Below are 72,089 nucleotides of genomic sequence, written 5' to 3'. Positions count from 1 at the left end.
TACATCAACAAATAATCAGGCTGAGTATCAAGCTCTGATCAAGGGATTGGAGTTGTTAAGAGAAGTTCGTGCCGATGCTGTTGAAATATTCGGGGATTCCATGTTGGTTATAAATCAATTAGCCGGAAGCTATGAATGCCGAAGTGAAGTTCTCATAACCTATTTCGAGAAAAGTATGCAACTGTTAAAGGAATTCAAAAACTTCCAATTGGAGCATGTTCCCCGATTGCATAATGAGGACGCTAATCGGTTAGCCCAGCATGCCTCGAGATATCAGCCAATGATTAATGCAACATCGGCAGTCAGTGCCGGTGACTGGAGGAAATAGATTGTCGACTATCTAGAAGATCCATCTAAGAAAGTTGGAAGACGGGTTCGATTTCAAGCGACCAAGTATGTGCTCCTTGAAAATGAATTATATTATCGAACTATCGACGGAATTCTTCTCCGATGCTTGGGTGATGATGAAGCCAGAAGTTTAATGGGGGAAATCCATGAAGGAGTATGTGGAGCGCATCAGTCAGCTTTCAAGATGAAGTGGATGATTCGAAGGAATGGATATTTTTGGCCAACCATACTTGAAGATTGTTTTAAATATTTCAAGGGTTGTCAAGGTTGTCAAAAGTTCGGTAATATCCAGAGAGCACCCGCATCGGCTATGAATCCTATAATAAAACCTTGGCCGTTCCGGGGGTGGGCCATCGATCTGATCGGCCAGATTTATCCACCATCTAGCAAAGGGCATAAGTTCATTCTAGTTGCCACTGACTATTTCACTAAGTGGGTCGAAGCTATTCCCTTGAAGAAAGTCACATCGGCCAATATGATTGATTTTGTGAAGGAGCATATTATTTACCGATTTGGGATTCCCCAAACGATTACTACCGATCAGGGCACCATGTTCACGTCAGGGGAGTTCGATGAATTCGCAATCGGTATGGGAATTAAAATATTGAATTCCTCTCCTTACTATGCTCAAGCCAACGGGCAGGCCGAAGCGTCTAACAAAGGAATTATCAAGCTTATTAAACGAAAGATTGAAGAAAATCCTAGGCGGTGGCATACAGTGTTAAATGAAGCACTGTGGTCTTATCGGATGGCTTGCCATGGATCAACCAAGGTGTCACCCTATCAATTAGTATATGGACATGATGCAGTATTGCCTTGGGAGATTAAGGCTGGATCTAGGCGATTATCTTTTCAAGATCAATTGGTTGCCGATGATTATGCCACTTTGATGACCGATGAGTTAGATGATTTAGCAGGACATCGGTTAAAGGCCTTAATGAGTATAGAAGAAAATAAGAAGAGAGTTGCTAGATGGTATGATAAAAAAGTAAAGGCTAAGGAGTTTGCCGATGGGGATTTGGTATGGAAGTTGATTTTGCCAGTCGGGACTAAAAGTTCGAAGTTTGGGAAGTGGTCTCCTAATTGGGAAGGTCCTTATCGGATAAGACACTCAGCTCCTGGTAATGCCTATATTCTAGAAACTCTCGAAGGAGTTGAATTTCCCAGAGCATTAAATGGCAAATATTTGAAGAAGTACTACCCCAGCATATGGATCGACGCATAAAAGTTTAAGTGCCGATAACACTCCTATCGGCTGGATTTAAATGTTCGAGGGCAGACTTAATGTTTCAAAAGATGCCGAAAACAGTCTTATCGGCTAGACTAGAAGCTGAAGGCGGAAAAACAAAGGTGTGTCGCCGATGAAAGCTTCAGATGCTCAGCAGCGCTTGGATTGCTGATATGGCGCGCAGCCGAATTTGGTTGGCTGTCTCTATCTCTTTGATATCATCATCGGCAGAACCTTCGATCGGCTTCAGTTTCCTCTTCAGTTGCAGCGCTTTGCGACCATGGACGTTTCGTTCTTGTTCAAGATGCTTGATGGTCTCCGGCAGCTGACTCTCTTCTTGCTGAGCTTGGGACAGAGCGTCTTCTACCTGCTTGAGTTCAGCCAGTAGAGCTTCTCTTTTTGCCGATAGATCAGACACTTTCTGCTTCAGTGCATCACCTGAAGACTTTAAGGTGCCGATGTTCTTATGTTTATCATCGGCTAAGAGTTTTTCTTTCATCATCTCCTCAGAAAGCTGGATTTGAGCAGCTCTATCGGCAAGGCGTCGAGTAGCTCTCTGGTACTGAAGCTGGCGGCTTTCTAAATGTGCAGCATGGAAGAGTGTTTCTTCAGCATCGGCAGGAATTTGGCCTCTAAGGGTCTTGAACAGGGCTTTGGCTGGGTCAGAATCGTTGACCAGTTGAGTTGTGTCTTGATGAAGTATGGCCGATAGCTCCTCCAGCTTAGCTCTGGCTTCTGCCGATACAATTCCAACTGCCCGAGAGGAGCTTGCTTCCTCGCCTTCTTCTTCGAAGATATCAATAGCGAAGGAGAACAAGCTGTTGGGAGAATCTTGTTCCTGAAAATAAAAATGAAGTAGGTCAACTTTATGGTCAAAACTTCGGCAGACGATACTGATGGAAAAGTGGATGACTTACTTGCTTCAAGGCGATTTCTCGCCTTTGACTCAGAGAGGCCGATGGAGCTACAGGTTGATCGGCAAATGTTGCCGATAGAGCGATATCGCCTGAAAGAAAACAGGAAAGATTATAAGAATAAATGAGAATAAGTTTATAGGTAGGAGTATTGTTGAGATATGTTACCCGGAGGAGAAACAACAGTTGCCTGAATCGAGGAAACCACCGATGATGTAACTGTACCTGCCGGGCCAGCTGTTTGTTCACCTACATCAGCTGATATAACTGCCGTTTGAGGTTCTTCCTGCTGGGGTTCTTCCATCTGTGGTGCTTCCTGTGTTGGTTGTGGAAATAGTACTTGCTGTGCCTGGACGTCTGGAGGAGAAGGGGAAGATTCCACAGGGATTGGAAATACCGGAGGAGGAGGAGGAGTTGCCACTTTCTGGCGCTTTGTTCCAGCCTTAGCACCGTGGATGCCCTTCCTCTTTGGCTGGCTAGACTGGGGGGCATCGGCGCCTTGGCGTTTGACTTTTGCCGATGCACCAGTTTGCTGCAACAACAAAAAGGAGTTTATAAGTACAGATAGCCGATACAAAGATAAGTCAACGTAAATGAAAAAAGGGTTTTAACAGATTGCCTTGAAAGCTTGTGCCAGAGTGGAAGCAGTTACCGGTGGTGATGTCTGAGTTTTCCTGGTGGTAACTTTCTTGAGGCGCGCACCCCTGTGCACGATGGAAGCCAGAGTGGGGGCATTATGGCCGATTGAGGAGATCGGGCCCGATGGGAATAAGTCAATCGGCTTACCACTCCTACTAACTGATGGGGGGGTGTTGTCAATCTGCAAAAGGAATACAGGGGTAAGTTACCGATGGGAGTGATATTGGAAAATGAAACATCGGTTTAAAATACTTACAGTGTCATCAGGGACTTCATATTCGGGGTCAATCATGCCGCGGTATGAGAGGGCTGATCTGCAGAACAGATTCTCTTTCCATTCTGCCCACCATAGCTTGTATGCCTGAGTGATAAAGGCGGCTGGAACCCATTCTGACAGGTCTACATCCGTATCGGCATTTGGTGGTAGTTGGGCTACTCGAGTCCACTCGAGGAGGTTGGCGATGGGCTCTCTGGGCTTTATTACATCGGCATAAGGAAGTGCAATCGGCAATTGGCCGAAAGCTAGCTGGCGAGCTAATGCCGATGGATTATAAAATTCATAGGTTTGGGGAGAGGTTTTCGTGCTGCCAAAGAAATTCACTGGTATGGCTCTGGGGGTCACGATTGCCATCATCACCTCATTGTCCCTGTCAATAGCTTCATCAAATGGATTGAAGGTCAGAGGGAGCATGCTGTCTGGGTCGTCATAAGCCAGCCATGGTCGTTCATCTCTAGCCAGACCTTCATACAGCGTCTCGAAGAATCGGCCGATCTGATCCGGAGTGTTCCCTGAACCGGGTAAGACTATAACAGCTTCGCCAAAGTTCAGGGGGGCACGTGTTGCCGATTCCTCTTCACCCAGCACATGATTCTCGGCTATATCTCTTGGGAAGTGCTGTGAGAACAAGTTGAGATCAAGGCGCTTGTGCAGGTGCAGATTGAGCCACATATTAATAAACCACCAAGGACCTCCCAAGTTGCCGATAGGTTGGCCAAGCAGGAGTTTCTGGACTACCTGATGAAGAAGGTGATAAATAGCGCCGAGCAAATAACGGCCGAGAGGAAATTGGCCGCCGCTAGCCAGTCTTTCTGCTGCCGATAGATAGACAGAAGTCGGTCCTGCCGATCGACCACAGAATACAAACTTGTCTAGCCACATGTTCAGAAAGGTGGTTTGCTCCTTTATGGTGACAGGTCCTCTCCCGCGGTACTTCTGGATGTACCCTGACCAACCGCCGATAGCGCGAGTCTCCACTTTGGCACTGGGGGCGGTATCAAAAAAATGGGTGCTATCGGCAGAAGATATATCTAACCCAGTAAGCATGGCTACATCGGCAAGGGTAGGAGAAGCAGGGCCGTGGCCAAAAACAAAAGCGTTGAGGGTGTCTGACCAAAAGTAAGATGCAGCTATCAGCAATGACTCGTTCCTGTGCATATCGGCAATGGACAGCCTAATGCATTGAGCTAATTTCCTCTCACCCCATTGAACTTCATAAGAGTTGCTGACCCTCAAGAACCAGTCTTTCCACCCTACAGTAGGGCTGGGCCAAGAGCGAAAAGTGTCTTTCCATAGATCTAAAGCAAAGTTTTCAGCTCTGAAGGGAATCCTGTTGGTTTCTGCATTGATAAGATCGGTTGGATCTGGATCCCCTAGAGGGCCGAGGCATTGAAGATGTGGTTGATCGGTAGGGATGACAATTTTGTTGGATAACTCCTAGTGTTTTGGGGAATAAAAATGCGAAGAAAAAGGAAAAGGAAAATATTCGGTAAGAATGAATCGCAGATGAACAGGAATGCAAGAAAAAAGTACAGCAGATGAGATGGAAGTCTGACCTCAGGGACGACGAAGCCAACGGCCATCTTGTCGTGAAGAGGACGCTGGAGGGGGCCGGAGTTGATGAAGAAGAATGCTTGTCGGAGATCTTGAGGATTGAGAATGGCGCCGCCGCTGGAAAAGTGAAGTTGGATGGCGGAATGATGCAATGGGGGAGGAGTACCCAAGAAGGAACTATTTATAGGACAAGATGGACAAGGGCAAATCTGACTTATTTCTTTGCCGCATCCGAGAGGCCCGAGGGTACTCAAGTGGATATGGTAACTGTTCGCACGATAATCCAGGGATTGTGCAGGTGATTTGACAGGAAGCGGTCATTATCTAAAGATATTTTACTGTGCGCGATCTCCTGGTCGGTCCATCGGTGATATTCTATAACGGTCGTCCTGCCGATGGGCGGATAGAGGGGAGGTAACCGTTTTGCGAATCTCCTGGGCAGAGCATCGGCAGATCTTTGTAACAGTATTGTTGCCGATGTACGACTAAAAGAGATGCCCGTTTAGGAAGTTGGGGATTTCGAGGGATCTGCGGAGGATTAGGATCAGAGTCGTCCAGATTGAGGTTGTCGGTTACCAGATTAGGAGCATTAATTGCGGAGAAGACATCATTACTGCAGAGAATTTCGGAGCATTAATAGTTTTATACTCCGAAACTGGGGGGCATGTGTTGACACCATTTTTGGGCACGTGTCCAGGATGGCAGAATAGGGTGGCAGTACGATGCGGGTTGCTGATAAGGATGGTTGCCGATGAGGGAAAGGTTGAATGTGACTAAGTCCTCAGGCAGTAATATGGTGCCGATGACCAAGTAAAAAGGTCTGCCGATGACTATGGCAAGGGGATTGCCGATGACGCGAAGGAGGAGTCCGGAAGCTGCCAGTTGTCATGTGGAGGAGTTTCGGTTTGTCACGGAGGATGGTTTTATTATTTCCTTAGTTATTCGCATCGTGTTGTATACGGGTTCCGTGTGATTTGGAATTCGAATTCTAATCGTGTCTGGTCGTAGCTCTTTGAGCAGGGTATAAATATAAGCCCTAGGACCTTGTAATCATCATCATCTATCAATCAATCAAACACACGTTTTTACTCATATTCCAGCATTTACTTTTCGACGACTTCGTCATACGTTTTCTTTTTGTTACGAGTTCTTAGGAATTCGTCGACTCAAGCTCGGCGTATCCTCAAGTTCCGCGTGAGTACCTCTTAGCCGTGACATCCGGGCGCATCGCTGTTGTCAGGACTAAAGTATTCGAGTTACCACCTTTGCCGATAGTAAGGTCAAATCGGCTGGCACGCCTTAACGTTTGGATCGGGTATTAGCCCTTTGTGTTTGCAGACTAGGTTTTGCATCAACATGGGTTAAGAGGCTGATCACCTCAGGCGAAAGGGTAAATCATGACTCATGGGTAAAGATGTACAACCTCTGCAGAGTGTTAAAAACTAGTATACTAGCCGTGCTCACGGTTAAGAGCGGCCTTGGGGATTCTTGCATCGACGGTGATGATTCTTGTGTGTTAAATATACTCATTATTTATTGTTTAATGCTCTACATTATTTATGTCACATTGATCATGAGATTGTGAGAGCTATACAATCTAGTTGCTATACTTGTGGAGTTCGACATGGACTCACTCTTGCTATTTCCCCCAAACCTCAGGAGAAGTTTAGGCTTGTGATCAACCAGTCAGTAGGATCCTGTAGAGAGAAGTTAATACCCGAAGTTGGAGTTGTCTATCCGTTTGCTATTAAAGGTTATCTCTTTTAAACTAAGTACGTTATATATTTATGCGTTGTCTTTTGATATTACCCCTTATTTGTAGCTATATGTGAGATTTGGCTTCTAAAACTCACATATGGTGCATATCTGATTTTGTCCTTAAAATCGGGTATTACAACATGTCATGTTTACAACGAGATAATTACGTGCCGCGCAATTTTTTTCCTCAATCTAGAAGAGTCCAGAAGCCACGGGAACGAACGGGAGACTGGACGGGCTCGGGGGCAGGGCGCCCGCCCTCCCTCCTTGGGTGCCCGCACAATTCTCGGGGCCAATCCGAACCAAACTCTTGGATCGTTCTCCACCGACCTAAAGGATCAAGGAAAACCGTGTGATCAATGTCGGTTTAATCCAACGGCCCAATTTCACTTGAAAGGACTATATAACCAAGGCCTCTCCACACCTGGGGGAGAGAAGAGAAGAGGACAAATCATTATCAGAGGTAGCCATCAAAGTTAGGGTTTAGAGCTTCTCTCCCACAGAGAATTAGAATTAGCTACTCCCTAATCCTTCAAGTTTAGAGGATTGATTAGATAGCAATTAGAGAAGTAGAGCACTACGCTCTGGATTCGGATCTTCGGTAATAAAGATTGGTATTATTCATATCTTTCTCTAATACTTTGTTCTAATTGTATTATGTCTCTATTTATTATACTCTTAGTTTGCTCTAGTTCTATATTTGATATAGTTATGATTGATAATGAGTTTATGTATAAGTTTGCAAAGCGCTTAGCTCTTGACTCGAGGGAGTTAAGTGGTAGATCACATGTGGGCGTGGTGCTTAGATATTATTTACCTGCAAATGTATCCTATTGGCCGGGTTGTGTGGTAGTTCACGATAGTGACAGCTTCGTTGATTCTTATATAGTCCACCCTCCGTTGATAGGACAGGCAGAATTTGTATTGCGGAGTAAGTCTTACGATGTTCTGATTTACTTTAGCAATGTTCCTTATACATGAATGAAGAGTCTTTTATGCTATACATGATCTTGTAGATAACTAGAGTAGATTGTGACTTAGTAGATAGTAGATAACTTAGAATCCATTCTCTAGCTAATCCGATGTCACCCACATATATGAGGAGTAGTCTATTTTCTAATCGCTGTGTTATTTACCCATGAACTTATAATTCATTATCATTATCTTTATGGTTTACCCTCTGCCAAAGTAAGTGACTGTGTGACGAGTTTCTCATTAGTAATCATATTCTTGCAAGTTTATCTCTAGTCTATGCCTTGATAGATTTTGTCCTTATTTTAATTTCATCCCTTTTGTTCTCTTAAGCAAAATTATAAATAACGATACCTGGAATACTTACCCTGGTGAAACGCTACAATGAGGTGTTTTATCTGTGCGCTTGCGGATAGAATAGATTATTTTCTAGAGAGCCTCCATATTTATAAGTACCTTTGTACACTCTGGCACCATGCTGGGGATGACAACCTAGTATCTAAGTGGTGTTAGCTAGTGTCAACAAGCATTTCTGGCGCCGTTGCCGGGGAACACAAAAGAGTAACACATAGGAACGGTAAGGAAAGTCAGGAAATCAGTCAAGGTTATTCACACAAAATAATAGACTAGACTATAGAGAAATAATTGCATAAAAATAGCTACTAAGTGAGAAATCATAACAAGGCACCTCTGCTTTGGCAGGTTCACCCTGTTGTTTTTCTATGTTTATATTTTTATACAGGGTATATCAGGATTGACTTCGGTACATTCAACTCTTCATCATCAGAACCAAAGCAATCAAGAAAGAAAGAAGAAGCTAGCTACAATTTGCTGAAGCTATGGCGCAGAAGACCTTGCAAGAATTCTCTGCTCCAAGTCTTGAGAACATTCCAACTGGTCGAATATTTGCAGTAGAAGAAGGAGCACCCGAGTTTGAGCTCAAGTCAAGCCTCATCAATTTGGTACAAGCTACACAATTCAGTGGAAAGGCACATGAAGATGCTAGTGCACACTTGCAGAATTTCTTAGAGATTGGAAGCACAATCCACATCAACGGAATTGACAAAGACGTCATACTGCTTCGCCTTTTTCCATTCTCACTAGAAGGAAAAGCGAGGAAGTGGTTCTACACTCATCAAGATAACATCAGCAACTGGACGAACTTGTCAGATGCCTTTCTATCAAAGTTTTTCCCTATAGGCAAAACAACTGCCTTAAGAGGAAATATTGTCAGTTTCCAACAGCGGAAGACAGAAACCATTTTAGAAGCATGGGAGCGTTTTCAAGGATACATTTCAGATTGTCCTCACCATGGAATGGCCACATGGTTACTTATGCAGACCTTCTACCATGGATTAACCCAGAAGGCTCGTGAGTGCCTAGATGTATCTGCTAAAGGATCATTCTTGGAGCTTACAATTGGAAAAGCAGAGATACTTTTGGATAAGATAGCAGAAAACCTAATCTAGTTCCAAGATGAAGCTCAACAATGTCATCAAACTGAAGAAATACCAGAAGAAGTAAATGCATTATCAACTAAGATGGAAAATTTGCTCCATTGGATTGACCAGAGGGCCAAGTTCAAAGAAGATCAAAGGGCCATTGAGACAGCACACAAATATCAAACCACTTCGAGTCCACCCAATAGCAAAGGTATGAATTCAGGTAACACTCTCAAGCAACTTTCATTAAAAGAGATAATTGCTCAACAAACAAAAACTAATAATGAAGTTAAACAAAGGCTAGATACAAATGAATCATCTCTAAAAGATATACACAATAAAATGGATTTTCTATTAACTGCCTTTGATGAGCAAAATCCTCTTAATAAAAGGGTAGAGCTTAAATTAATAAAGCTAGCCGCTGCACTGCCTGTTGCTAATAACATTGAGCAGGTAAAGAACATAACTATTAGAGGAGGTAAAACCACCAGGGATCTCCCATACCCAAAAGAGAAACAACGAACATCAGCACCAGTGCAACCAACAGTGATAGAAGAAGAAAGCCCAGTTGAAGCAGAAGATCTGCTGCAACCACCAAGAACTGGAGAAATGAGGAAAGATTTTTACGACACCAACTATTTGCCATTTCCCAGAAGAAATAGAGGACTGCAGTTGGATGAGCAGTTTCGTAAGTTTGTAGAGGTCATTCAGAAATTATATGTCAACATACCTCTACTTGATGCCATACAGGTACCTACATATGCAAAGTACATCAGAGATATTCTTAACAAGAAGAGACCACTGCCCACCACTGAGGTTATCAAGCTGACAGAAGAATGTAGTGCGGCCATCCTCAATATACCACCAAGGAAGAAGAAGGATCCAGGATGCCCCACTATTGATTGCTCGATCGGAAACTAACACTTCAACAATGCACTTTGTGATCTCGGAGCAAGTGTCAGTGTGATGCCAGCATCAGTCTACAAAAAGCTTGAGCATACGACCCTAGAACCAACATCAATGTGCCTGCAACTAGCAGATCAATTAGTTCGACACCCGTTGGGCATCGCCGAAAACATTCCAGTCAAGATCAGAGATTTCCTTGTGCCAGTAGACTTCGTGGTACTGGACATGAGTCCTGACTCAAAAGTGTCCATTATCCTTGGAAGGCCATTTCTGAGCACTGCCAATGCCCACATTGATGTCGGGAAAGGAGAAATCAAGTTCAACATCAACGAAAAAGAAGAACACTTCACATTGAAACCCAGACCAGAGAGAGACCCTATAGTGAAGAAAGTTCATGAAGAACCACTGGAGACACCATCTCTGGAGGAAGGTAATTCAGAAGATTAAAAGATTTGGAGGTCCAGCTTGGGGGACCTAAAAATCCCAAACACTCACCGGGAGGTAAATCGGTATTTATCCGCATCATTAATTCTTGCATAATTAATTCTTGCATTAGTCATATTTATTCATAATATTATTAAAATAATAAAAAGCCCCATATAAATAATATTTATGGTGTGTAACAACCCATATTTTATTAATTATTGTGGAGGCACAAAAATATTTTTTCATTATCATTTCAAATAAGTTTCAATTCTCATAGATTTTCCTGCATTATATTTAATTATAGCAATCTTCTAGAAGCATGACCCACACTCCTTGGGTCCCACATGTCATACACCACACCTCACATACATCCCATCACATTATTTGATCCACCAACATAACTCCACTCACCAGCACTTTTCCACCGGCCAACCACCACCCATGATCCATTATTTTGCGTAAGAGTTAAGCAAAGGAGGGAGTGGAGAAAGGGCAGCCAGGATGGGCACCATAAGTGGGCGCCCACCCACCTATAGATGGCGCCCACCCTGCCCTTCCTTCCTCCTATAAATTGCCACCTCCTGCCTCCAACTTCTTCACACAAGCATTCCAGAAAACCACGCAAGTTTCAATTTCCAGAGAAGGAGCTCCTGTAGTGAAGTGAGAAGAGAGTAGAGAGGAAGAGAAGAGTGGGAAAGAAGTTGGTAGTCTTTTAGTGAGAGAGTGAGTTTCACCTAGTAAGCAGTGATCCCGCTGTCCAAAGCAGATGTAAAAGTTGTTTAAGGGGAGGTTCTGCCAAAATAAAAACTTGTCTTGAACGACTAACCCCTGGACTACTGACATTCCGGGCAGCTAACCACTAACATTTTCTCTCACATTTTCCACTAGTTGTGTTTTTGCCAACTTTTGTTTACAAGATGTTCAAGAAGGTGAAGAACACAGGTGTTGGGTATTCTTAACATCATTACCAAAAGTAGACTAAGTTTTCTAATTCTAGTAACGGTGCCAAAAATGCCAAACCTATCCCTCACACCACTTAAGCCAAGTTGTCATCCCCAGCATGACATGAGAGACGCGGTATTGAAATATGCAATTGCTCTTCTAAATAAATAATGAATGGGATCTACAAGCGCACAGATTAATACCGATGTAGCATTTTAACCGGGAAGTATTCGAGGTATCGTTATTTATATTTTTACCACTGGGAAGGGATTAACAATCATCACTATTGATTACAGAATAGAGTATGAGATTGAGTATCTACCATTGCATGTATAATTGAGAACATTTATCTAACTCTTTCATACAGGGGTAAGTGTCACATAAAAGATAACAAGACTACACATATAAGGACAAAGATAATTAATCTGATCATAACTTAGCCACATATAAATATGATAAGCACCTCAATTAGATACTCTAGAAAGTCACTAGCATGGAATTAGAACGAACTACAAGAATATTTCCTAAGTTATTCTCAACTATATAGTCTAGCATTATCATAGTTAGTGCAAGCATACTTAGCAATCATTGCGAGACAAGACTACACCCATGCATAGTGATATTAGCAAGGTAAATGAGAAACATAGCAATCACTCCTCTGTAATAATATTGCTTTGCCAGCCCAATACACGAGAGGGGGACTATATAAGAATCAATGAAGCTGTCACTATCACGAACTACCCCACGATTTGGCATATTGGGTACAATCGCAGATAAATACGGTATAAGCACCACGCCTACACAATATCTATCATTTACCCATGGATCCGATGGATAAACTCTATACGATCCTAAGCATGTATATAGATCCAATCTAACTAAGCCAAGTACATAACTATGATAAACTAAGAACAATATAATCTTGAATATAAACAAGTAGAGCAAAGTCATAAGCAAAATATTAAAGTAGAACAAAGTCATATTCATAATATTGAAGAACAAAGATGATTAGAAAGCAATTAGAAGCACAATTAGAGAATTACCAAGAATCCTCTTGACAGATCCGGAAACCAATCGAAGATTGACTCCTTCTAGTTCTAATCCTATGTAGCTATGCTAATCTAGATATCTAATTGATGTGGTGGCTCTAATCTTGATCAGAGGCTTCTTCTCCCTTGAGGAATAATGAATTAGGGTTGAGAGGCTCTCTCCTCCAGGGGGCAGGGGGTCTGGTTTTATAGTCCCTTCAAGTGAATATGGGCCGTTGGATCAAACCGACTTAGATTGAACGGTTATCCTTGATCCTTTAGGTCGGTGGAGATCTCCCGAGAAACAGAGTCCTGATTGGCCTCCAAGTCAGGGCGGGCGCCCAGGGCAGGAGGGCGGGCGCCCTGCCTCTGGCCCCGTTCGGCCTCCGCTTTCTTCCCGTGGCTTTTGGAGTCTTCTAGATGTAAGATAATTGCGCGGCACGTTAATATCTCTATGTAATCCCAACGTGTGGGCCTTTCTTCCGTATTTCCTGATAACCCCCTGCAGAAATAGACAAACACCAAAACTCGTGGAATTCTGTCAGATAAAACCCTAAGTCTAGATGTTGATTTCATTTAGATCCATTTCTTTGTTTATTTGATAATTAAATTTGATGCAATATTCCTTATACATGAATGAAGAGTCTTTTATGCTATACATGATCTTGTAGATAACTAGAGTAGATTGTGACTTAGTAGATAGTAGATAACTTAAAATCCATTCTCTAGCTAATCCGACGTCACCCACATATATGAGGAGTAGTCTATTTTCTAATCGCTGTGTTATTTACCCATGAACTTATAATTCATTATCATTATCTTTATGGTTTACCCCCTGCCAAAGTAAGTGACTGTGTGACGAGTTTCTCATTAGTAATCATGTTCTTGCAAGTTTATCTCTAGTCTATGCCTTGATAGATTTTGTCCTTATTTTAATTTCATCCCTTTTGTTCTCTTAAGCAAAATTATAAATAACGATACCTGGAATACTTATCCTGGTGAAATGCTACAATGAGGTGTTTTATCTGTGCGCTTGCGGATAGAATAGATTATTTTCTAGAGAGCCTCCATATTTATAAATACCTTTGTACACTCTGGCACCATGCTGGGGATGACAACCTAGTATCTAAGAGGTGTTAGCTAGTGTCAACAAAGATCGATCAACATCCTTTCCCATCAAATATGTTGGATGCTAAGGGAAAAACCAAGGGCTTGACGTCAGAGGCAGCTGAAAGAAGTGCATCGGTGGATCCTCAACATCAGATTACTACTGATGACGCTAAAGGCAAGGGTCTGGTTCAGGAAGGAACCAGCTCAGGAAGGCCTCCCCGATCTGGCATTGTGATAACTCATAGAAGGCATCAGGAGACTTGGCAGCAACGTGAAGATCGGTATCGGCGCCAATAGGAGGACTATCGTCGGGAAGAAGAAAGACACCGACAGGAGTGGAATCGGCATAAAGATCATTGGAATTGCCCGTTCTTTATCCACTATTGGGAACAGAACATCAAGTTGCCCACTGTTAGAGACTGCCCTGAGTGCAATGGTTATGATCGGTATGATAGACCTAATCGGCAGTATCAGAACGATGATCGGCGATTTAATGGGCCGATTAGGGGAAGAGCTTCAGTTCATGATCGGTTGGGGGGCAGGCTCAGCATGCATGACAGACTTGGTGACCATGTCAGATATTTTCCTAGAGACCAAGAGGAGCTTGAAGAGATGGCCGATGCACGGGTTCCCGATGAGTTCATATTTTGCAGAGATGCTAATACTTATCGAGTGGAGTCAAGGGAAAATCATCGTCCATCGGTAAGACAGCTGCAATGGTGTCCAGAAGGGTTGACTAGAACACAGAAAAGAAGGTTGCAGCGCGAAAGACGAGAAGATTTGAGCAAAGGAGAGAATTCTGGCAAATCTGGAAATCAGCAGCAACCGGATCCTTAAGGGAAAGGGCCATCGGCAGAAGTTAACATGGTATTTATGTTACCGATGGAGTTTCTTGCGCCGTCCAGTGATGATGAGGAGCTGGATTTTTCCAACCAGATAGCTCAGTTGGCTCTGGACCCGATGATGGCTATCTTTGAAAAGCCTACCGACAATGAAAGGCAGCATCCTAAAGCCCTGTTCGTCAAAGGAAGGGTGGATGGGCGGCCGATGACCAAGATTTTAGTTAATGGTGGGGCTGCCATCAATATTATGCCATATGTAGTCTATCGGAAGCTTGGGAAAGGAGATCAAGATTTGACCAAGACCGATATGATGCTAAAGATTTTGAAGGGAATGAGTCTCCAGATAAGGGAGCAATATGCGTTGAGTTGACCATCGGCAGTAAAACCTTGCCGACAACTTTCTTCGTTATCAGTGGAAATGGTGCTTACAATCTATTGCTGGGGAGAGATTGGATCCATGCCAATTGCTGCATCCCGTCTACAATGCACCAATGTTTGGTTCAGTCGGGAGGTGACAAGATTGAGATTGTCCCAGGAGATTCTTCTTATGTTATAGCATCGGCAGAGGCGGATACTTATGAAAGGACCAGATGCATTTCAGGGGAGATTTGGGAAAAGGATTTCCTCAAGGTTGCCGATTATGAAATTCCACCGATCCAAGCAATCGGTTCTGATGAGGAGTTTTATTGGATAGGTTCGCCGATGATGGGAAATTAGGCCAGGGGTTTACATCGGCCGACGATTTAGTAGAAGTAGATATAGGTAATGGTGATAAGCCAAGACCTACTTTTATTAGTGCTAAGTTAAATTCTGAGTGTAAGCAACAGTTAACTGATTTGTTAAAGGAATATAAAGATTGCTTTGCTTGGGACTATACTGATATGCCTGGTTTAGACCGATCCATTGTTGAATATCGGTTGCCTATCAAATCTGGATTTCGGCCACATCAGCAGCCAGCTCGCCGATGTAATCCTAATATTCTTCCTGATATGAAGGCCGAAATAACCAAACTTATCGAAGCTAAATTTATTTGGCAGTGTCGGTATGCCGAGTGGATTTCCAATGTTGTTTCAGTTTACAAGAAAAATGGGAAGCTTCGAGTCTGCATTGATTTTAGAAATCTTAACAAGGCTACGCCGATGGATGGCTACCCAATGCCAGTTGCCGATTTGCTAGTTGATGCTGCAACTGGACATCGAATTATTAGCTTCATGGATGGCAATGCAGGATATAATCAGATATTCATGGCGGAGGAAGATATTTCAAAGACCGCATTTAGATGTCCTGGTCATGTTGGGCTGTTTGAATGGATAGTCATGACCTTTGGCTTGAAAAATGCTAGTGCTACCTATCAAAGGGCTATGAATTTTATCTTTCATGAGTTCATTGGCAAGCTGGTGGAAATTTACATTGATAATGTCGTGGTTAAGTCCGGAGATTTCACAAAGCATCTTGCCAATTTACGAAAGGTGTTGGAATACACAAGGAAACATGGTTTAAAAATGAATCCTAATAAGTGTGCATTTGGTGTATCGGTAGGGCAATTTCTTGGTTTCATGGTGCATCAGAGAGGCATTGAAATTAGTAGGAGATCTATTGATGCCATCAATAAGATAGTTGCTCCTACCAACAAAACAGAACTCCAGTCTTTGATCGGCAAGGTAATTTTATCAGACGGTTTATATCTAATTTGTCTGGTGAAATTCGTGCTTTCGGCCCTTTACTCAAATTGAAAGCCGATCAAGAGTTTGTATGGGGAAAAGAGCAGCAGTTGGCCTTGGATGAAATCAAGAATTACTTGACAAATTCTCCAGTTTTAATTCCACCTCAGCAAGGAAAGCCCTTCAGATTGTATTTGTCTACCGATGGGTTGGTCATCGGTTCAGCTTTAATTCAAGAATTTGAAGGGAAGGAACGTGTGATTTATTATTTGAGTAGAAGGCTGATTGATGCTGAGACCAGGTATTCGGCAATTGAGAAGTTATGTTTATGCCTATATTTTTCATGTATTAAGTTAAGGCACTATTTGTTATTGGCCTAATGCACTGTTATATGCAAGGATGATGTGGTCCGATACATGTTGTCTATGTCGATTATGAGTGGTAGGATCGGCAAATGGATTTTGGCACTGTCGGAGTTTGATCTACATTACGAATCAGCTAAGGCTGTAAAAGGGCAGGTTCTGGCTGATTTTGTGACTCAACATTGCGGTGTAGTGGAGACTTTGGAAATTGTTCCTTGGATGCTCTTCTTTGATGGATCTACCTGTGACCGGGGGCAGGATTCGGGATAGTACTAGTTTCCCCTCAGGGAAAGAAGTATGAGTTCTCTTTGCCGATTGTTGCCAAGTCGATGAATAATCAAGCTGAGTATCAAGCTTTGATTAAGGGGTTGGAATTATTAAAAGAGGTTCATGCTCATGTTGTTGAAATCTTCGGGGATTCTATGCTGGTCATAAGTCAGTTGGCTGGAAGTTACGAATGCCGAAGCGAAGTCCTGATAACTTATTATGAAAAGAGTATGCGACTATTAAAGGAATTCAAGGATTTCCGATTAGAGCTTGCTCCTCGGTTACATAATGAGGAGGCTAATCGGTTGGCTCAGCATGCCTCTGGATATCAACCCATATTAAACACGTTGTCGGCAATCGGTGCGATGATTGGAGAAAGGAGATCATTGATTATTTAAAGGATCCATCTAAAAAGGTTGAGAGACGTATCAGGTTTCAAGCTACCAAGTATGTGCTCCTCGAGGATGAAATATATTATCGAACTATAGATGGAGTTCTTCTCAAATGTTTAGGTAATGATGAAGCTAAAAGTTTGATGGGTGGAATCCATGAAGGAGTATGTGGAGCACATCAGTCGGCTTTTAAGATGAAATGGATGATCAGGAGAAATAGGTATTATTGGCCGCCTATACTCGAGGATTGCTTTAAATATTTCAAAGGGTGTCAAGGATGTCAGAAATTTGGCAATATTCAAAGGGCGCCCGCATCGGCCATGAATCCTATTATTAAACCTTGGCCGTTCCGGGGATGGGCTATTGATCTAATCGGCCAGATTGACCCACCATCAAGCAAAGGGCATAAGTTCATCTTAGTCATCACTGATTATTTCACTAAATGGGTTGAGGCTATTCCTTTGAAGAAGGTTACATCGGCCAATATGATTGATTTTGTGAGAGAGCATATTATTTACCGATTTGGTATTCCTCAAACAATTACTACCGATCAGGGTACAATGTTTACTTTGGGAGAGTTTGATGAATTTGCAATCGGTATGGGAATTAAAGTATTGAATTCTTCTCCTTATTATGCTCAAGCTAATGGGCAGGCCAAAGCGTCTAACAAAGGAATCATTAAAGTCATCAAACGGAAGATTGAAGAAAATCCTAGGACGTGGCATACATTGTTAAGTGAGGCTTTGTGGTCATATCGGATGGCATGTCATGGCTCGACTAAAGTTTCACCTTATCAACTGGTGTATGGGCACGATGCAGTGCTACCATGGGAAATTAAGACCGGATCTAGACGATTGTCTTTTCAAGATCAGCTGACTGCGATGACTACACTACTTTGATGAAAGATGAGTTGGATGATTTAGCAGGGCATCGGCTAAAGGCTTTGATGAGTATAGAAGAAAATAAAAAGAGAGTTGCTAGGTGGTATGATAAAAAGGTAAAAGTTAAAGAGTTTGCCGATGGAGATTTGGTGTGGAAACTAATTTTACCGATTGGGACTAAAAGTTCGAAGTTTGGCAAGTGGTCTCGTAATTGGGAAGGTCCTTATCGGATAAATCGGTCTGCTCTTGGTAATGCTTATATTTTGGAAACTCTCGAAGGAGTTGAATTTCCCAGAGCTTTGAACAGAAAATATCTGAAGAAATATTACCCAAGCATATGGGTCGATGCATAAAAAAGTTCAAATGCTGATAACACTCCTATCGGCTGGATTAAAATGTACCCGGGACTGAATATGATGTTTTAAAGGATGTCGATAACAATCCTATCGGCTGGATCAAAGTAATCAAAGGTTTCTAAAGACAGAACAAAACATGCCGATGAAGAGCTCATATTTTCAGTAAGGCTTGGATAGTCGATATGGCGCGCAGACGGACCTGATCGGCTTCTTCTATCTCCTTGATGTCCTCATCGGCAGAATCCTCCACTGGCTTCAACTTCTTCTTCATCTACAATGCTTTACGGGCTTGAGTGTTTCGTTCTTGCGTGAGAGTCTTGATCATTTTAGGCAGCTGACTCTCTTCTTGCTGAGCTTGTGAGAGGGACTCTTCTACTTTCTTAAGCTCTGCCAACAGAGCTTCCCTTTTTGCCGATAGGTTAGAGATCTTTTGTTTCAGCATCTCTCCTGAGGATTTTATAATGCCGATGCTCTTGTGTTTCTCATCGGCAAGGTGTTTCACTTTCATTACCTCCTCCGAGAGCTGGGCATGGGTGGCTCTATCGGCAAGGCGTTGAGTGGCCTTTTGGTATTGGAGTTGGCGGCTCTCCAAGTGTGCAGCTTTGAAAAGGATTTCTTCGGCATCGGCAGGGATTTGGCCTCTAAGAGCCTTAAACAGAACCTTGGCTGGATCGGAATCATCGACCAGCTGTACTGTATCCTGCTGAAGCAGGGCCAGCAAATCTTCCAGCTTTGCTCTGATTTCTGCTGATGAAATCCCGATTGCTTGAGAAGAGCTTGCTTCCTCGCCTTCATCGTCGGAAATTTCGATGGCGAAGGAGAACAGGCTGTCGGGAGAGTCTTGTTCCTGAAAAGGAAAAGGAGATAGGTTATTTGATGATAAAATGTTAGTAAAATAAAGGATCATAATCAAATAGCTTACTTGTTTCAAATCTATCTCTCACCTCTAGCTAGTTGAGGCCAATGGTAGCACGGGTTGATCGGCCGGAGTTGCCGATTGGACAATGTCAGCTGAAAAATTAACAGGGATAATTATAAGGTGGAAAGATAAGTCCATCGGCAATGATTTCATGGATAGTACTTTACCTTGAGGGGGTGCAGTGCTTGTCTGAATTGAGGAGACTACCGATGCTATGATTGAACCCACTGGATTGGCGGTGTGCTCATGTACATCGGCTGATGTCTCTTCTGGCTGAGGTGCTTCTTGTGGTTGAGGTGGAGACGATGCTTGTTGTGTCTGAGCTTCTGGTGAAGGAGGGGATGATTCCACATGAATCGGTGATCCTGGAGGAGGAGGGGAAGGCGCTGCTATCTTCTGACGTTTTGCTTGTGACTTAGTACTCTTGGGACCCTTTCTCTTGACTTGGCTGGACTGGGGGGGCATTGGCAGTTGTCTTGGTACTTCTGGTCTTTGTCAATTTGCCAGTTTGCTGATACAACAATAAAAGATTCATAAGTACAAGTGTAACAGAGTACTGATGGAATGGTCGAAACAGTGAAAGTTACCGATGGAGTTCCCATGGCGGCCGATGTATCCTGAAAAGGCTGTGTAAGTATAGAATGGAATCGGTATAAATTGAAGAAGTAAAAATTTTCTACCTTGAAAGCTTGCGCCAAAGCAGCAGCAGCGACTGATGGAGATGTCTTGGCCCGTTTGGTGGTGATTTTCTTGAAGCGCACGCCCCGGTGCATTAAAGCCGCCAAGCTTGGTGCATTATTGCTGATCAAAGAGATCGGACCCGATGGGAGGAGTTCGATTGGCTTACCACTTCTGCTGACTGATGGTGGTGTATCGTCGACCTGTGTAAAACAGTGGAAGTAAGTTGCCGATAAGAATGAAAGTAATAGGATTGAGGCATGGGTTGAAGACTTACAGTGTTCTTAGGGACCTTGTACGTCGAGTCGATCATACCGCGGTATGTAAGAGCCGATCGACAGAACAAATGCTCTTTCCACTTCACCCACCATTGTTTGTACGCCTGGGTGATGAAGAGAGCTGGGATCCAAGCCAATAAGTCGATATCTGATGTATCGGCATTTGGTGGGAGTTCAGCTATTCTGATCCACTCAAGACCACTGGTGATGATCTCCCTTGGTTTCACCACATCGGCATAGCAGAGCGCAATCGTAGGTGTCCGAAGGCCAATTAACGGGCCAATGCCGATGGATTGTAGAACTCGTAGGTAAGATTGGAAGCTTTCCCACTACCGAAGAAGTTCACTAGTATAGCTCTCGGAGTGATAATTGCCATCATCAGATCATGGTCCTTGTTGAGAGCAATATCAAAGGGATGAAAAGTCAGGGGAAATCTGGTGTCTGGATCTTCATAAGGCATCCATGCCCACTGTTCTTTGGCCAGACCCTCATAAAGAGTCTGAAAGAATCGGCTAACCTGATCTTCTTTACCACCGGTACCAGGTATAACTATGGCAGCTTCACCATAGTTTAGAGGGGAGCAAGTTGCCGATTCTTCCTCATCCAGCTCATGAACTTTGGCTATATCTCTAGGGAAGCGTTGTGCAAAAAGGTTGAATTCAAGGCGCTTATGCATGTGGATACTAAGCCACGTGTTGATGAACCACCAGGGTCCCCCTAAGTTGCCGATGGGTTGGCCTAGCAGGAGTTTCTTAGCTACCTGATGGAGAAGGTGATAAACAGAGCCAAGTAAATATTGGCCAAGAGGAAATCGGCCACCATTGGCCAGTCTCTCTGCTGCCGATAGATAGACAGAAGTTGGTACCGCCGATCGGCCACAGAATACAAACTTATCCAGCCACATGTTCAGAAAAATGGCCTGCTCTCTTTCCCCGACAGGTCCTGTTTTTTGGTATTTCTGAATATACCCAGACCAACCGCCGATAGCACGAGTCTCTACCTTAGAACTGGGCTTAGTATCAAACAGATGACTATTATCGGCAGTTGATATGTCTAAGCCAGTAAGCATGAGTACATCGGCAAGAGTAGGTGAAGCAGGGCCATGGCCGAATACAAAAGCGTTGAGTGTGTCTGACCAAAAGTACGAGGCAGCTATCAGTAGCGACTCGTTCCTCTCCATATCGGCAAGAGATAATCTGATGCATTGGTCTAATTTCCGCTCACCCCATCGGACTTCATTTGAATGGCTGACTCTCAGGAACCAGTCTTTCCATCCCTTGGTAGGACTGGGTCAGGAACGAAAAGCATCTTTCCACAGATCTAAGGAGAAGTTCTCGGCTCTGAAGGGGATTCTATTTGTCTCTGCATTTATCAGATCGGTGGGATCTAGATTTCCTAACGGGCCGAGACATTGGAAGTGTGGTTGATCCGTAGGAATTACGATCTTATTGGCCAAATCCTAAAAAGTTTTGAGGATGAAGGAACAGAAAAGGAACAACAAAAAAAGGGGGGTACTCAGTAAAAAGAATAGCATATGAACAGAAGTACAACAAAAGTACAGAAAGGAGAGGGATGGTAGGCTGACCTCAGGAACGACAAAGTTGATGGCCATTTCTTCCCGAGGAAGAGGATCGAAGACTTGGAAGATTGGTGGAGGAAGCCTTTGCTGGAGTTCTTGGAGTTCTCGGGCAATACCGCCGCCAGGAAGGTGGATTTGAGGCTATAGAATGACAAGATGGAGAAAGAGTACCGGAGAAGGAAGTATTTATAGGACAAAATGGGCAGGGGCAAATCTGACTTCTCTCTTTGCCGCATCCGTGAAATCCGAGGGTGTTCAGGTGGATATGGTAACTATTTGCACGATAATCAAGGGATTGCGCAGGTGATTTGACAGCAAGCGATCACGATTTTGAAGATATTTTACTGTGCAAGATCGCCTGGTCGGTCCATCGGTAGTTTTCTGTAACGGTAATACTGTCGATGAGCGCATAGGGGGGAGGTTCGGTTTGAGAGGTTGAGAAATTCGAGGAACCTGCAGGAGAATCGGGCTGAGGTTGTTTAGGTTTGGCGACTGATTACCCAATTGGGAGAAGTAATTGTGGAAAGGCGTCATTACTAAAGAGAATTTCAGAGCATTAATGATTTTATACTCCGAAATTGGGGGGCATGTGTTGACACCGTTTTCAGACACGTGTCTTCGGATATGCACCTAGAGTTAATCGAATGTGGATCGACAGATGGGGCGATGGCGACTAGTCCACAGTGAAGTTACCGATGGAGGTTGGCCGATGGGAGGACGATAGAATATGACTAAGTTCAAGAAGTAGCAACGGGATCGTGCCGATAGCTAGCACTAATGGTTACCGATGACGATGGAAAGCGGTCTGCCGATGATCGTGGAAGAAGATGTAGGGGTTGCCGATTGGCTCATTGCAGTACACCGATCGGTCGTAGAGGACAGTTTAATGTTTTCCTTAGTTATTAGAGTTCGTTTTGTATACGGGTTCCGTTTGATTTGGAATTCGAGTCCTAGTCGTGTCTGGTTGTAGCTCTTTGGACAGGGTATAAATGTAGACCCTAGAGCAATGTAATGACAATCTATCAATCAATCAAACATAAGTTTTTTATTCATATTCCACCATCTACTTTTCGACGACTTCGTCATATTTTCCTTTTACTACGAGTTCTTAGGAATTCGTCGAATCAAACTCGATGTGTTATCAAGTTCCGCGTGAGCACCTCTTGGCCGTGACATCTGGGCGCATCGCTGTTGTCAGGACCAAAGTGTTCGAGTTACCACCTTTGTCGATTGTAAGGTCAAATCGGCTGGCACACCTTAACGTTTGAATCGGGTATTAGCCCTTTGTGTTTGCAGATCAGCTTTTGCACCAACAGGTATATGAGATGGTTTTACATCCGAGAAGAACTAGGCAGCACCACATTCTGCGACATCGGTTATGTGCCAGAGAAGAGAGTCAGTTGGACAGACCGACCAGAGTACACTGGTCTGGTAGAAGAATTGATGAACCTGATCGAGTGGTCGCGTTTGGATGGGCTTGGCGTGGTCGGCAACTTCCTTAGCGACGAGTACGGCCGTGCCAGAGGAGGGTCCACTCGACTTATGAGTACCAGGGAAGCCAAGACATGACTAGGATGCAGAAGGACAACCTGGAGAAACTAGAGATCGAGCACAAAATCAATGAGCTGTTCAATCTCGCAGACAGCAACTTCGTGTGTAGCGACAACCGGATGCACGCATATAAGTTGGGTCGACCAGCTCCAAAGGTAAAGAATAAGTTTGCACAACTTGCAATTTTATTCATTGTCGTTCTCTTCCTCTGATAACTTATTACCACCATCTCGCAGATCGGAGATATTGACCGAGCGTCAGTGTATGTGTCACTGGCGCCCGGCATGGAACACCCGACAGGGGTAGACCCGCCTATGGATAATGCTGCTCGGTGTTACCGATACACCAGCAGTGATGAAGATAACAGTCAGGCAGCGCCGACCACCGACGATAGATTCACCGACAAGAGACCAATGACTAGAGGACCATCCCAAGCAGGAGTGGTGCTGACAGAATCGGTGCAAGGACCTTCGTCCGGCCACGGCTCGGCCTCGGGCGCCTGAGCGCCGAAACATCGACGACTGCTTCGAGTCGTTGATGACGATAAGGAGGAAGAGGTGGCGGCCCCAGACCTGGTCCGCAAACCACGTAGTCACCCTAAGGTGTTCCCAGCGCCTAGCGCAGGACCCATTGAAGACCAGCCCGCTGCACAGGCCCCCAACGAGTAGGTGCGTCCAGACTAGGCGCGACCAACAGCGGCAGCTAGCCATGCCAGGCGTAGGATCTTCTCAACATCGCACAGGAGCTCCAACCTATAAGTATAAAAATATAGTTGTGTCTTTCATGATGTTAGAATTCCAGCATTTATGATTAGTTGGATGAACTTGTAGTGCAGCCTCGGATGTTGACCCCTGCGTCGTTGGGAGCTTGAGGCCATCTGAACAGGCCACCATGGAGCAGGCCACCACGGAGTAGGCCACTACACAACCTGCGGCTGCCCCGACTAGGGAGGAGGTCACTGCGGCCACGCCCCCTGCCGAGCAGTGTAGCAGAAGAGGGGGTCAGAGCTCCGTCCCCTGCTCATGTGGAGGGGCCATCCGGTGAGGCAAGGACACCGCTCGACGCTCCTGACAGGGGGAAGGGACCGATGGCTTCTTCGAAAAGGGTGGTGTTGGCAGTCATTATATACCAATCATAAACTGCCAACTTGATCCAAAAGGAGAAGAAGCGATCATATTATATACACACATGCATTTTATTACTAACAAGTTCCACTTGTACCATAGTGATTATATTTTGTAGGAATTATAGTGCAACAAGTGGAAATGTGCCATACCACGAAGAAAGCGCAAAGTACCAAAGACGTATTAAAAAATACACAAACCAAGAAAATAGAGAAAAGCCCGAACAACACAGAACTGGGCCTGATCGTAACCACGAGAGAGATCTAGGCCCAGAGCCAAACCGACCACGCGAAGGCGGTGGCCAGGGGGACCCACCTAGGGTGCGGGCGCACCCCTGGAGGCGGCAAACCGGGCCCATCTTTCTCAGGTGGTTGCTTGCCGCCACGCATAGGACGGTTTCACCTACTACTAAATTTAGATGCGATGAACCGTCCTAGTTCCACTATAAAAAGAGAGGCACTCCCCCCTTTTCAACACATACATCATTTGGAGTCAATTTACCTCACACGTCTCACTTGTATCTTTAGTGTAGATTAGTAGTAGAGCAAGGCAAGAGCTAGCAAGGAGAGCTTGTCTCCTTGGAAGAAAGGGTCTTCTTGGTATGAATAATATTCAATCTTCTTCCATGAGCAAGTTCTATTTATCTTTATATGATTATGCATATGAACTAGAGTATGGTTGTGTTCTTATCATGTTCATAGTATATGAACTAGTTCTTAGTTCTTGTGCTATATTCTTGATATGTTCATCATTATTCTTCATTGTTCATCAGATTAGTATGATTAGGATTTGAATTAGGAATGGGATGATGGTTCACTATGCTGTGATGGTTGCTCTTAGCCTAGCCTGTCACTCCGAAGGGGTGGGGCCCACGGGGGTCAGGAGTTGTTTCCAATTACGTGAACATGGTGTTCAGGTATGCGGGAATCAGTGTATGTGCGGGTATCTTTTGGGTAGAGGGGTGGGTTGCAGGGTAGTGATAGCTCTGTCATCCTTTGCATTCCCCCACGATCATGTATTCCGATAGGAGTTCTATAAAGTCTCTATCGGCTGGGTATCCAGGTGCGGGGATCTCCCCTCATCTCAGGCTTAGTTCTAACTCCATTTATTGCTAATTAGATGATCCGCTAACAGTTCTATGCATAGTTATATGTGACCCATGCCTGCTCAAGTAGATTTATTTCTTTATTCTTTATTTATTATTTATCTTCTATTTTATCCTTGAGGTTGATCCAATGTGTGTCCACTATCTTGAATATCATGTTTTTTCCTATTTACTCTATGTCTACCAAGCATTCAATAAGTAATCATGTTTACATCATGTTTCATCCCTTTGCCTTCCTACGAGAATTATAAATTCGACACCCTTGAATACTCACGGGTTGAAATGCTACAATGATAGTTCTGTCTGCTTGCAGTTCTACTACTTCTTCATTCATGAACTATCGATTGGCGTACCTAAGTACCGTTACTTAAGATTGTAATCCTTGTGCACTTTCAAGCATAGTGCCACAGCTTTGCATATCGCAAGTAAGGATGGTTAGGAAGGCCAATTCAGCATTCCTAATTATTGTTACCAGACTGCACTGCTAAGGCTGGCGTCCTCGAGTTGCCTTGGGTTATCTCTCTGATGTAGCGATACTTACGGTATGCCAACACCTGACATTTCTGGTGTCATTGCTAAAGATGGATCTATGGTCTATTTTTAGTAATGACGCTAAGAAATCCCAACAAGCATTTCTGGTGCCGTTGCCGGGGAAGGAAAAAATCATAATGGCATAGACATTGATTGCATAATAAGCATTGGTAGCCATAGATTAAGCAGGATAACTTTACTATTTTCTTCATCTTTTTATTAGAATGAAAATAGGATAGTGTATGAGCGGTTTCAACTTGTCGGCAAACTTCCACAGTGATCTAGAAACAATCCTAAAGAAGAGAAGGGTTCTTACCGTCTATTCTTATGCTACGCAACTGGCAAGCAAATCAACCGTTCCAGCACCAACCACACCAATCGCAATGGCCAAGACACTCCGTGACTACTCCACTCTCGCTGTTGCCAACGTGCCGACTGGGCCCGCTGTTAATATGGGGAATGGAAGCTTCGAAATCCGCACTGGCCTCATCTCTATGGTGCAGGCAAGCCAATTCTATGGCCTGCCAAGCGAGGATGCCAACGCCCACCTTTAGAACTTCCTTGAGCTGTGCGACACCGTCATCATCAAGGACGTCGCACAGAACAACATCAGGCTCTATCTGTTTCCCTTTTCCCTCTCCGGAAAGGCGAAACAATGGTTTTATCAAAACAAGGAAGCTATTGACACATGGGAAAAGTGCTCCGCGGCATTCCTCGCCAAGTTCTTCCCCATGAGCAGGACCAACGCTCTGAGGGGGAAGATCTCTAACTTCCAGCAGTCTTTACTTGAGTTCATACCCGAAGCATAGGAGAGGCTACAGGAGTACATCTGGGCCTATCCGCATCATGGAATGGAAGACTGGCTTGTGCTCTAGAACTTCTACGAAGGCCTCACGGCCATGTCAAAGGGGCACGTAGATGCCACAGTTAGAGGTGCATTCCTTTCTCTCACCATTAATGAAGCTACTGCCCTCATTGAGAAGATGGTTGTAAATCAAAGCTGGGGAGAAGGAAGGAAAACACAAAAAGGCTCGCAATCTGCGAAGGAGCAGATGTGCTTGCCGCAAAAATAGACTTGCTACTACAAAGGATGGATGGACAAGTTGCAAATCCCAACATGGGCACCGTCCAAGCAGTGAACTCACACACATCGTGTGAAGTTTGTGGTGATGATGGCCATTCGAGGAACAATTGCCCCAAAACCCATGAAGAAGCAGCATATGTCAACAATGGGTTTCGGCCACCACAGCAAGGTAACAACGGGTGGAACAATCAGCACCGCCCGCAGGGTAATTTCTTCAAGCAGCCTTCCTTGAAAGATCTAGTCATAGGGCAAGCTAAAATTAACGAGAATCTGACCAAGAAGCTGTCCTACAATGACAAGATCATTGAGAACATCAACGCCAAGCTTGAAACTCTTTGTTCATCTGTCAAAAGTCAGACGAGTTTGAACAAGATGATAGAAACACAGATAGCATAGATAGCTGCATCAATTCCAGTCACTGACACAGAGAGGATCCCAGGGCAACCGGAAACCTCTACTGAGTTCGTCCATGCAGACACAGAAGAATGAAGGAAGGAAAGTCATGCCAACGGACTATAAATGTTGAGCCCTTGCCAAAGGCATTCGGTAGTTATCTAAAAAAATTATATATAATAAAAATAAAATTTTGTGCTATTTGTGTCCCAATAAAAATATCTGAAGGGGGCCCACGACATTAAGCAAGCTTAGGGGAGGTGTCCCTGCTCAGGTATTATGTCTTTTTAAAATTCTTTAAATTTTGTTTTAATTTCCCTTTTTATATAAAGTTTTTATTTTTAGTTCCAAAAGTTTTTGTTTTAGTAAAAAATAAAGTTTCTATGAAAATCTTATAGAAATTATTTTCTGGTAGTATAGATTTTCCCATTTCCAAATCTTATCTTTATATAATTTTTGAAAACCAAAAATATTTTGAATAAATATGTGGAAAATCAAAATCTGGAGCAAGATTTCGAACCAAGTCTGATCGTAACCAGAGAGACGTTTGGGGTGACCGTTGGAGCCAGCAGCCAAAAGGCCGGGCAGAGGAGGGCCCACCACTGGTGCGGGCGCACCAGGGTGCGGCCGCACCATGCCCAAGGCCTACTGGCCTCGGCCTTTGGGCAACGGCTAGTAGCCGTTGAGGGGGGCACTCCCCCGCCTGCGATCAACTCTATAAATAGAGAGGATCCTAGGTGGAGCACCACACCCCTCTCACACACATTTTTTTACTCTTCCCTTCTTCACTCTCTTGCTCCACTTTGCTTCATAGCCTACTCCACAAGCTTAGTGCAAGAAAAATTCTATCAAAAAACCTCTTGCACACTTCCCTCTCCAAGCAAAAACACCATACACTTGTGCTAGCTCATCCACCATGAATAGAATTTTCGGGCTTAGAAGGAGCCGCCGCCAACGCGGGGAAGATCCACCAACCCCTGCAAGGAACGAGCAGCCGACACATGGAGGAGAGGAGGAGGAGCCACACGGCCACGCCATTGACGAGGCTGACGCCCCCTTCATCGACTTGGAGAGCGAGCGGGAGATGCAGGCATACAACCTCATGAAGGTACGCGAGTTCCTCCATTTGCTGGCATTCGACCCCGCATTCTTGCACCAAATAGGTATGGATGTTGAGTTTGATACAATTTTTGAGCATCTTGGTTGGAGTAGAGTTGCCCCCGTTCATGAGCTTGGGTCATGTCTTTTGACGATCTAAATTTTGGGAACTCTACAAATTGTCGATTATGGTATTACCTTCCGTTGCTTTGGAAGAGATTTCGGTATTTATTGGAAGGATCTTGCAAACCATTTGGCTTTCCACGAGCGGTGCTCCATTGACTTAGGTTTCTCCCTCGGGGGTTACCAATGTCATGCTTTCTGGCATTTGATCTCGGGCAACACGTCATTGGAAAGTTTCAGGGGCATTCTGCCAACATCCATCACCCCACTCTCAGGCTTCTCCATAAGTGGATCGCTAGTTTGTTCTTTTCAAGAGATGATACGCATCTTACTTATGACATAGAGTTAAAGTTGCTTTATGCTACGCTCAAAAATATTAAGGTTGCACCTATTGTTGAGCTTGTTAATCATTGGTTGCATTTCATTAAGACTTCAACTGCTATCATGTGCACATCTCTTATTACTCGCCTTGCTGCAAGTGTTGATCCCCTTGCTGCTAATACTATTATTTACATCACTACTCCTCGCGTCATGATTAATGAATCATATCTTTCGCATGCACATAAGATTAAAGACGACGAATGAGGTAAAAAGATTTTATATTATTTTCTAGGATATAAAAACGAGATCCAGTTACCTAACCCGGATCTCGCTCTGTATAATTTCCCATCACTCACCTTCACCCTCATTGAGAGGGAAGGAGGACACAGGAGCCCTATTTCACGCAGGAACTAACGGAGGAGGGAACAAGAAGAGCAGGCAGCACAAGCAGCAAGGGCAGCACAGCCAGCACAGCACACTCCACCACCAGCTATGCCAGGGATGGGATGGACCCCTACTATACCTGCACCCGGATTTACCCCTAGGTATGGATATGGTATGGGATACGTTCCACACCCCTATGAGGCTGGAGGTTCGAGCTGGCAGGCGCACAGAGGCGCAGGCCCAAGCGAGCCAGAGGCATATGGGGTAGGGGGATCCAGGCATCACGAGCCAGGACACTCCTTAGATTCCGAGGGAATGTCACCCCTGTTCGCCCTCAGGTCACACTAGACGTCCTCAACACTCACATGGGAGGACTGGAGCTCCAGAACAGGCAGATCCAAGGTACGCTGAATGCCCACATCCAGACTGCTACCCAATGGCATCAGCAGACCCAGCAGAGCCTCATCGACCTTGAGGATACGAGCCGTCGCCGACACAAGGCACAGATGGCCTACCTGCGATCCATGGGATATTTGCCTAGACCGCAGCAGTGAGCTAGCTTGGGGGAGGACCCCCACAAGAGGTAACATGTATCTTACATTCTTGCACTTAATTTTAGTTCTTAATTTCAGTATTTAAATTTCAGCAATTTTTCATCATCTTTCAAAAAAAATTCCACTCTCATGTGCGCTATGATATGTTAGTTTCTCTTCTGTTGAAATGATGAATAGTTGCTCTGTCTATAATTCTCTAGTATCTAAGTTATAATTTAGTGTTCATCAAGATTTAAGTTTGTTGGCTAAAAATATCTCATTCTAAGAACTTGAAATCTTGTGGGTTGCAAATGCATGATCCTTTTCTAAGTTGTTGCGAGACATGATATGGTATAAATAGATTTTGCTATGACTTTGTTCTAAGAGAAACTTGACATCCAGAGTTTTCTTTTCAAAAATTCAAAACAAAGAGTTCCTCAATGATTATGAAATACCAACCAAGGCCATATGACTTGCTTAGTAGTTTGTACACCTTTAGTTATATGCGGCTTGCGGCGCTTTGAGTTGAGTCAAATTCTAGGTATCCTAGAGTGAGATTATAGTCATGCACCCATGATATGAGATTCACGCACCCACCAAATAAAGCCGACTCTCACACTGAGAACTTGCGCACAACATGCACCCTTCCATCCACGAAAAAATATGCCAACTCTTATTCTGAGAGTTGCGCCTTAGCTTCCACCAAATAAGTATGCCAAACTCTCACCCTGAGGTTTGCGCATCCCCATACACAATTTTACTCCTTACATCACCATCATGACATCTCTCCATTTTCCTCTTTGAGATCCCTTTGAAACATGTGGGCATCAGTTACCCATGAAAAAAATGAAGGAAAAGCCAAAGGGCATGGACGGGAAAATCAAAATCCCATATATATATATATATATATATATATATATATATATATATATATATATATATATATATATATATATATATATATATATATATAGGACGCGTTTCTTTTACACGCGCGTGTAATTACTCTCATCTCTATATCTCTAGATTTAAGGTGTATATGACCGGACGAAATGTATATAGACAAAGTATATGATCATACTAGACCATCTAGAGTGATATGTATGTTAAGTATGCATACATACATAGAGTATATGGTTATACTTATTGTATATAATATAGTAGTGGCATTTTAGTAATATATTTAAAATATAATTTTTTTTTGAAAAATTTTCGCGTGGTAAGATCTAGAGTATCTTAATATAAGTATATAAACATACTCAAACCCATAAACAAGTATGAATACATACACAATGTAGTTTATTGAAGATGAGACTAACTACACGTACGTGTACAAAGGAATTTCCCTATATATATATATATATATATATATATATGATCCATTTTTAAGGGCCCATATGTTTACATTCTCTCATTCTCTTCCTTAAATAAAGAGAGTCATGATACAAGGAGTAACCAAAAATATTTAGATACGACTACCACCAAAAATTCCACACACTTGCACATCTCAATCAAGGTGTATGACTTGTATCTCCTCATGGTCCGGGCTTTGACTTGGCAACACAAGAGTCGTAAGTACGCCCACCTTTATACCTTCCCAAAGGTCCATTCTCAGCCTTAGTGGTAGGTCTTAAAGGCAAACACAAATGCCTTTGATGAGGATTTCATACACATTGAGCAATCGAGAGAATCATTCGAGGAACTTATTTATTTTGCAAAAATTTATAAAACCTCCGGATTGATGGTCTATCAAGGGATGAATGAATGGTGAGTCTGTTACAACCATTCTATCTTGCAACCACCCAAGAACTTGGAAAACCTATAGGCCCCATGAGAAGTCAAGGTAAAGAGTGGATAGCATGCCAACTTATTTAAATTGCGAATGAATACTTTGTTATAGGGATGGTACTCTTGAATTATATCGGCATAGTAGCAACTCTTGATCAACAACCATACTTAATTATTTGCTCGAGACGAGCAAAGGTTAAGCTTGGGGGACTTGTTGGCAGTCATTATAGACCAATCATAAACTACCAACTTGATCCAAAAGGAGAAGAAGCAATCATATTATATACACACATGCATTTTATTACTAACAAGTTCCACTTGTACCATAGTGATTATATTTTGCAGGAATTATAGTGCAACAAGTGGAAATGTGCCATACCACGAAGAAAGCGCAAAGTACCAAAAGACGTATTCACAAATGCGCAAACCAAGAAAATAGAGAAAGGCCCGAACAACGCAGAACTGGGCATGATTGTAACCACGGGAGAGATCCAGGCCCAGAGCCAAACTGACCATGTGAAGGCGGTGGCCAGGGGGACCCACACAGGGTGCGGCCGCACCCTAGTGCGGGCGCACCCCTGGAGGCGGCAAACCAGGCCCATCTTTCTCAGGCGGTTGCATGCTGCCATGCATAGGATGATTTCACCTACTACCAAATTTAGATGCAACAAACCGTCCCAGTTCCACTATAAAAAGAGAGGCACTCCCCCCTTATCAACACAAACATCATTTGGAGTTAATTTACCTCACACCTCTCACTTGTATCTTTAGTCTAGATTAGTAGTAGAGCAAGACAAGCGCTAGCAAGGAGAGCTTGTCTCCTTGGAAGAAAGGATCTTCTTGGTATGAATAATATTCAATCTTCTTCCATGAGCAAGTTCTATTTATCTTTATATGATTATGCATATGAACTAGAGTATGGTTGTGTTATTATCATGTTCATAGTATATGAACTAGTTCTTAGTTCTTGTGCTATGTTCTTGATATGTTCATCATTGTTCTTCATTGTTCATCAGATTAGTATGATTAGGATTAGAATTAGGAATGGGATGATGGTTCACTGTGTTGTGATGGTTGCACTTAGCCTATCCTGTCACTCTGAAGGGGTGGGGCCCGCGGGGGTCAGGAGTTGTTTCCAATTACGTGAACATGGTGTTCAGGTTTGCGGGAATTAGTGGATGTGCGGGTATCTTTCGGGTAGAGGGGTAGGTGGCAGGGTAGTGACAGCTTTGTCATCCTTTGGATTCCCCCTCGATCAGGTATTCTGATAGGAGTTCTGTAAAGTCTCTATCGGCTGGGTATCCAGCTGCGGGGATCTCCCCTCATCTCAGGCTTAGTTCTAACTCCATTTATTGCTAATTAGATGATCCGCTAACAGTTCTATGCATAGTTATATGTGACCCATGCCTGCTCAAGTAGATTTATTTCTTTATTCTTTATTTATTATTTCTCTTCTATTCTATCCTTGAGGTTGATCCAGTGTGTGTCCACTATCTTGAATATCATGTTTATTCCTGTTTACTCTATGTCTACCAAGCATTCAATAAGTAATCATGTTTACACCATGTTTGATCCCTTTGCCTTCCTACGGGAATTATAAATTCGACACCCTTGAATACTCATGGGTTGAAATGCTACAATGATAGTTCTATCCGCTTGCAGTTATATTACTTCTTCATTCATGAACTATCAATTGGCGTACCTAAGTACCGTTACTTAAGATTGTTGTCGGTGTTTTATCCCCCGGGGGGTCACACCAACGAGTAAATTTGTATGCGTGCTCCCCTTTCCGGATGGTGATGCAAGAAGACACTGAGATTTATCCTGGTTCGGGCAAGAGAAGGCCCTACGTCCTGCGGGGGGAGAGAGTTTGTATTATCTTGCACCTAAGTGCTTGTACAGGGGCGAATACAAGCGTGGTATGAAGTGTGTAGCTCTGCTACGTATGCGTTCTTGTGTTCGGATGTCCCTCTTCTATTCCTGAGTCCCTCCTTTTATAGCTCCAAGGAGAGACACAGGGTACATGCGTAGATGTTAGAGTAGGGATCGATAGCTGCATGAAGCGCTGACCTACTCGAGGCTTCCGTACGGCATGGCCTCGAGCCGTCCCATCCTGATAGCTTGGTGATGATTACGCGTGCTCCCGCGAGCTGCCCTGCCAGCCGCCTTGTGATGGTTCTGAGGTCGCATGCTCGTATGGCGTGGTGGCGGATCCGGCGGAGCAGCTGCGGTGTTGTCAGTCGACGCCCGACTTGTCCCTGGGGAGGGACCTTGTTCGGTCGAGGGTCGGGCGCCGCGTAATATGCCGATATCTGGAGCGCTGACCTTGGGTGTCTCGAGGGGGTCCCGATTAGACGTTCCATCCTTGTTTCTCGCGTCCTGACACGCCCTGAGTCGTTCGGTGGGAAGGCTGCAAAAAGAACGATGGGACAGAAGCTCGCTCCCTATCACGCCTCCCATGACCTGTGTGTTAGGTGGGGAAGCGTCAGGTGCATTTAATGCTCCCGCCCGCGTGCGCGCGTCAGGCGGCGGACAGTGTCCTAACGCTCGACGTCTCTCGGTTCGCTCGAGCCCGCTTCCGTCTTCGACGGTAGTCGCTGCTCGAGCCCTGACCGGTTCGCTCGACGCTATTTCCGTCTTCGAGGCTGCGACTGTCGATGGCGGCGCATGCGTAAAACTAGGGCGTCGAATTAAGGGTCTCGACCTTCGTACGGGCAATCTCATAATGCGCATCGCTGAGGGTACCCCTTACCGATACCCTCGACAATTGTAATCCTTATGCACTTTCAAGCGTAGTGCCACAACTTTGTATATCGCAAGTAAGGATGGTTAGGAAGGCCAATCTGGCATTCCAATTATTGTTACCAGACTGCACTGCTAAGGTCGGCACCCTCGAGTTGCCATGGGTTATCTCTCTGATGTAGCGATAGTTACGGTATGCCAACACCTAACATTTCTGGTGTCATTGCTAAGGATGGATCTATGGTCTATTTTTAGTAATGACGCTAAGAAATGACAATAGTTGGGGAGGAGCGCACAAAGCAAGGAGGCCCAGGCCGGCTCCAAGGATGAAGTGGAGGAGATCCAGCCCCGTGCGCAAATTCTTGGTCCCATTGAAAAGGCACAATGCTCATGGTGTTGGCTTCAGCAGTTCGTCGAGGACGCTGGGGAGTATGCCGAAGAGCATGTGCTAACACTACAGCACAACACCAATATAGGCGCCAAACCGTCTGACGCGAAAAGCCATTATAGCCTCACACGATCTGACGCAAAAAAGATATAGCGTCAGTCCTGAGCTGACGCAGTAAGTCCTGACGCTAAAAACTTATTACGTCGGACCAGAGTTTTTGCATCAGACAGCATGCCACCAAGATTTGTTATTGCGTCAGACAGTCCATTGCTAGGATATGGCGTCAGATACTCTTTTGCCATACATATAGCGTCAGCCCATCCAATAGAATTCTATTTATAGCGTCAGATTGTTCAACAGGATAATTTAAATGTAATAAAAAAAATAAATTTAATTGAAAAAACATTTAGGACATATATATCAAATCCACATTAAAGCTTAATGTCCATCACATAAACATATATTAGCACATACATCACATAGAGGTCAATACATACATATATTAATCTTGTCTCTTGCATGTTTACATCACATCCAGCAAATTAAGTGAAGCATACAATCTTGTTTTCACATTACATCATCCAATACAGTGAAGTCTACCAAAAGCACATAAATGCACACCAGCAAGCAATCATAATAGTTTGTGTTTGCTACACTAAGGTTTGTGCACTGCACAATCATATTGAAAAACCAAAATAACATCCACCAGGTTATCTAGAGAAGCATTTTCCATAAACTCAAGCCAAAGACTTGTTGCCAGCACTTCCTGAAAAATAAAACATGTTCAACCAATTCAGTCAAAGACATAAGTAAGTTGACGATATATTGTAAGTGAAATTGCTAGCAATATTCAGCTACTACCATCACTGGGCAAATTCAAAGCAAAAGATGGGCAAGCACTATAGAGAAAAGTATAGAGTCATGGACTTCCAGCCACTTCAGAATAGTTCAGGTTCCAAAATCAAAGAACAGTTTGTACAAGTGGTCTTTTTTTGTAGAACATGCCTTATGTATGCATTGCATTAAGAAGATAGAGGTTTGTTACAACAGAAAACAACAACCTGAGCTTGGTAACGAATGTTACCATGCCCCAAACCAGCAACTCACAAATTTTGAATTAAAGGGCTATATTTTGACCATTGAGATGATAACATAAGTTGTCGTTTGAACAACCAAGAGATGAAATAAACTAGCAACCAGTAGATGAACCAACAGAAGATAATATAGGTTATCTAAGAGAATAGGTTATCATTAGCAACCAAGAGAAGCTTGACCACTTGCTCTGCTGGAAGCAGATGCTCTGAAATGGGGGTTATCTAAAATAAAATCTCTACTATATGAAGGAAAACCTCTCACGGCCAGTGAGGAATCTTGAGCCACCTTCACGCCCATTTACCCTGAGAAGGTGCCCATAACCATTTGCATGCACTACAGCGTGCAGCAAGTCAGATGAGTCATCCAGATGCAGATATGCACACTCTTCGACCTCCTCACCATCCATATAGAAATTGCACAGAGCACACCTGGAGAAGACAGTGCAGTCAGAGTAAGAGTATGTTGCATATTTGGAGCATCACAATCACAAGGTTACTTGGTGAATCCTTCATTCTGAGGAATTTTCTATGCTGCCTATGAAAAGTAATAGAAACAATTCTGCACTCTCATCTTACATTCCAAATGCAAACGAGCCCACCCCACCGAACACAAACCTATATGAAGTTCCCTACATTCAGATTGGATGCATGTAGACATCAATCGCACGGCACGTTGGCACAAAGCTGGTCATGTATTAACATTGGGCATTATAGGCATCGAACGCACGCACATGCATGATCCATTTCCTTCGCTGTTATGCAAGTATGTATATATTTTTCAAAAATTTGCCTCCCACCTTGATTCTCCAGCTGCCATGGGTGTTTCGCAGCAGAGGCAGCAGGTGCGCCGGGGATCAGAAAGGCTATCCATGATGAAATGGTACAGCTTCACGCAGACCGGGTGCCCACTCCAACCTGCAACCAAACAAACAAATCAACAAATCAGACGCTAGATTACATTGCAGATGCCGTGTTGCTGTATGTAACAGTATGCGAGTATGTGACAATTCAATCAATCATTCTAATGGGTGTTGCGCACTGAAAGCTAGCAGAAATTAGAAATTTTGAATGAAAAAAAAAACTGAAAGAATGTGGTGTTATCCCCTCCGCAAAAAATCAATAAAATTTCAAAGAAAACAGAGAGTCGTTAGATTTCAAAATCTAGCGCTAATTAGATCGACCGACAAGAAAAAACAGAGCAGATGGACAAATAAAAAACGAATGGCTTGCTCCATTGAATTCAGAGGAAAAAATCAGAGAAAAAAAAGGAGGAAAAAGAGAGGAAAGCCTCACCCACGACTCTGCACTGGTCGCAATACACGGATCGGGATCGGAGCACATCCTCCTCAACGAGAGCTCCACCCTGCCGCCGCTCTCTTCCTCCCCCGCCTCCCCGACCCTTAGGGACACCCTCCAGATCAGCAGGTGCGGCGGGGTGGCCGCGGCCGCCGCCAGGGAGAAGATGGACGGCAACGGGAGCAGCCTCGGATGCTTTGCGAGGAACCCCTCACCGCCTCCCTGAACGTCCCGGCCGCCCCGCAGTCTCCGGCCGCCGGGAACCTAGCAAAGTCCGTGGCCTCGACCCGCGCCCTCGCCCTCTTCAGCGGCCGGCTGTTCACCACCATCTCCCCCTCCACCGCCGTTGGATTCCCAGGCCGTGCCTTCCACTGCAGCTACGCCGCGCTCTCCGCCGAGAGGTAGGTTTGGGATGGGGCACGCCCCGTCAAGCCGCTGCGGTGAGAGGCATCACTGGCGTGGCGGCGCTGGTGGGATTTGGGGCGCGGGCGAGTGGGCGGGCGGCGCTGGCGGCGGGGCACTCGCTCGAGCGGAGAGAGAGGACGATGTGGAGGCTGGGTTTTGGAATTGGAGAGAAAAAAATTTAGGGTTTAGATGCATACATGGCCAGGCGAGTGAGGGTGGGGCTCATTATTTTTCGCGTCAGAGAGGTGGACAGTGTATCTTGTTTTAGCGTCAGATAGTTAGACTCTGAATATAAATACCTATAGCGTCAGACAATAGCACGCTAAATTCAGATTTAGCGTCAGATGGTCTCTGGGCAATATTTAGCGTCAGATTATCTAACTGCAAAAAAAAGATTTTGCGTCAGATGTCTGACGCTATAAAAGTGTTGTGGTGTAGTGTAAGCATGGTACGTGCCCACTAACCCCTGATCGACCAGTCCCGCTTGGAGGGAGGGTACCCCAAGGAGGTCAGTCCAAAGGAAGCAGATGACCTTCAAGTTAGTCTCCTGGACCTATCGTCGACTGTGATCGGCAACATTAATCTCTATGGGATGTCTACTCTGCCCAGCCGGCTAGGTTCAGATAGGTCGACCATGGAGTGGTCGAAGTCATCCGCTGCGGCAGATGGACGATCAGCACCTGCAGTTTAGTTTGTACAGGAGACGGCACCAGAGACGCGTGTCGGCGAGCAGCCCGAGCACCAAGCACCAGTTTAGTTTGTACGTTTAGCCTAGGACCGCCCAGAGAGGCTTTTATTGTAAACTTTGCTGGGAAAGTTTGTAATAAAGCGGAAATTTGTAAACCATGGTTAAGCGCTGTGAATAACTTCTAAGAGTGATGTATCACTAAGTGAGGGTTGCCGAGTACCCTACTTGATTTCCTTACTTAAGCTTGTGCGACGAGAACAAAAAAAGATCGTACTTGTCGAATGTTCTGAGTATAAAAAGTATGGAACAAAAAACCAACACTTGTCATTAATCATAAGAAAAAAGATACATACGAGGGGTACTGGTCTAAGGGTAAAAACGTCGTAGTTTGTCTATGTGCCAAGAGTTAGGCAGACTTGTTCCCTCCAGATAAGCCAGTCTATAGGAAGTGGGACGCGTGACTTCCACAACCACAAAGGGTCCTTCCCAGGGCATGGATAGTGAAAGGATCAAGATGCCCAAGAGGGGGGTGAATTTGGATTCTCTAAAAATTTAAGCAACCTATAAGCTCCAATTCAACCCTTTGTGCCTAGTGTGACTAGAGAGCTACCGGATAAAAGTTTTGCAACCTAGTTCCAATCCTATTCTAGCATGGCAATTCTAGGAATGTAAAAACACAAAGTAAATGCTAGAAAATAAAGGCGTAGTGGAAGAAAATGCTCGGCGATGTTTTGCCGAGGTATCGGAGAGTCGCCACTCTCCACTAGTCCTCGTTGGACCACCCGCGCAAGGGTTTTGCTCCCCCTTGGTCCGCGCAAGGACCAAGTGCTCTCTACGGGCTGATTCTTCGACACTCCATCGCGGTGAATCGCCCAAAACCGCTCACAAGCTTGACATGAGCCACCCACAAGAACTCCGGGCGGTCTTCGTGCCTCCAATCACCACCGAACCGTCTAGGTGATGGCGATCACCAAGAGTAACAAGCAAAGAACTCTCACTTGACCCAAACAAGGCACTAGAGAGTGGAGGATGCACACTTGACTCTTGGAATTCAACTAGAGAAGGATTCTCACAAGAAATCTCTTAAATCTCAATCCTCTCTAGGCTCTTGCTACTCTCTTGCTCCACAAAGTGTTTCTCAATTGATCAAATGGGCAAGAGGCCTCCCATAGATGAGGTGGAGGTGTATAAATACACCCCACGAAGTCCAAGGGTCGGCCAACTGTTTTACACTGAAAACGGGGTCACCGGACGCTGTTGATGTTGCACCGGACGCTCTGCACCGAGCGTCCGGTGACACTTCAACAGCTAACTGTATTGTCTCTGACAGGTCACCGGACGCTACTTCCCAGCGTCCGGTGCCACCGTCCGTGCTCGGAGGAAGTTTACAACCTCCCTGAGTTTAGGACCGGACGCTACCCGGTGAGTCCGGTGCTAGCGTCTGGTGACCTTGGTCACTCTGTGGACCTCCCTAGGTTAAGGACCGGATGCTAGGCCCTAACCCTAGGCACTCAGCACTCTAACGGCTAAAAGACCTCACCGGACGCACTTAGAGAGCGTCCGGTGCAGCGTCCGGTGCCTACTTAGGCAACCAAACTTCGTCGAAACGCGACCGTTCCAAAACGAAGTTTGTTCCTCTCAATCTAAGGACTACCTCTGAGCTGCCTAGTGCTAGGTTTACCAAGTGTGCACCACACCTAAACCTAAAGCCTTGCCTAAGTCAAGCTACTAGATCAAAGCTGAAAGAGCATCTAGGCCCCTAGTGATTTCGGTGATTAATGACATTATTGATTACTATGACTAACGTGTGTTTTGCAGAAGCAAAGTCATCGGTAAGGTCATGGTATATAGGTACTCGATGGACAGGGACGTACATGCCTACTTAATAATGGAAATCGTTTCGGTTTTCAAAGGATGGATGGACATCGTCAAGACTAGACTAGGTCTAAGTGCCATATGGTGAAGAAGGGCACTTAGAGTAGTTTAGGACCTTGTTTTCCTTTGACCGTACTATTAAGAGGGGCTTTGATCTAGTAGCTTGACTTAGGCAAGGCTTTAGGTTTAGGTGTGGTGCACACTTGGTAAACATAGCACTAGGCAGCTCAGAGATAGTCCTTAGATCGAGAGGAACAAACTTCGTGTTGGAGCGATCGCGTTTCGACGAAGTTTGGGTGCCCAAAGGAGCACCGGACGCTGCACCGGACGCTCTGTGAGTGCGTCCGGTGAGGTCCTTAGCCGTTGGAGCAGTTTGGTGCTTAGGGTTAGGCACCGGACGCTGGCACCGGACGCACCGGGCAGCGTCCGGTCCCTTACCCAGGGAGCTTGCAAAGTTCCCCTGAGCACCGGACGCGTCGGGTAGCGTCCGGTCCCATGCGCAGGGAGCATGTAAAATTTCCCCGAGCACCGGACGGTGCACCGGACGCTGAGAGTTAGCGTCCGGTGACCTGTCAGAGAAAAGAGCAGGTAGCCGTTATGAAGCACCGGACGCTCGGTGCAGTGCGTCCGGTGCAACATAATGTGCGTCCGGTGACCCCGTTTTCAGTGGAAAACGGTTGGTCGACCTTTGGACTTCGTGGATAGTATTTATACTTCTCCACCTCGTCCATGAGACTCTCTCTTGCCCATTTGAACATCAGAAAAACTTGTTGTGGAGCAAGAGAGTTGCAAAGAGCCTAGAGAGGATTGAGTTTTGAGTGATTTCTTGAGAGAATCCTCCTCTAGTGAGTTCCAAGAGTCAAGTGTGCATCCACCACTCTCTAGTGCCTTGTTTGGGTCAAGTGAGAGTTCTTTGCTTGTTACTCTTGGTGATCGCCATCACCTAGACGGTTCGGTGGTGATTGGAGGCACGAAGATCACCCGGAGTTCTTGTGGGTGGCTCGTGTCAAGCTTGTGAGCGGTCTTGGGGGATTCACCGCGACGGAGTGTCGAAGTATCAGCCCGTAGAGAGCACTTGGTCCTTGCGCGGACCAAGGGGGAGCAAGACCCTTGCGCGGGTGCTCCAACGAGGACTAGTGGAGAGTGGCGACTCTCCGATACCTCGGCAAAACATCGCCGAGCACTTTCTTCCACTACTCCTTTACTTTCTAGCATTTACTTTGTGTTTTTACATTCTTAGAATTGCCATGCTAGAATAGGATTGGAACTAGGTTGCAAAACTTTTTATCCGGTAGCTCTCTAAGTCACTCTAGGCACAAGGGGTTGAATTGGAGCTTATAGGTTGCTTAAATTTTTAGAGAAGCCCAATTGACCCCCCCTCTTGGGCATCTTGATCCTTTCAATTGGTATCAAAGCCTAGTGCTCGCTATTTAGGCTTCACCGCCTAGAGAAAGATGTCTAACGGGGATGGACCGCCACCCATATTCGATGGGGATGACTTCCCGTATTGGAAAATACGGATGGAGTCATACCTTGAGGCATGCGATGTAAAATGCCTAAAAGCTGCGACCGAAGGGTTTGCCCCTCCGGAAAGAGCCACCTCTCTTACTCCACAAGAGCAAGAAAACGAGAAGTGGAATGCAAAGGCCAAAAACCACATCTTTAGAGGTCTTTGCAAAGAGGTGTTCAACCGTGTTCAGAGCCACAAAACCGCCAATGAACTTTGGAAGGAACTTTGTGCGCTCCATGAGGGAACTAAGAGTGAACGCGAGGAACGCTATCACCTAGTGATGAACAAGCTTAATACGTTTGAAATGCTTCCTAAAGAAAATGCTAATGAAATGTATTCTCGCTTGAATGTCATTGTAGAGGAGCTAAATAGACTTGGGCTTACACAAATGAGTATGGCGGATGTTGCAAGGAAGATACTATGTGTGCTTCCCATTGAGAAATATGGGCACATAGTAACCGTGCTTCATCAAGGCGATCTTTCTACCGCTACACCAACCACCATATTGGGGTAGATCAATGCTCATGAGATGTACATGCACATGAACCCTCAAGATGGCTCTTCGTCGGCCAAGAAAGAAAAGAAGGACTTGGCTCTCAAGGCTTCTCACAAGGGCAAGGCCAAGAAGATTGAAGTTGAGTCATCAACTTCAAGTGATGATGATGCATCCATTGCCCTCTTGGTGAGAAGAACCACAAAAATGTTGAAGAAGCTCAACAAGAATGGAGTCAACTTTGACTCCAAGAAGAAGAAGTTCTTCACAAGTAGCAAGAGGAAGCCCATCTCCGAGATGGATTGCTACAATTGTGGTGAGCTTGGTCATCTTGCTCATCAATGTCCAAAGCCCAAGAAGGACAAGTACAAGAAGAAGAACAAAGAGCAAGATGACTCAAGTGATGATGAGAAAAATGACAAGAAGCAATACAAGAAGAAAGGTGGCAAGAAGAAGGAGCACTACAAGAAGAAAAATGGCAAGGCTTATATTGTTGGTGATTGGCTCACCGACATTGAAAGCTCAAGTGGTGACTCCTCCGGCAATGAAAGTGATGATGAGAAGGTTGCCGCTATCGCCATTGATGCTCCATCACCATCATCTTCACCATCATCTACATCCTCTACACACCTATGCCTTATGGCCAAAGGTGACCGGAAGGTACAAAGTGAGGATGAGAGTAGTGAAAGTGATAGTGAATATGAATCACCTACTTATGATGAACTTGTAAAATTGCTAAACAAATACACAAAAGTCATAAGAAAGACTAGAAGTGAAAATGAAAAGCTTGAACTTGAAAATGATACACTTCTAGCAAAGCTTAACTCTAGTGATGAGCTTAGAGAACAAAATGAGATCATGACCACTAAGCTCAAGGAGCTCAAACTCTCTCTAAAAGAGCTCAAAGAAAAACATGATAAACTTGAGAGTGTTCATGATGAGCTTATCACTAGATATAGAGCAATGAAAGAAGAACTAACAACTCTAAAAGCAAACTATGACAACCTTGAGATTGCTTATGAACTTGCAATTGATGAAACACATGTTGCTACTAACAATGTTGCAAAGCTTGATGTAGCCACATCTTGTGATGACTTACTTGTGGAGAGCACAAGCAAATGTGTTGATTGCAAGGGCAAGAAAGTGGTAGTGGCCGAGAGTTATGAGGACACTATCAAGCTCAAGAATGAAATTGTCTTGCTCAAGAAAGAGTTGCAAGAACAAGTCAAGCACAAGACCAATGTGATTGAGTCAATTGATCAATACAAGAAGCTTGCATATGAGAACAAGTTGCTCAAAGAAGAAAATCAATATCTCAAGCTTGGTTTGATGTATGACAAGCAAGAAGAAGATGAGATATTCATCTTGGATGAGTTAGCAAGCAACAATGACCCAATCATCAAGAGGCTAACTCAAGAGAACAACAAGCTCAAGAAAGAGAAGGAACACCTAACCATGGGGTTAGCAAAGTTCACAAAGGGGAAGGACCTTCAAAGTGAGCTTTTCATGAACACCGTCATGAAGATGGACAAGAGTGGAATTGGCTACAAGGCACATCAAACAAAGCTCATCAAGTCGCTAGCTACTCATGATCAATCAAGCAAGCTAAAACCAAAGAGATGCTTTGAGTGTGGTCAAGAAGGACACTTTGCTCATGAGTGTAAGGCACCACTACCACCACCCTTGCCCAAGCATGCAAGACCATTTGCCTTCAATGCTCATTACATTGTAAGAAAAGACAAGTGTGGCAAGGTCAAGGTTAGCTTCATGGGGCCACCAAACAAGCAAAGGCCAAAGAAGATTTGGGTGCCAAAGCAACTAGTAGAGAAGGTCAAGGGCCCTAAGCAAATGTGGGTCCCTAAATCTCAAGCTTGATCTCTTGTGTGTAGGTGAACTACAAGACCGGTGGATCACATTGGGTAATTGATAGTGGTTGCACTCAACATATGACCGGAGATCCCCGGATGTTCACCTCTCTTGATGAAGATGTTGACAACCAAGAGAAGATCACATTTGGTGACAATTCAAAAGGAAAAGTCAAGGGACTAGGAAAGGTTACTATATCAAATGACAACTCCATCACCAATGTGCTCTATGTGCAATCTTTGAGTTTCAATTTGCTCTCGGTTGGACAATTATGTGACCTTGGATTTGAATGCCTATTCAAGAAGAAGGAAGTAATTGTGACCAAGGAAGATGACAATGAAGTGATATTCAAAGGCTTCTGGCACAACAACTTATATGTGGTTGACTTCTCATCCAATGAAGTTAATGTCAAGACTTGCTTATTCACCAAGACTTCACTTGGGTGGTTGTGGCATAGAAGGTTAGCACTGTTGACACCGTTTTTGGGCACGTGTCTAGGATGGCAGAATAAAGTGGCAGTACGATGTTTACAAGGTAAGTTGCCAATGAGGATGGTTGCCGATGAAGGGAAAGTTGAACGTGACTAAGTCTACAGGCAGTGATATGACTGCGCCAATGGCTGGATAAGAAAGTCTGCCGATGACTATGGCAAAGGATCTGCCGATGATGCAAAAAGGGAGTCCGGAAGCTGCCGATCGTTGTACGAAGGAGTTTCAGTTTGTCACGGGGGATAGTTTTGTTATTTCCTTAATTATTTATATCGTTTTGTATACGGATTCCGTGTAGTTTGGAATTCAAATTCTAATCGTGTCTGGTTGTAGCTCTTTGAGCAGGGTATAAATATAGACCCTAGGGCCTTGTAATGAATCATCTATCAATCAATCAAACACACGTTTTTACTCATATTCCAGCATTTACTTTTCGACGACTTCGTCATACGTTTTCTTTTTGTTACGAGTTCTTAGGAATTCGTCGACTCAAGCTCGGCGCATCCTCAAGTTCCGCGTGAGTACCTCTTAGCCGTGACATCCGGGCGCATCGCTGTTGTCAGGACTAAAGTATTCGAGTTACCACCTTTGCCGATAGTAAGGTCAAATCGGCTAGCACGCCTTAACGTTTGGATCGGGTATTAGCCCTTTGTGTTTGCAGACTAGGTTTTGCATCAACACATCTTTTGGCACGCCCGGTGGGACCGATTCAAGATCAAGATCAGCATGTCGATCTCTGACCTCGATCAAGACAACGTCATCCCCGTGACGGAAGCCAACCTCAAGGATAAGCAGAAGCAAGCTATTGCCCAAGCCATGGAAGAGTTCAAGCAGCAATGCCTGAAGTCTTTCAGCATAAACAGGAGCGGCGAAGTGGTCCAGAAAGATGCACTGCCGGCACCACGGCAGGTCACTTTTGACGCCAATCCGGGCAAGCTTCAAGACATGGTTGACAATGCTATCAATCGAGCGCTGATCAACCAAGCTGGTGTACTGTCTAATACGGTTTTCAACGCCGTGGCAAGAACCTTCAAGGAAGGACAAATCCCGCCGGATTATGTGGGCCCTTCCCATCATCAGCCCACAGCACCAGAAGTCACGGCTCCATCGGCTGCCTTGACGAGTGCGAGTGTACAGTCTACCGTCCCTCCAAGTACATTGGGGACTACTGGTGCACTATCTATGCCGATGGCAACCAACCCACAAATTTCAGTCGGGCAGCATAAACTGACAACAGATATGTTGGCATCGGCAATGTCGGGGTTAACTCTTCCTCCCAACTGGTGGGGTTATGGTATGCCTCCAGAGTTGACGCCAGGAACATCACAGATAACTGACATGAGGGGCAAAACTCCTATGACATCGGCACCTTCCAATGTGCCGGTGAACCAGAGTCCTCGGTATACCACAACCACTACTGCAAGGCCTCACACTGGAAATCCTCAAGATTCAATGTTCCAGATGCCCAACGCATCGGCGGAGTCAATGCTGATGCAACAGAGGCCTATGGCCCAGTCAGGGTATGTCAATTCAACGACGATACCCAATTACCAATCATCGGCAGCACCTATGCCGATGAACGCTAATAATGGATGGCTTGGACAGCAAGCCTTTCCACAGTCGCCCCAGCAGGGTTATCAGACTACGGGGTTCCAGCAAGGGCAGGTTTATCCCGGGTTCCAAGGTCAGGGAATTCCCAACCAGCCAATAAATTTTGGACAGCAACTCGGAGGACAGCCAATCGGTGGCGTCCCAAACAGACACGTGGAGGTTCGCCACCAAGTGCCGGATCCGCAGCCGCCTCATCGGCAAGATGCCGATGCTTATTGGGCCGATAAGATTGCTGAAGTAATGAGGGAACAATTTGGGATAAAACCCAAAGTCAACACTTATTCTTATCGGACACCGTATCCTCCAGCATATGATTTGATCCCGCTTCCACATCGGTACAAGGTACCAGATTTTACAAAGTTTTCCGGACAGGACGACACGTCAACCATGGAGCATGTCAACAGGTTCATTATTCAATGTGGAGAGGCTGGTAACAGGGACGAATTAAGGGTTCGTCTATTTTCGTCATCTCTGTCTGGATCGGCCTTTACGTGGTTCATATCGTTACCTCCCAACTCAGTAATTACTTGGGCCGATCTAGAGAAGCAATTCCACAAATACTTCTTCTCGGGGGTTCATGAGAAGAAAATTACCGACTTGGTTAAGTTGAGGCAACGTAATGACGAGTCGGTTGAGGGATTTGTGCAGAGGATACGAGAGGTCAAGAATAAATGCTATAGCCTGGTTCTGGATGATCGGCAGCTAGCCGATTTGGCTTTCCAGGGTTTGTTGCCACATATCAGGGATAAGTATGCATCTCAAGAGTTCGAGAGTTTAAGTCATTTGGTGCAGAGGATATCTGATCAAGACATCAAGCCTTTCGAGCCTAAGAGGGCATGGAATAAGAAAGTGTCATTTGTTGACGAAGCAACAAGCTCAGATTCCGACGAGGAACCAGTAATCGGTTTGGCAGAGTGGGTAAAAAACAAGAAGCCGATGTCTTGTCCTTTTGGGCAGAAGGAACCAGAAAAGTTTGCTTTTGACACCGCCAAAGCCGATAGGATATTTGACTTTCTACTTCAGGAAGGTCAGATCAAACTGTCACCTAATCATGTGATCCCATCGGCAGAGGAGTTAAAGAGGATGAGATATTGCAAGTGGCATAATGCAACCTCTCATGATACCAACGAGTGCAAAGTATTCAGACAGCAGCTGCAATCGGCTATAGAGTCTGGGAGAATCAAGTTTGACAGTTCCAAGGCCCAGAAGCCGATGAAGATAGACCAACATCCTTTCCCGACAAACATGTTGGATGCTAAGGGGAAGGCTAAGGTCTTAACATCAGAAACAGCTGAGAAGAGTGCATCGGTAGATCCTCATCATCGAGTTACTACTGCCGATACAAGAAGTAAGGGTTTGGTTCAGGAAGGAACTAGCTCAGGAAGGCCTCCTCGGTCCGGTATCGTTATCACTCATAGAAGGCCTCGAGAAAATTGGCAACAACGAGAGGATCGGTATCGGCGCCAGCAAGAAGATTATCGACGAGAAGAAGAAAGACGCCGACAGGAGTGGAATCGGCACAGAGATCATTGGAATTGTCCGTTCTTCATCCATTGTTGGGAGGAAAATATCAAGCTACCTACTGTCAGAGACTGCCCTGAGTGCAACGGTTATGATCGGTACGATAGGACCGATCGGCGTTATCATGATGATGATCGACGATTTGATGGGCCAATCAGAGGAAGGGCGTCAGTTCATGATCGGCTGGGGGGCAGGCTTAGCGTGCACAATAGGCTTGGTGACCGTGTCCAGTATTTTCCCAGGAACTAGGAAGAGCTCGAGGAGATGGCTAATGCGCGGGTTCCCGATGAGTTCATATTTTGCAGAGATGCTAACACGCATCGTATGGAGTCAAGGGAGAACCGACGCCCGGCAGCAAGGCAAAAGCCGCTTCCTCCATGGTGTCCTGAAGGATTAACCAAGACACAGAAAAGGAGATTGCAACGTGAAAGGCAAGAGGGGCTAAGCAAGGGCGAGAACTCTGGAAGTCAACAGCCATCAGACACTAAGAGGGAAGGTCCATCGGCAGGAGTCAACATGGTCTTTATGTTGCCGATGGAGTTTCTTGCACCATCCAGTGATGATGAGTTGGAATTTTCTGATCAGATAGCTCAGCTGGCTCTAGATCTGATGACGGCTATCTTTGAGAAACCGGCCGATGACGAGAGACAGCATCTCAAAGCTCTGTTTGTCAAAGGAAGGGTTGATGGGCAGCCAATGACCAAGATCCTAGTTGATGGTGGAGCTGCTATTAATATTATGCCGTATGCAGTATATCGGAAGCTTGGGAAAGGGGATCAGGATTTGACCAAGACCGATATGATGCTCAAAGACTTTGAAGGAAACGTGTCTCCAGTCAAGTGGGCAATATGTGTGGAGTTGACCATCGGCAGCAAAACCTTGCCGACAACTTTCTTCGTGATCAGTGGAAAAGGTGCTTACAACTTATTGTTGGGAAGAGATTGGATTCATGCCAATTGTTGTATCCCATCTACAATGCACCAATGCTTGGTTCAGTGGGTAGGTGACAAAATTGAGATTGTCCCAGGAGATTCTTCTTATGTTATCGCATCGGCAGAGGCGGACACTTACGAAAGGACCAGGTGCATTTCAGGGGAAGTTTGGGAGAAAGATTTTCTCAAAGTTGCCGATTACGAGATTCCACCGATCCAAGCAGTCGGTTCTGACGACGGTTTTTAATGGATAGATTCGCCGATGATGGAAAATTAGGCCAGGGATTCACATCGGCCGATGATTTGGTAGAAGTAGATATAGGTAGTGGTGATAAGCCTAGGCCTACTTTTATTAGTGCCAAATTAGATCCTGAGTGTAAGCAACAATTGACTAGTTTGTTAAAGGAATATAAAGATTGCTTTGCCTAGGATTATACCGAGATGCCTGGTTTAGGCCGGTCAATTGTTGAACATCGGTTACCCATCAAGTCTGGATTTCGGCCACATCAGCAACCAGCTCGCCGATGTAATCCTAACATTCTACCTGATATTAAGGCCGAAATCACCAAACTTATTGAAGCTATGTTTATTCGGCAGTGTCGGTATGCCGAATGGATTTCCAATGTTGTTCTGGTTTACAAGAAGAACGGGAAGCTTCGAGTGTGTATTGATTTCAGGAATCTCAATAAAGCTACGCCGATGGATGGATACCCAATGCCTGTCGCTGATCTGCTGGTTGATGCTGCGGCTGGTCATCGGGTCATCAGCTTTATGGATGGTAATGCAGGATACAATCAAATATTTATGGCAGAGGAGGATATTCCAAAAACCACATTCAGGTGTCCTGGTCATGTTGGGTTATTTGAATGGATAGTCATGACCTTTGGGTTGAAGAATGCTGGTGCTACTTATCAAAGGGCTATGAATTTTATATTTCATAAATTCATCGGCAAGCTCGTAGAGATTTATATTGATGATGTAGTGGTCAAGTCTGGAGATTTCTCAAAACATCTTGCCGATTTACAAAAGGTGTTAGAATGCACAAGGAAGCATGGGTTGAAGATGAATCCTAATAAGTGTGCATTTGGTGTATCGGCAGGGCAGTTTCTTGGTTTCATGGTACATCAAAGGGGGATTGAAATTAGTCGAAGATCTATTGATGCTATCAATAAAATAGTGGCCCCTACCAACAAAACTGAGCTCCAGTCCTTGATCGGCAAGGTAAATTTTATCAGGAGATTTATATCTAATCTGTCTGGTAAGATTCGTGCTTTCAGTCCTCTTCTTAAATTGAAAGCCGATCAAGAATTTGTTTGGGGAGAAGAACAACAGTTGGCTTTGGATGAAATCAAGAAATATCTAGTGAATCCTCCAGTTCTAGTTCCACCTCAACAAGGAAAGCCCTTCAGATTGTATTTATCTACCGATGGATCGGTTATCGGTTCAACTTTAGTTCAAGAATTTGAAGGGAAAGAAAGGGTAATTTATTACTTGAGTAGGAGGTTGATTGATGCTGAAACCAGGTATTCGGCCATTGAGAAACTATGCTTATGCTTATATTTTTCATGTATCAAGCTGAGACATTACTTGTTATCGGCCGAATGCACTGTTGTTTGCAAAGATGACGTGGTCCGATACATGCTATCTATGCCGATTATGAGTGGTAGGATCGGTAAATGGATTTTAGCGCTGTCGGAGTTCGATTTGCGTTACGAATCGGCTAAGGCAGTCAAAGGGCAGATTATGGCCGATTTTGTGACTCAGCATTGCGGTATAGTGGAAACCTTGGAAATTGTACCCTGGACGCTCTTCTTTGATGGATCTACCTGTGACCGGGGGGCAGGAATCGGCATTGTATTAGTTTCCCCTAAGGGGAGGAAGTATGAGTTTTCTTTGCCGATTGTTGCCACATCAACAAATAATCAGGCTGAATATCAAGCTCTGATCAAGGGATTGGAGTTGTTAAAGGAAGTTCGTGCTGATGCTGTTGAAATCTTCGGGGATTCTGTGTTGGTCGTAAATCAATTGGCCGGGAGCTATGAATGCCGAAGTGAAGCTCTCATAACTTATTTTGAGAAAAGCATGCAACTGTTAAAGGAATTCAAGGATTTTCGATTAGAGCATGTTCCCCAACTGCATAATGAAGACGCCAATCGGTTAGCTCAGCATGCCTCGGGATATCAGCCTATGATTAATGCGATATCGGCGATCGGTGCCGATGATTGGAGGAAAGAAATTATTGGTTATCTAAAAGATCCATCCAAAAAGGTTGAAAGACGGGTTCGATTTCAAGCAACCAAATATGTACTCCTCGAAAATGAATTGTACTATCGAACTATTGACGGAATTCTTCTCCGATGCTTGGGTAATGATGAAGCTAGAAGTTTGTTGGGAGAAATACATGAAGGAGTGTGTGGAGCACATCAGTCAGCTTTTAAGATGAAGTGGATGATCCGAAGGAATGGATATTTTTGGCCAACCATACTCGAGGATTGTTTTAAATATTTCAAGGGATGTCAAGGTTGTCAAAAGTTTGGTAATATTCAGAGAGCACCCGCATCGGCTATGAATCCTATAATAAAGCCTTGGCCGTTCCGGGGATGGGCTATCGATCTGATCAGCCAGATTTATCCACCATCTAGCAAAGGGCATAAGTTCATTCTAGTTGCCACTGATTATTTCACTAAGTGGGTTGAAGCTATTCCTTTGAAGAAAGTCACATCGGCCAATATGATTGATTTTGTGAAGGAGCATATTATTTACCGATTTGGGATCCCTCAAACAATTACTACCGATCAGGGCACTATGTTCACATCGAGGGAGTTCGATGAATTCGCAATCGGTATGGGGATTAAAGTGTTGAATTCTTCTCCTTATTATGCTCAAGCCAATGGGCAGGCCGAAGCGTCTAACAAAGGAATTATCAAGCTCATTAAACGAAAGACTAAAGAAAATCCTAAGCGGTGGCATACGTTATTAAATGAAGCATTGTGGTCTTATCGGATGGCTTATCATGGATCAACCAAGGTGTCACCCTATCAATTGGTGTATGGACATGATGCGGTGTTGCCTTGGGAAATTAAGGCTGGATCTAGGCGATTATCTTTTCAAGATCAATTATCCGCCGACGATTATGTCACTTTGGTGACCGATGAATTGGATGATCTAGCAGGGCATCGGTTAAAAGCTTTAATGAGTATAGAAGAAAATAAGAAGAGAGTTGCTAGATGGTATGATAAGAAAGTAAAGGCTAAAGAGTTTGCCGATGGGGATTTGGTATGGAAATTAATTTTACCAATCGGAACTAAAAGTTCGAAGTTTGGAAAGTGGTCTCCTAATTGGGAGGGTCCTTATCGGATAAATCGATCGGCTCCCGGTAATGCCTACATTCTAGAAACCCTCGAAGGAGTTGACTTTCCCAGAGCATTAAACGGCAAATATTTAAAGAGGTACTACCCCAGCATATGGGTCGATGCATAAAAGTTTAGGTGCCGATAACACTCCTATCGGCTGGATCCAAATGTTTGGGGACAGGACTTGGTGTTTCAAAAGATGCCGATAACAATCCTATCGGCTAGACTAAAAGCTGAGGAAGCAGGAAAGCACAGATATAATGCTGATGGAAACTCTATGTGTTAAGCAGCGCCTGGATTGCCGATATAGCGCGTAACCGAATTTGGTTGGCTGCTTCTATCTCCTTGATGTCATCATCGGCAGAACCTTCTATCGGCTTCAGCTTCTTCTTCAGTTGAAGTGCCTTGCGACCATGAGCGTTTCGTTCGTGCTCAAGAAGCCTGATGGTCTCTGGCAATTGGCTCTCTTCCTGTTGGGCTTGGGATAGGGCGTTCTCCACTTCCTTGAGCTCCGCCAACAGGGATTCTCTTCTTGCCGACAGATCGGATATTTTCTTCTTCAGCGCGTCTCCAGAAGATCTCAGGATACCGATGTTCTTGTGCTTCTCATCGGTCAAGAGCTTCTCTTTCCTCATTTCATCGGAGAGTTGAGTCTGAGCGGCTCTATCGGCAAGACGCCGAGAGGCTCTCTGGTACTGTAGCTGGCGACTCTCCAGATGAGCAGCTTGGAACAGGATTTCTTCGACATCGGCTGGGATTTGGCCTCTGAGAGTTCTGAACAGGGTCTTGGTAGGGTCGGAGTCATCAACAAATTGCGCTGTGTCCTGGTGAAGGAGAGCTGACAATTCTTCCAGCCTGGCCCTAATCTCTGCCGATGTAATGCCGACTGCCTGAGAAGAGCTTGCTTCTTCACCTTCTTCTTCAGAGAGATCGATGGCGAAGGAGAACAGGCTGTCGGGAGAATCTTGTTCCTGGGAGGGAAAGCAAAGTTAGCTCATATTCAGAACATCGGCAAATCTTTGTAACGGTATTATTGCCGATGTACGGTTGAGAAGAAATGCCCGTTTAGGAAGTTGGGGATTTCGAGGAATCTACGGAGGAATAGGATTAGAGTTGTTCAGATTAAGGTTGTCGGTTACCAGATTAGGAGCATTAATTGCGGGAAAAGGCATCATTACTGCAGAGAATTTCGGAGCATTAATAGTTTTATACTCCGAAACTGGGGGGGCATGTGTTGACACCGTTTTTGGGCACGTGTCTAGGATGGCAGAATAAAGTGGCAGTTCGATGTTTACAAGGTAAGTTGCCGATGAGGATGGTTGCCGATGAAGGGAAAGTTGAACGTGACTAAGTCTACAGGCAATGATATGACTGCGCCGATGGCTGGATAAGAAAGTCTGCCGATGACTATGGCAAAGGATCTGCCGATGATGCAAAAAGGGAGTCCGGAAGCTGCCGATCGTTGTACGAAGGAGTTTCAGTTTGTCACGGGGGATAGTTTTGTTATTTCCTTAATTATTTATATCGTTTTGTATACGGATTCCGTGTAGTTTGGAATTCAAATTCTAATCGTGTCTGGTTGTAGCTCTTTGAGCAGGGTATAAATATAGACCCTAGGGCCTTGTAATGAATCATCTATCAATCAATCAAACACACGTTTTTACTCATATTCCAGCATTTACTTTTCGACGACTTCGTCATACGTTTTCTTTTTGTTACGAGTTCTTAGGAATTCGTCGACTCAAGCTCGACGTATCCTCAAGTTCCGCGTGAGTACCTCTTAGCCGTGACATCCGGGCGCATCGCTGTTGTCAGGACTAAAGTATTCGAGTTACCACCTTTGCCGATAGTAAGGTCAAATCGGCTGGCACGCCTTAACGTTTGGATCGGGTATTAGCCCTTTGTGTTTGCAGACTAGGTTTTGCATCAACAAGCACATGTTGGAATGGGCACACTCAAGAAGTTGATGAAGAAAGAATTGATTAGAGGCTTGAAGGATGTGACATTTGAAAAGGACAAGCTTTGTAGTGCATGTCAAGCGGGCAAACAAGTTGCAAACACTCATCCAACCAAAGCCTATCTCTCTACTTCAAGAGTGCTTGAGCTACTTCACATGGATTTGTTTGGACCAACCACATATGATAGTCTTGGAGGCAACAAATATTGTTTGGTCATAGTTGATGATTTCTCCCGGTACACTTGGACATTCTTCTTGCAAGACAAGGCCGAAGTTGCATCAATATTCAAGAAATTTGCAAAGAATGCCCAAAATCAATTTGATGTGAAGATCAAGAAAATTAGAAGTGACAATGGCAAAGAGTTTGACAACACCAACATTGAAGAATATTGTGATGAAGTGGGAATCAAGCATGAGTTCTCCTCAACATACACACCACAACAAAATGGGGTTGTAGAAAGAAAGAACCGGACATTGATCACCTTGGCAAGAACAATGCTAGATGAGTATAACACTTCGGAGAAGATGTGGGCCGAGGCAATCAACACGGCATGCTATGCTTCAAACCGGCTCTTTCCACACAAGTTCCTAGAGAAGACACCATATGAGTTGCTCAATGGGAAGAAGCCCGATGTCTCATTCTTTAGAGTGTTTGGGTGCAAGTGCTACATCTACAAGAAGCACCAACACTTGGGAAAGTTCCAAAGAAGATGTGACATTGGCTACTTGGTTGGCTATTCATCAAAGTCCAAAGCATATAGGGTCTTTAACCATGCCACAAACATGGTTGAAGAAACATTTGATGTTGAATTTGATGAAACCAATGGCTCCCAAGGAGCAAGTGATAATCTTGATGATGTAGGTGGTGAACCATTGAGGGATGCCATGAAGAACATGCCGGTGGGAGACATCAAGCCTAAAGAAGATGATGATGATGTGCAAGTCATTGAGCCACCATCCACCTCACAAGGTCCACAAGATGAAGACAAGGATGTGAGAGATGCTCATGAAGACACCCAAGTCACTCATGAGCAAGCGGTGGTACAAGCACAAGATGTTGATGCTCCCCAACCAACCCCTCAAGTGGCACCAAGAAGAACATCACATCTCCTCCAAGATCACTCTCAAGATCTCATCATCGGGAGTCCATCACGTGGTGTAACTACTCGCTCTAGACATGCTTTATTTATTGAACATCACGCTTTTGTGTCTCTTGAAGATGAACCAAAGACTATAGAGGAAGCTCTTCGTGATGCGGATTGGATCATGGCCATGCAAGAGGAGTTGAACAACTTCTCTCGCAACCAAGTATGGACACTTGAAGAGCGACCCAAAGATGCAAGAGTGATTGGAACAAAGTGGGTCTTCCGGAACAAGAAGGATGATCAAGGCAAAGTGGTACGCAACAAGGCAAGACTTGTGGCAAAAGGCTTTTCACAAGTGGAAGGTCTTGACTTCGGTGAAACTTTTGCACCGGTGGCAAGACTTGAAGCAATCCGTATCCTACTTGCATATGCATCTAGTCATGATATCAAGTTATTTCAAATGGGTGTGAAAAGTGCCTTTTTAAATGGTTATATTAATGAGCTTGTCTATGTTGAGCAACCCCCCGGTTTTGAAGACCCTAGGTACCCCAAGCATGTCTACCGGCTGTCCAAGGCTCTCTATGGTCTCAAGCAAGCTCCTAGAGCTTGGTATGAGAGGCTTAGGGACTTCCTCATTGAGAAGGGCTTCAAGATTGGGAAAGTTGACACAACACTCTTCACCAAGAAAATGAATGGGGAAATCTTCATTTGCCAAGTTTATGTTGATGATATTATTTTTGGCTCAACTAATGAAGATTTTTGCAAGGAATTTGGTGATTTGATGTCCAAGGAGTTTGAGATGTCCATGATTGGCGAGCTATCCTTCTTTCTTGGATTTCAAGTCAAGCAAATGAAGGAAGGAGTCTTCATCTCTCAAGAGAAGTACACTCAAGATCTTCTCAAGAGGTTCAAGATGATGGATTGCAAGCCAATCAAGACTCCCATGGCATCAAATGGGCATCTCGACTTGGATGAGGGAGGTAACCCTATTGACAAGACTCTCTATCACTCCATGATAGGAAGTCTACTCTACCTCACCGCATCTAGGCCCGATATAATGCTTAGTGTGTGTATGTGTGCAAGATATCAAGCAATGCCTATGGAATCTCACTTGATTGCGGTCAAGAGAATTCTTAGGTATCTAAAATACACACCTTGCCTAGGCTTGTGGTATCCCAAAGGAGCAAGATTCCAACTTGTAGGCTATTCCGATTCGGATTATGCCGGGTGCCGGATTGATAGAAAAAGCACATCCGGAGGGTGCCATTTCCTAGGTAGATCACTTGTCTCTTGGATGTCAAAGAAACAAAATAGTGTTGCTTTGTCAACGGCCGAGGCGGAATACGTTGCCGCCGGTGCTTGTTGTGCACAAATACTCTACATGAAACAAACTTTGCTAGACTATGAAGTAGTACTAGACAAAGTACCTTTGTTGTGTGACAACGAAAGTGCCGTAAAACTTGCAAACAACCCGGTTCAACACACCCGCACAAAACATATTGACATCCGCCACCACTTCCTTAGGGATCACGTTGCTAAAGGTGACATATCCCTAGAGAATGTGGGAACGGAAAATCAATTGGCGGATATCTTCACAAAACCCCTAGATGAAGCTAGGTTTTGTATGTTGAGAAATGAACTTCATGTGCTTGACCTATCCAACTTCACTAAAAGATAAAAGTTGTGTGTTGAATCTTGTAAATAACTTTTGCTTTGCATATCATGCATATTAAAACTAAAAATATAACTTGCATGTAGGGCTTGTCTAACATGGTTGAGATAACCCCCTTGAGTGTGTGAAAAAGCTTAACCTTGGATCAAACTTGACAAGCATTAGTTTACCTTCAAGTATTGCATTACAACTCATCTCATATGCATGTTTGTTGGTTGACCATTTCTTTTCGGTTATTTGTTGAGCATCCGCTGTGTTCGTCCATAGATAGGGGGAGCATTCAAAGCTCATTATGATTCAAACCCCTAGCTTTATGGCCATACGATGCTCCTTGGTGATTTTTCTCGAACTACCTTCATAAAAACTACTAAGCCTATGGCTAAATATTTGTGAAAATTTGAGAGTTTGAGAGGTGTCACTCATACCAGTTCCATTTGGTGTTTACTTGTGTGCTTTTGAAGATGGAACTTGGTTGGGTCAAACTCGGACGTGGTGCTTAGTTGGAAAAGTGCTCAGAGGAGCACCGGACGATGCACCGGACGCTGCCTCTGAGCGTCCGGTGCGGTGAGTGTGCCAGATTGCATGCACCGGACGCAGGAACAGTGTTCCTGCAGCGTCCGGTGTGGTGCGTCCGGTGTGACCTGAAGCACCGGACGCTAAGGCCAGCGTCCGGTGCCCATCGTCCGGTGCAATGCCGTTTTTCAGACCTCTCTGCGCATGAGTCCGGTGGTCATCGGACGCGTCCGGTGCCACATAAAGAGCGTCCGGTGACCCCGCGGTGGGCGGATATAGCCCGCGCCCAGGGGCTCTCCGCGGTAGTTTTTTCTCATCTTCCTCATCACACCCGTGCCCTAGCCGCCGTAATCCGCCGCGGCCTTCGAAGCTCATCGAATCCGCGGCGCCCTCAGCTCTCCTCCTCGCGACAGATCTGCTCCAAGGCTCTCTCTTTTCCCTCCTCTTGCCAGAACTCTCTCCTCTGCGAAGGGTTAGGGTTTGGGTAAGATCCTTGGACTTTGCCCTCAAGGTGTTTGATCGTATGTGTCAACGGCATTCGTTTTTAGTTTTTGATCCCTATCTCGATTGCCTTCCCGTTGCAGCATCTTGAGGAAAAGATTTGCTTTCTTCGGTGGTTTTCGAGTGAAAGGTTTCGTCCGGAACGCATCTCGTCCTAGGATCGTAAGCTTTTCGCGTCCATATCTTATCTATCCTTGCGATCTATAGGTTTGCCTCATCTCTAGTCGATATATTTGCTTATATAAATCCTATCTTGTCAATTCTCTGCAGTGCTTTGTTCTCCATTGCCAGTCAGTTGTTTGTCGGACGTTTGTTTTGCTATGGCTCGTTGCAAGAATGTTAGCGGTCCGACAGCTGGCTCAGGAGGTTCTCCAGGAGGTGATGGTGGAGGTGATCCTCCCCGTCGCCTGTCAGCGGCAGAAAAGGGAAAAGGCAAGAAGCTGGCCACCAAGAAGCGGAAGGCCAGTGATAGAGATGTAGAGGTCGCAGAGGCAGTTGCAGCAGCGGCTGAGGCAGCCGAGAGGGGTGGTCGTTCTGGTTCTCTGAGGATTGCGGATGATCTTAAGCCGCGTCAGAGGCGTGCAGTGCTTGAGGCAGAGGCATTCCATGGATCCCCTCCAGGCACCGTGACGATTGGAGGACAGAGGGTTAGACTTGTGGTCAGGGATCCAGCTCAGGAGGATCCAGACACTGAGACAGAGACCCAGGCAGAGGGTCCAGCACAGGAGCAAGAGCAGGAGCAGCCACTCAGGAGGTCGACTCGTGCTCGCACCCAGGCTGTTCCTCGGATCGGCACGCCGGGTCAGTCCACTTCCACAGCTCGTGCCACTCCAGCGAGAGGTACACCAGCTTCACGCCCGAGGCCAGTCAGGATCCACAGGGATCTTTCTCTTGTGTCAGCCAGAGAGATCCAGCAGCTGAGGTTCGTTCCGTTTCCCACCTGGTTTCCAGCTGCCAGGGATCCTAGAGCCGGTGCCAGGTTCTACACAGTCATCCAGGAGGACATCTACAAGGCACTGGTTCGCTCTCAGGCTCAGTTCAGGGAGCACAGAGTGATCGACCTGGAGATACTGGGGAACGTGGTTGGAGCTGATATTCGTCAGTATTTTACCTACCTCCACGGACGTCCAGAGTTACTAGCACTCCCCGGCACTTACTGTGAGCAGTGGGTCAGAGAGTTCTACGCGTCACTGTGGGTTTCTCCATATCACAGTTATATCCACTACGCACTGGCGGGGACAGACTACAGAGTGATAGCTCAGAGGGCCAGAGAGGTGCTTGGACTGCGAGCCTCTCCCACTAGGATTCACCAGCTGTGCTACGGGAACGTGGATCCCCCTCGTCATCCTCACGGTGGTGAGATACCACCAGTTGACTTCGTGGCTCCCTGTTTCCGTGCACCTTTTGGGGAGGGTTCTAGCAGGACTGTTGCAGACTTGACACGCCCAGCCAGGATCCTCGACTTTGTGTTGAGGAAGACTCTTCTCCCCAGGTCAGGCTACAGAGACGGATTCACTCGTATGCAGCAGTGGCTCGTCGCTCACCTTATCTCCCAGACGCAGTTTGATTTGTGGGATTTGATTGTCTCCGAGATTGAGGACACCATTTCAGAGAGCTTCAGGGGACGACGTCAGTTGTCGTATGCACATTGGATCACTCTACTTATACTTCGTGCTAGGCCACTGCCCCTGCCAGCTCACTTGTAGAGGGAGTTGACAGAGTCCGACACCGTCTTCCCTCACTACGACCCCCGGCAAATGTTGACAGCGCACCACGACCTTCGCGGTGCACCTCCTCCTCGTGCTCCACGTGGACCGGTGCCCCCACCTTCTCCTAGGGGCACCGACAGTACAGTGGCAGTTGCAGAGACTGAGGAGCAGCAGGATATAGCTATTGGAGCGTTCGCCGATGCAGAGGCAGAGGGCGAGTTTGACTTCGCCTCAGACAGTTCAGACGACGACTATCAGCCGCCAGTGACTGATCTTCCTCCTAGAGCTCACGACCACGAGGCAGGCAGTTCTTCGAGTGCTTCGGACCCCGCTCTGCTTGCTATACTGGAGGGGATGAGGGCAGATCAGCGCCGTGCAGCTGAGGAGCAGGCGAGGCGCGACAGGGATCAGGCTGCCATCAATGCAGCCATGCAGGCCAGGCAGGATGAGCTCCAGCGTCAGCTTCTCACCTTTCAGGAGCAGCAGCTTGCTTTCCAGGCCCAGCAGACAGCGATGATGGCCGCTCTCATGGCCGCCTCAGGGATTCAGCTACCGCAGATTCAGCTCCCAGGCACGTCGTCCGTCAGGCCTCCTACTCCTGCACCCCAGACTCAGAGCCCGTCACAGCAGCCGCTCCAGCTACCAGCTCAGAGTCAGCCGTTTTCGACGCCACAGCACCAGGTCTCTCAGGGTGCTATCTCTTCAGGCTTTGAGCAGGTACCGCAGTTTACCCCTCTCCGCTCAGGCTTCACCCCTCAGTCAGCTTCAGCGTCACAGCTTGTGTGGGACTCGCAGACAGATCCGCACCTCAGCTTCACCTACAGTGCTCTGACTGGTGATCCTACGCCTCCTCCTCTGCAGGCTCCTGCAGTCTTTACGGCGCCAGTTACCACTACAGAGCTTCTGTCATCGTCAGTAGCGTCGTCCGAGCAGCTTGCACCGTCTACTACCGTTCCAGAGACGACAGCTACAGCGACCGAGTCCGTGCCAGCTTCGTCCGCCGGACTTGAGAAGCCAGCACAGCCTGTGACAGCGCCAGAGCAGACCCAGACCGCTTCTCCAGCACCTGCAGCTTCAGAGGGTCATTCCACCTCCTCCGCCTCGACGGCCGACACTTCAGATGATGCAGCTCGTTTCGTGGCCGCGCCGAGGGACTCTACAGCTCCGCCTCCTCCGCCGTCTTCTTAGGTTTTTGGCGCTTGATGCCAAAGGGGGAGAGAAAGTTGTTTAGGAGAGTTAGGAGTTAGCGGGAGCTAGAGAGGGAGTTCATTCTTTTGAGATACTTGTGCTATGTGTGCTACTGCTACTCCATCATGCATCATGTTTACTTTAATGCATTGCACTTGTGTGAGATACTATGGTTGTGAGACATGATTTGTGCTTTATGGGATATCTTAATGTCATGTGTTTTGGCTCATATTACCTTTTGCTTCCGCGTTTCTACTCCGATGTACTTATGAGCCTAGTGTTTATATCCTGTCGTATACCACTCACATTTTTGGATGCAGGGTATTGGACTTGGTTGATATAAGCATTACTAATCCTTTTTATTCTTATTGTAATATGCTTATTGAAACCAAGTCACTTTGAAAACCTCAACTCTTTTCATACTCGAAGTTGTCATCAATCACCAAAAAGGGGGAGATTGAAAGTGCATCTAGGCCCCTAGTGATTTCGGTGATTAATGACATTATTGATTACTATGACTAACGTGTGTTTTGCAGAAGCAAAGTCATAGGTAAGGTCATGGTATATAGGTACTCGATGGACAGGGACGTACATGCCTACTTAATAGTGGAAATCGTTTCGATTTTCAAAGGATGGATGGACATCGTCAAGACTAGACTAGGTCTAAGTGCCATATGGTGAAGAAGGGCACTTAGAGTAGTTTAGGACCTTGTTTTCCTTTGACCGTACTATTAAGAGGGGCTTTGATATAGTAGCTTGACTTAGGCAAGGCTTTAGGTTTAGGTGTGGTGCACACTTGGTAAACATAGCACTAGGCAGCTCAGAGATAGTCCTTAGATCGAGAGGAACAAACTTCGTGTTGGAGCGATCGCGTTTCGACGAAGTTTGGTTGCCCAAAGGGGCACCGGACGCTGCACCGAACGCTCTGTGAGTGCGTCCGGTGAGGTCCTTAGCCGTTGGAGCAGTTTGGTGCTTAGGGTTAGGCACCGGACGCTGGCACCGGACGCACCGGGCAGCGTCCGGTCCCTTACCCAGGGAGCTTGCAAAGTTCCCCTGAGCACCGGACGCTAGCACCGGACGCGCCGGGTAGCGTCCGGTCCCATGCGCAGGGAGCATGTAAAGTTTCCCCGAGCATCGGATGGTGCATCGGACGCTGAGAGTTAGCGTCCGGTGACCTGTCAGAGAAAAGAGCAGGTAGCCATTATGAAGCACCGGACGCTCGGTGCAGTGCGTCCGGTGCAACATAATGTGCGTCCGGTGACCCCGTTTTCAGTGGAAAACGGTTGGTCGACCTTTGGACTTCGTGGATAGTATTTATACTTCTCCACCTCGTCCATGAGACTCTCTCTTGCCCATTTGAACATCAGATAAACTTGTTGTGGAGCAAGAGAGTTGCAAAGAGCCTAGAGAGGATTGAGTTTTGAGTGATTTCTTGAGAGAATCCTCCTCTAGTGAGTTCCAAGAGTCAAGTGTGCATCCACCACTCTCTAGTGCCTTGTTTGGGTCAAGTGAGAGTTCTTTGCTTGTTACTCTTGGTGATCGCCATCACCTAGACGGTTCGGTGGTGATTGGAGGCACGAAGATCACCCAGAGTTCTTGTGGGTGGCTCGTGTCAAGCTTGTGAGCGGTCTTGGGGGATTCACCGCGACGGAGTGTCGAAGTATCAGCCCGTAGAGAGCACTTGGTCCTTGCGCGGACCAAGGGGGAGCAAGACCCTTGCGCGGGTGCTCCAACGAGGACTAGTGGAGAGTGGCGACTCTCCGATACCTCGGCAAAACATCGCTGAGCACTTTCTTCCACTACTCCTTTACTTTCTAGCATTTACTTTGTGTTTTTACATTCTTAGAATTGCCATGCTAGAATAGGATTGGAACTAGGTTGCAAAACTTTTTATCCGGTAGCTCTCTAAGTCACACTAGGCACAAGGGGTTGAATTGGAGCTTATAGGTTGCTTAAATTTTTAGAGAAGCCCAATTCACACCCCCTCTTGGGCATCTTGATCCTTTCAAAAGCCCCTCTTAATAGTACGGTCAAAGGAAAATAAAGTCCTAAACTACTCTAAGTGCCCTTCTTCACCATATGGCACTTAGACCTAGTCTAGTCTTGACGATGTCCATCCATCGTTTGAAAACTGAAACGATTTCCACTATTAAGTAGGCATGTACGTCCCTGTTCATCGAGTACCTATTACCATGACCTCACTAATGACTTTGCCTCTGCAAAACACATATTAGTCATAGTAATCAGCATTGTCATTAATCACTGAAATCATTAGGGGTCTAGATGCTCTTTCAATCTCCCCCTTTTTGGTGATTGATGACAATGACCTCGAGTATGAAAGTAAATGAGGTTTTCAAATGACTTGGTTTCTATAAGCATGAGACAATAAGAACACAAATGGATTAGGCATGCTTATATCAACCAAGTCTATCATCCTGCATTCAAATATGTGAGATGTATACAACAGGATAGAAACACATATGGCTCATAGTACATCGGAGTAAAAACGTGGAAGCAAAGTAATATGAGCCAAACACATGACATAAAGATATCACAACGAAGCATAATGTCATGTCTCACACCCATAAGTGTATCTCACAGGCACAAGAGTATCTCACACAAATGCATAAATGTAAACATGATGCATGAAGTATCACACAAAATATCAAAAACCCTCTCTAGCTCTAGCTCCCCCTAACTATCATACTCTCAACTCTCTCTCCCCCTTTGGCATCAAGCGCCAAAAACCTACGACGAAGGACGTGGAGGCGGAGCAGTGGAGTCCCTCGGCACAGCCTGAAACTGAGCTGCATCGTCTGATCCATCGGCCGTCGACTTGGAGGAGGTAGAGTGACCCTCTGAAGCTACACGAACTGGAGAAGTTGTCCGGGTCTGCTCGGCGGGCTCTAAAGCTGTCACTAGCTGCGTTGGCTCCTCAAGTCCTACTGAAGAAGCTGGCACAGACTCTGTAGCTGTGGCTGACGTCTCTGGCACGGTTGACGAAGGTGCAAGCTGCTCAGATGAAGCCACGAACGACGACAGGCGCTCAGTAGTGGTGACTGGGAGCGTAAACGCTGCAGGAGCCTACAGAGGTGAAGGCGTAGGGTCACCAGTCAGAGCACTGTAGGAAAAGCTGACGTGCTGCCCTGTCGATGAGTACAACACAAGCTGTGAAGCTAAAGCTGACTAGGGAGTGAATCCTGATCGCATTGGATTAAACTGGGGTACCTGCTCAAAGCCAGAAGAAATAGCACCCTGAGAAACCTGGTGCTGAGGAGTCGAGAACGGCGGACTCTAAGCAGGGAGCTGAAGCGGTGGCTGGAACTGACTCTGAAAGCCAGTGGGCTAGGGTGCCGAAGTAGGAGGCCTGACTGATGAGGTGCCTAGAAGCTAAATCTATGGCAACTAAATCCCTGAAGCGGCCATAAGAGCGGCCATCATCGCAGTCTACTGTGCCTGGAACGCTAGCTGCTGCTCCTGGAAGGTCAGAAGCTGTCTCTGGAGCTCATCCTACCTGGCCTGCATGGCTGCATTAATAGCAGCCTGGTCCCTGTCCCTCCTAGCCGGCTCCTCAGCTGCCCTCTGCTGAGCGGCTCTCATCCCCTCAAGAATAGCTAACAGAGCTGGGTTTGTGGCACTGGAAGATCCACCTGCCTCATGGTCATGCTGCCTCGGAGGAAGATATGGCACTGGGAGACGTTAATCATCGTCTGAGCTGTCGGAAGCAAAGTCAAACTCCTCCTCGGCCTCAGCGTCTACAACTGCCCCAATAGCGATGTCCTGCTCCTCCTCTGTCTCTGGGACTGCCCCTGAACTGTGAGTAGCCCTCGGTGAAGGTGGTGGCACCTGGCCATGTGGTGCTGGAGGAGGTGGTGGAGCTCTAAGGTCATAATGTGCTCTCAGCATCTGTCGGGGGTCGTAGTGGGGGAACACTGTGTCGGAGTCTCTCAGCTCTCTCTGAAGGTGAGCTAGCAGAGGCACAGGCCTAGCACGAAGAATAAGAAGTGTGATCCAATGTGCGTACGACAACTGACGACGACCCCTAAAGCTCTCTGCTATTGTGTCCTCAATCTCTGACACTATCAAGTCCCACAAGTCAAATGGCCGCTGAGCAATCAGATGAGCTACCAACCACTGTTGGATCCTGGTGAAGCCATCTCTGTAGCCTATCCTAGGAAAGAGAGTCTTCCTCAACACGAAGTCAAGGATCCCCGCTGGGCATGTCAGATCGCCCACTGTCCTGCTGGAGCCCTCACCAAAAGGCTGACGGAAACAAGGAGGCATGAAGTCAACCAGTGGTAGAGCACCATCGTGAGGTCGTCGAGGGGGCTCAAAGTTCCCATAGCACAGCTGATGGATCCTAGTAGCAGAAGCTGTCAATCCAAGAACCTCTCTAGCCCTCTGAGCTGTCACCCTGTAGTCTATACCTGCCAGGGCGTAGTGGATGTAGCTATGATCTGGAGCAACCCACATTGAGGCGTAGAACTCACGTACCCACACCTCACTGTAGGTACCTGGCAGAGCGAGCAAGTCTCGGAGTCCTGTCAAATAGGTGAAGTACTGTCGGATGCCAGCACCTACCACGTTCCCTAACACCTCAAGGTCTAGCACCCTATGCTCCCTGAACTGAGTCTCTGAGCGAACAAATGCCTCATACATATCCTCCTGAATCACAATGTAGAATCTGGCACTGGCCCTATGATCCCTGGTAGTGGGAAACCAAGTAGGGAAAGGAGCAAATCTCAGCTACTGGATCTCTCGAGCGAAGGCCTGGGTATAGTCCTTATGAATCCTGATTGGAGCTGGACGTGGAGCTGGAGTACCACGTGCTGGAGTGGAGCGAGCAGAGGAGGTGGAGTAACCCTGCGTACCAGTCCTAGGGACGACCTGTGTACGAGTGTGAGTCGACCTCCTGAGGGGCTGCTCCAACTGCTGTGCCTCTGTCGGGCCCTCTGCCTGAGCCTCTGTCTCTGTCTCCTCCTGTGCAGACTCAGTCACGTCAATCCAGACACGCTGACCTCCTAGCATGATGGTGCTAGGTGGAGTCCCATGTCGCTCCTCAACTTGAAGAACTGCACGCCTCTGTTGTGGCGTGAGATTGGCCCCAATCCTCAGGGCACCTGAGCGTCCACCCCTCTCTACTGCCTCAGCTGCTGCTGCAACTGCCTCTGCCACCTCGGCATCTCTGTCACTGGCCTTCCTCTTCATGGTGGCCAGCTTCTTGCCCTTGCCCTTCTCTACCACGGACAGGCGACGTGGAGGATCACCTCCACCATCACCTCCTGGAGAGCCACCAGTGCTAGCTGCCAGACCACTGACATTCTTGCAACATGCCATTGCAAGAAATTGAGCCTAAGAAACTGCTGACAACCAACAATCTGACACTCGAGAGGCTTGGCTTCAATTCGTACTCGCGGGCTTGGCCCCGAGTTCAACTAACACTGCCAAACTGTCAAAAGAGCCAACGCGCTGGAAGAGATAGAATAGATAGGGTATACATAAGCAAACATAATTACTAGAGATGAGAAAACCCTATGGAACGCAAGAATAGATAAGGAACGGGCGCGAACAGCTTACAATCCAAAGACGAGACGCGTTCCGGACGAAAGATCTCGATCGCAATCCACCGGAGAACACGAATCGACTCCTCAAGGTGCTATGAAGGGTAAACGAAGGTGAACTGTAACACCCTACGTGTTAAGCATGCACTTAGTCTCATAAACCCTCTCATAAGCATTCTCATCAAGCATAGCATAAGCATATCATCACATGAGCATAGTAGTATTTCAAGTGTGATTTTATGTGCTTAATTCATGTGAGTTAAATATGATAAAATAGTATGCTTGCTTCCAAAATTCATGTGATGACCAAAATAGGTTGAAATATGTTTTAGGAGAATTAAGAGTAATTTTGTGAAATTTTTGGAGCTATAGAAATTGAGAAATGGATTTTATACAAAAATCCCTAAAATGAATTTATTTAAAAACCTAGAAATAGTTTTGATTTGTGATTCAAATTCTATTTGGAATTTGAATTTCCATCTTAAGGAAAAGTTGTAGAGGATTTTGTAGGGAACATTTCTTCTTTTTACTTCAACCCCTGAAAAAGTTTGCAAAAGCTACAAAAATCTCATTTAAGCTCTTTGGAAAAAATAATTAAAAAATATGGGAGAGGGGGGCTGTTCACTGGCGGGCCGACGCCAACCAACCGGCCCAGCCAGCGAAGCCGGCCCGGCCTCCCCGCGCCCGCGTCCACCTCCCTCCCCTCGCTCGGACACGGCCGCACCTCGCGCGCCCGACCGTGTCAGGCCAGCGACGCCGCGTGGCCGGCATGCGCGCTCGCCGACGCCACGACCTCCCCCTCCGCCTGTGGACAGCACCAGCGCGCTCGCCATTCTCGCCTCCACCCCGTGCGCGCCCTCCCGCTCTCTTTCTCGCTCTCTCGCCACCGCTCCGCGAGCACCACACCGCCACCCGGCATCGGAGCTCCCCGAGCTCCCTCCGCCTTGTTCCCTACCACTACAAAGAACTTGTTAATCTATGATGAAAAATTTCTGTCACAGATCACAAAAAAACTTTCAATATACAGCATCTATCATGGTTTCAGATAACGTCATGGATTGAGCGTCACAGCACCAAAAACCGTCACGAACTAATGAAATCGGTGACGGTTTTAAACTGTCACAATAGAACCCAAAGCCTACTTAGCCCAGCCCAAGTCCATTTCCTATGACGAAAAATAACCGTCACGAATTGATTGCCAAATCATCATGAATGCTCATATAGTTGCTTATGTGGATGATGACGTGGACACTAACTCAACCCATTTATTATCGTACCAAAATAAAAAATGAGCCAATTTTTAGCCCAATTTCAGCCATTTTACGTGACTATAAGTTCGGGATCTCCACATTACTCCTGTATTTCGATGTCATATGCACCTAAAACTTTTTCTCAGACTTGTGCATGCCACCAGACGAGGAAGTGCTAAGTTTAAAATTTTTCTAAGGTGTTTTGTTATTTTATAAAATTTAATGAATTTCTACACGATGGAACGTCGTAATGGGATTATGAACTAAGGCTTCCCAAAAATGATCTAAAACAGTAGAAGATTTTTGTACTGAGTCTCATATGTCTTAGGGAACCACTTTTGTTAGAGGTGGATGGAAAAATATATTATTTTCAAGTCATAACTCAACTCCATTTCCCTAGTATAAAGATTGCAAAATACTAGGCAATGCACTCTATAGCATTGTACTGTGGTAGCTTTGAAAAATTGTTACTATTATTACTTTGTCATCAAGGTTGCTTTAGCAACACAAAGCCAGGACGGGTACAAAATTGTATATATAAGATGGCATACATTAAGAAGATTATTAGAACTTAGAAGCGCTTTTGGCTTGGGAATTCTCAAAGTGCTGAGTGTAATTATACATTAATGCCATAGCTTAACAATAATCTTCACGTGCTCTTCTGTTTTGGATATAGGGTTTAATAAATAAAATCCACTTAGTTATATAAAATGTTTTTTTTGCATAGCTTAATGACCACATTGATTTACCAATAGTTTTCATAATATATATATCTCTAACCAGCACATTGGGCACAACTTCCTGCATAGGTCAGTGGTAGAACTTGTGCATCTAGACCAGGTGTTCCTGGTTCGAATCCCAGGCGAGGAATTTCATTTTTTGTTAATTTCTGGCTGCGTGCGCTTGCTTTGGGCCGCCTCGCGGGCCTTGCTACGCCTGGTTTTGGGCTACCTCATCATCGATCCAACTGGAGTACTGAATGGGCGACGCAGACTGGATGCTGGACTAGTAAATAAATAAATAAAAACACTTAAGTTTACATTTAGAATTTAGATACATGTTGCTACTTTTCTATAGGTGCTACCAGGTGTTCCTGGTTCGAATCCCAGGCGAGGAATTTCATTTTTTGTTAATTTCTGGCTGCGTGCGCTTGCTTTGGGCCGCCTCGCGGGCCTTGCTACGCCTGGTTTTGGGCTACCTCATCATCGATCCAACTGGAGTACTGAATGGGCGACGCAGACTGGATGCTGGACTAGTAAATAAATAAATAAAAACACTTAAGTTTACATTTAGAATTTAGATACATGTTGCTACTTTTCTATAGGTGCTGGATTCAAATCCCACATGTCGTAGATTTTTTATTCTCAGCCATTATATATACAATATTTTTAGTTTACCATATGCATCACATACATGTAACAAACTAACAAAATTAATTTGTTTAAATAGTTTAACAAATCATCTTTTGGATTTCATTCTCTTGCATTCATATTTTTTAGTTTTCTTTGCACTATATATTGGTAAGGGCCTATTGTTTTGGGCTAAGTAGACTATGACGAAATTAAAATCATACACTATGACGATCCAGATAAAATCGTCACGAGTCAGCGGGACGAAAATATCCACTGGTGCACAACCATGACGAAAAATAAATTATCGTCACGGGATTAGGTCTGTCAGTGACGATTTGTAAATCCGTCATCGAGAATCCGTCACAGATTAACCAGTTTCTTGTAGTGTACGCCTCACCGCCTCCCAGCGTCTCCTTCCACCTCTCCGAGCTCCGCATTGGCTTCTGCGTGCTCGGACGTGCTTTCTTCGCGCAGGTGAGCCTTCCCAGGGGGCCGAATCGCTCGTCGGAGAGTGCGCGGCCTCGCCGGAGCTCTCCGCGGCGTCGGTGTCCCTGGCTCTCCCTTTCTCGGCCTTCCCTTGCTTCGCTAACGCGCGCACCATGGTCGCCGTGACTCCCTGAGTCGCGAGAGGTCGCTCTAGCACGCTCTACCGGCGTGTGGTGGCCGGCACCGCCGCGGTAGCGCCGCCGGTCCGCCATTGCCGGTGGCCAGCTCGTTGTGCTTGGTCTTAGGGCGAGTGGTGGGGTGAAATCGAGTCAAAAGGGGGAGACGAACGCGTTGGTACCCTTGGTTTCGGCCGGGAGGCCTCACCGGCGGCAAGCCGTCGACGGGGACCTTCCCCCTCTCGGCGCTCTGGCCAACAGGCCCGGCTGGCAGGCGGGTCCCGCTCGTCAGCGACCGCGGTTGTACTGCACCGGGTGCACCTAGCTGGGTTCCGGGTTGGATTTGAAAAGAAATTCAGAAAATGATTTCTCAGAAATATTTTAAACCATGTAAAATTTGTATCTTGAGATTTATGGCTCCAAAAATGATGAAACAAATTTTGGTGTGTTCCATAAATCTAGATCTACAGTTTGATGTAATTGTGTGTCAGGTTTGAACAACTTTTCTGTACAAATATATTTAATCCATGTTTTTACTGATATTTAGAAAATGCATAGTAATTAGAATATGACTCAGAAAAATATGAAATTTGTTTTGTTAGCTGTGAATGGATGTTTAGTTTCTAGGAAAAATATGTCACACAATATTTGCTGTATAAATTAATTTGTGATGATTTAATTGCTTGCATAGCAGTGGTTTATGATTTTTAATAAATAATTGGATCATGCAATTAATCTGGAAATTTTTGTGGGTGTTTCTTATGATAGTAAGTAGTTTATAAAAATATGAAATCTGTTGTTTGACACTTGGTCAATAGTAGGATATTTATACTTAATTATATTGAGTAATCTTGTAATTTTTGTAGGCCAAACTAAGTGTCCAAATATTATGAAAAATTTGTGGTGGACTTCATGATTGATCAGTGACCTACTGTAATTTTTGTGGAATTTATTGATAACTAGAAGTACATGCTACTGATGTAAGCCTAAAAAAGGTTAAATAAATTAAACCTTGTTATGCATGTGATGAATAACTCAAATGGTGTTTGGTGTATCTTTGAAGCATCATGTCAGCTTGCTGGTTAATAATGATAACAACTTGTATTAGAGAATGCAATAGATACTTATTTTGTTTGCAAGTCCTTGGACGATGTTGACTACCTTGTAGCAATATTTTCCTATGTCGTTTATGCACCATGTCATAATCATTGCAAAAGCATTGCACCCCGGGCATCTCGCACTCCACTCATGAGCACACATGCATCATACAGGCTCGTAGGAGAACGAGGTGGGACCCGAGGAGTAGGAGGAGATCCAGGACGAGAAACTTCCGGGAGCACCAGAGCCGGAAGGAGAGCTGCAAGAGTGTCCGGACCACAGGCCTAGCACGTTCGAGAAAGGCAAGCCTCGGAGCATTCTAAGTCTCGCTATTCTCGCTAACTTAATTAATATATTATGATTGTTCTATTATGCTGCATTTAAGTGATAGGAGTTGCTTGATACCATTGATGCATACTTACTCCTTGATATCACCACCTATTTATCTACCTTGTCCTATGTAGATAGGCTCGGAGTCTATGCTTAGCTTGCTTAGTACGGTAGAAGTCGGGTGATTTCCTGTCACCTACGAGATATAGGTGGACACCTGTTTGATTAGCTGTCAATGATATGAGGAAAAGTAACTAAGTGTGGGAATGAAGGGTCGAGATGGCGGACTAGAGGGGGGGTGAATAGTCCTTTCTAAAAGTTATTACGCCGGCTAACCGAAAATAAATGCGGAATTAAAACTATCGGTCTAGCCAAGACTACACCCCTCTATCTAAGTTCTCTAGCACCTTGAAAAGATCCTAAACAAGCAAGCAAGGTGCTACCTTAGCAAGAGCTCACCTAACCAAATCTAGAAGCAAGGTCACACAAACCTATGCAACTAGTATTTTGCAAACCGGGGGAGCTCCTACACAAACTAGTGAGGCAAAGCGCACAAAGCCGAAGCTCACTAGCAAGCTCAATAACAAGGCAACTAATGCCAAATTAGAGAGCGCAACTTACTTAGCTACACAAACTAAGCAATGTGACTAACAAGGTTACACAAACCGAATTAGTCACGCAAGGGAACTACTTCTAGCTACACAAGCAAGAAGGTAACTAGCAAGCTACACAAGCTAACTAATTACAAGAGCAACTACACAAGCACAAGTATATGAATGTAAGAACAAGCTTGTGTTAGGGACTTACAAACCAACGGGAAGAACAATGTTGACACGATGATTTTCTCCCGAGGTTCACTTGGTTGCCACCAAGCTACGTCCCCGGTCCTCTTGCTAGTGGTGACCCGCAAGTCACACTCTCCCACGTGGAGTGCTTACCACAAGCTCTAGCACTTGACCCGGCCTGACCACTTGTCGCTCTTCACGTCTCGCTCAACTGGAGTTGCTCTTCGCGATCCCCGCGGGGTGAGCACCGTACCCCTCACAATCTCTTCTCCGGAGCACCGCACAATTCTCCTTGCGTGCTTCGACGGAGTCACAAGCCACCAAGCCGTCTAGGAGGTGGCAACCTCCAAGAGTAACAAGCACCACCGGCTTGCAACACGAACACCTAGTGCCACTCGATGCAATCTCTCAATGCAACGTACTAGAATCG

General features: G+C 45.5%; 1 pseudogene; it reads right to left on the bottom strand.

Annotated features, from left to right (window-relative positions):
• On the bottom strand, positions 35,396-37,910 carry LOC8061199 (annotated as a pseudogene).

This window comes from Sorghum bicolor, chromosome 8 (genome assembly GCF_000003195.3).
Source record: "Sorghum bicolor cultivar BTx623 chromosome 8, Sorghum_bicolor_NCBIv3, whole genome shotgun sequence".
Classification (NCBI taxonomy): domain Eukaryota; kingdom Viridiplantae; phylum Streptophyta; class Magnoliopsida; order Poales; family Poaceae; genus Sorghum; species Sorghum bicolor.
Note: the sequence above shows the minus strand (reverse complement) of the source record. Positions and strands in the feature narration are given on the sequence as shown.